The 72089-nt window shown below is 35.5% G+C and overlaps 3 protein-coding genes and 1 pseudogene across 3 annotated transcripts; all 4 read right to left on the bottom strand.

Annotated features, from left to right (window-relative positions):
* Positions 1-7638: 7638 nt before the first annotated feature.
* On the bottom strand, positions 7639-8562 carry LOC100022551 (olfactory receptor 10AG1-like). The gene has a single exon (XM_007497657.2). It carries the CDS (start codon positions 8560-8562, stop codon positions 7639-7641), a length of 924 nt encoding a protein of 307 aa, XP_007497719.2.
* Positions 8563-35542: 26980 nt separating this feature from the next.
* LOC100022616 (olfactory receptor 10AG1-like) lies at positions 35543-38157 on the bottom strand. Its single transcript, XM_007497658.2, has 2 exons — positions 38131-38157; positions 35543-36454 (listed from the first exon to the last, which is right to left on the bottom strand). Exons 1-2 carry the CDS (start codon positions 38155-38157, stop codon positions 35543-35545), a joined length of 939 nt encoding a protein of 312 aa, XP_007497720.2.
* An 8487-nt stretch (positions 38158-46644) lies between these two features.
* LOC100618474 (olfactory receptor 10AG1-like) lies at positions 46645-63322 on the bottom strand (annotated as a pseudogene).
* Positions 63323-70928: 7606 nt separating this feature from the next.
* Positions 70929-71940, bottom strand: LOC100022674 (olfactory receptor 10AG1-like). Its single transcript, XM_001374414.3, has one exon. The coding sequence runs from the start codon at positions 71938-71940 to the stop codon at positions 71017-71019; it is 924 nt and encodes a 307-aa protein (XP_001374451.3). The 3' UTR covers positions 70929-71016.
* Positions 71941-72089: the final 149 nt, after the last annotated feature.

The raw sequence follows: 72089 nt of genomic DNA, 5'->3' as shown, positions 1-72089 counted from the left end.
CCCTTGTACTGCTTCCCTCCCCACCAGTCTGTTTTTTACCCTTCTACTCCCCTATAGAGCGCAAATCTATTCTCTTCCCCAATGGATTGGATTGTTCTTCCCTCTTTGGTTCAGTTTCAAAGTAAGTAAGAGTTGAGTATTTCCTATCTCCAGCCTCTTTATCCTTCCAGTATATCGATATTCTCTCCCCTCCCGCCATAAGCTTCTTTGTGACATGTAAATTTACCCCCATTTGTTTCTTTTCCCATTTCTTTTAGTCATAACCTCTTTTCTTTTTTAGCTTTAGTCATGTATATATGCATATATATACACATGTATATGTATTTATGCATGCATATATCTATATACCTATTTATGTCTTGTCCTTTCATCCTATACAGTTTGTCACTGTTCCCTCTGAGTGTAGTTCTTCTAGCTGCTTAGGTGATAGCAACAGTTTTTAAGAGTTGCCAATGACCTCTTTTCTTATAGGGATACATATCATTTTAACTTATTGAGTCTCTTAAAAAAAAACCTTTTTTTTGTTGTTGTTTTTCCCCTCTTTTTTAATTACCTGTTGATGATTCTCTTGAGTTCTGTGGTTGGACTTCGAATTTTCTGTTCAGGTGTGGTCTTTTATTTATGAATGCTTGGAACTCTTCTGTTGTGTTAAACGACCATACTTTCCCCTGTAAGAATATAGTCAGTTTTGATGGGTATTTTATTCTTGGCTGTAGGCCTAGTTCCCTTGCTTTCCGGAATATCATATTCCATGTCTTTTGGTCCTTCAGTGTGGATGCAGACAGATCTTGTGTTATCCTCACCATGTTTCCATGTTATCTGAATGGTTTCTTCTTGGCAGCTTGTAATACTGGTTCTTTTATCTGATTGTTTTTTAATTTGGCTATAACATTCCTTGGTGTTTTCAGTTGGGGATTAATTACAGCGGATGATCTGTGGATTCTTTCAATCTCTACTTTCCCCTCTTGTTCTAGGATTTCGGGACAGTTTTCCTGGATAATTTCCTCTAGTATTATGTCCAGGCTTTTTCTTTTGTCGTGGTCTTCTGGTAGTCCAATTATTCTTAAATTGTCTCTTCTTGAACGATTTTCTAAATCGTCTGTTTTGTGAATGAGATGCTTCACATTTTCCTCAATTTTTTCATTCTTTTTGTTTTGTTTTATAGTGTCCTGCTGCCTTGTGAGGTCACTTGATTCTAGTTGTTTTACTCTGGTTCTTAAAGATTGGATTTCATCTTTGGCTTTTTGGTCGTCTTTTTCCTTCTGGTCTGAGTTTCTTTGAAGATCGTCTTTCATCCTCTTTATCTTGTCTTTCATCTCCTTTGCCTCATCTTTCATCTCCTTTGCCTCATTTTCCAGCTGGATGATTTTGGCTTTCAGGACACTATTTTCTTGTTTTAGTTCAAGTGCCTCTGTTTCCAGATGACTTATCTTAATTTTTAAGTTCTTTTCCCAATTGTCTTCAGCCTCTCTTATTTGTGTTTTGAGTTCTTCCACAGCCTGTATCCAATTCGCTGGGATTTCTGGTTTCTTGTTTGCTGATCTCTCCCCCTCTGTTCCATTTGGTGAGTAGTAGCTGCCTATTATAGTTTCTTTCTTCTGTTTCTGTTATTTGTTCAAATTCACCCCTTCTTTCCTCCCCGTATTTGTCTGTGCTCTTGTTCCTCTCATTTTTTTGTTCTTTAGGGAAATCTATCAATCTCCCCTCTTGGAGCTTTAACAGAGGATCTCTTGGTGTAATCTCTAAGGGAGGGTTGTTGGGGGTTTGAGCTTTCCTGTCCTCTGGAGGCTTTTGATTGGCTTAAAGTCCAGCAGTCAATGAGGATGGATGGGGAGCCTGGGCTTCCCTGTGTTCTGGAGACTTTTGATGGGATTGAGTTCAGCTTAGTTGGACTGGGTTTACTCTGAGTTTTAAACTTCCTGGAAGGCTGGAGCAGATATGGAGGATCTCTAAAGCTCTGGCCAGGCTGCCAGGTCTATGCTCCTTCTAGGCTGCCATCTTGACTTCACCTCCAGGTTTCTGCTTTTTCAGAAGACCCAGCTCTCTAAGGGGGGAGGGGTTGTGGCTTGCCTGGACTCTGAGGGCTCCTGATGGGATTAGGTTCAGGTGGTGTGGGCCAAATGATCCCAGAGCCAAAAAAAGGAAGAAAAAAAAGGCAGCAACTTCCTCTTCCACATTCTGTGTTGAGTGCCCAGAAACTGTCCTGGGTTACTTTGAAGGTAAGCTCTTTGGAGCAAACCCTTTGCCAGCCCTGAGTTTTCTGTCCTTTCAGTAGCTCTGAGGGCTCCTGATGGGATTGGGTTCAGCTGGTGCCATAAAGCTAGGACCTCCCTTGAGACTCAGATGGAAGAACCCAGCCAGGGGGCTACAGGCTTCCCCCTTCTCTCTATGTTTCCCTGCCATCTGTGTTGGGTGCCCCAGGAGACTGGCTCGGTTGCTTTCAAGGTGAGTCCTCAGAGCCCTGAGGTTCCCACTGCTGCCTTGGGCTCAGCACTCTGGGTTGGGGGGGGATGGGTCCTGGGACCTTCTTTCTGTCTACCCCTTAGATCTGAGTGATCTAGGGTTCTGGCTTTTGTGGTGTGGTACCTTTTGATCCAGGTCCAGGAGGAGGTTTCCCCAGGTCTATCCTGTTGTTCAGCTTGAATTTCAATGGCCTAGGAGCACTCTGTTTGCGATCTGTAAGGAAGGGTTTCCGAGGTCTGAACTTTCGCTGCTTCTACACCACCATCTTGACCGGAAGTCTTACTTTTTCATTATTAAAAGAGAAAATAAGTGGATGGAGACTTCTGAGAAATGACTGGATTAAAAGTGATGCAGCTATAAAAGAAACTACATTCAATTTTTTTTTTGGTCAACAGCTAGTAAAGTCCCCCTATTTCCCTACACACACCTTGGTTGGCAGAGAGATTAAGTGTTATTTTGTAAAAGAATCTTTCTTTCCCTAGTCAGTCTTTTCTAAATCTCCATCCCTGAGTAGGTTCAATATTTTCAATGCCATTATAAAGATCATAGGTTAGTCATATTCCAGATCCTCTTCAGGTCAAAGAAACTAAAAGGAAGATGGAACAAAAGAGTTTGTACTTACCTTTCTTAAATGGATTTAAGTCATATTAGTCAGCTCTTTCTTCAATAATGAGTGAAAATAATAGAGACACATAAGAAGTTATTCATACTCCCTATGTACACTATTGCAACAGCACTTATAACATAAGTAACACAGATTTTCTGATTTTTCAGTGAAGGAAACTGAGATTCAGCTATTTTAAGTGTGGGGTTTTTTTGGGTCAAAATTCCTGATCTATTAGGTGCCAAAGTGAAGATTTGAACATAAGGCTCTCGAGAATGACAGAAAGTTAAACTCTCTTTCTATGATGCCATGGTTTGTCTCCCTTAAGCATTACCATTTATCAAACAGCATGAACTGACTAATAGCAGCAGCCCCTTCTCTTACACCCTAGCCTGTAGCTATGATTCTTTTCTCAAGCTTGATTCTGTCAGTGTATTTTTGTCAGCACTTATCATGTCAGTGTAGTTTGAACACTCCTATTTCCTTGTAGCTATAGTGATGTCAACCATTTTTCCTTGTCCCTGGACTCCCCAAATGGTACAGAGGTTCGCCAAATTCTTTTGTTCCTTGGAGTCCATCCTGAGTCGGTGGCACTCCCAGGGGTCAGTGGCCAGGGTGTCCAGACTCTGTGCAGTCTCGGGGAGCAGCTCTGTTGTCGTATTTAGTAGTGCAAACCCCTTTTCCCTTGATTAAAGAGTGATTTTGACTATTTAATAGTTCTGTGTTTTTTCTATTTGACATATGATAGTGGGTTTATTTGCTATTGTAATTAACTGGGCTATTGTGAATTTGAGAACTTTGGTACTTCTTTGAATGAGCATTATCTACTGTGTTACTGTTTCATTCTGAAAATTATTTTGTACTCACACATGACTGATACAATGTGTCATTGATTTTAAGCTATATATTTTTTAATTTTTGAAACAAATTTTATAAAAACTTGGATTTTTTATTGCATGTGCAATATAGTATCTGAGTTTTATTTTTCTCTCCCTTTTGTATTTGAAGCACATGTCAACAGTTTGAGAGGATTTTTCTTTATTGTTTTATTTTTCAGTAATATATTCTAAATACATTTTTCTAATTTTAATGCATACCCCCAAAAGCTTTAGACTATAAAAATGATGCCATTGATTGTTTAAAAGAATTATGGGACTTTGCTTTGTGATTCTGTCTGATTGTAGAAGAAGGGAATAGACAAAAGAGCCACTGTACAGTGCTAAAGAATCACAGAGCACCTTCATAGTGCCTATGGAGCACAAGGTCAAAGAAACCAGATCTCAGTGGGACTGATGCAATTTTGATCCGAGATTAGAGGACTTGAACTTGTTTGGGGTTCAATATTGCAGCTGTTTAACATGTATTAAAGGTAGGTCTTCCTTGTCCCACATTCTACCAAGTATCTCAAACTTGGCTCCTACCTGACTCCTATAACCTAGTCCCCTTTCTGTCTTTCAAGTTGTGGCAATTTTTTTTTATAATCCTGGCTACTGATGGGGAAAAGGAAAATTGTTTAAATCATTTTAATTGGGCCCTTATTCAAGGACATGTTATAGATTTGTTTTTCCTTTACTTAGATTTTTTAGACATGAGACTTTTACATTTTCTTTTTCATCTACAAGTTATTTTTCTCTTTTATTTGGATTTTTCATGTTTTTTATTTTCTTTTGCTAATTGATCATATACTTTATACCTCAACCATGCATCCATGAGTGATCCCTGTGCTTGTTATTATTCACCTCAGGGGGGGCCAAATTATTGTTGTGAACTTTGATTTAAATTTGAGCAATTATAGGATAAGAAATTTGATTGACCACATGCTGTACCAGAAATCCACAGTGAACTTTGGGAAGTGAATTGAACAATGGAGGGTTGAAATGCCTTTGTTTTCAATGTATACACTTATGCCAAAGGGGACTCCTCCCAAATTGGCTTTTTGTCAACTTAGTAATCATTGGTTTTGTTATCTTTTTTCCTTTTATCCACAAATTATTGCAATCTTTAAGTTGATTGTGTTTCCATGTTCCTTTTGGGGAAACTGGTTTTCCAATAGGATTGCTAGGCTATATGTATAAATCGAGATTTTGAGCCTTTGGACTCCAACCCCCAAAAGTCCCTTAGCATTTCCCATAATTCACTTTCCCTGCATCCCCCTGTTTGGGGTGATTGTGTTTAAGTGGCTGTAATTCCTCCCTCTCTCTCTTTTGGACCTGCAACCAGGATGAATTCAGGCACTTCTTTTGCCCTAGTTTTAATTAATAAAACTTTTAAATATAATACTTAGTCATTGAATATTAATTTTTAAACTCACAAGATAAAACATGCTATATATAGTATATAGGGGATCCTATGTCTGAGCCAACTGAGCATAAATATGTATTTTAATATGTGTATAGCTGTGTATATTAATTCCTATATAAGCACATTGATGGATAGGCAGATAAGCATAGATTTTTCTCTAAAAAGTATCAACATCCTAATGTTTAAGATGCGCTAATGACACTATGTTGATGGGACATCAATATTTTTCTAAGCTTCCATGTTTCCAAATTTACCCTAGCAAATCTAGCTTCATGTCTATTTGTGTCTTTCTCCCAATATCCAGCTCTATTTGTATACACACCCATACACATACATAACTAAATGCATGCATATGTATAACCATTTGTAAGGAAAAAGAGAGGGGGGAGGAATATAATGAAAACATCTATATAACAACATCTTGTCTATAATATCTCATACATCATTCCTTGACAGAAATGAAAGCATAGATGGCATTTATTTTGAAGGCATTCGAAGACCAAATGAAGCCCAGAAGGAAGACCTCACATAATAGAATTCAGGCTATTTTGCCTTCTGGTTCATAATAAGAGGATAATCTAAGGGCTAAGAAATAATGGATAAAATGTGAAGATCTAAAAGAAAAAAAAAACAGAGTTATTTTCATATTAAAATTTCTACCCACAATAAAATGATGTTTTATAAGGGCTACATTTAAAGCTTGTGATTCAGTTTAAACACTTTATAATATTAGTAAGATTGTTTTACTGTAACTAGATAAACAAGTTAATTTAAGAAAATGAAATAGAGAAATATTTGAATGATTTGGTTGTTGACAAATTCACTATCAATGGAGAAATATTAAGACAACAAAATTAATTGAAATCTCTGGCTGGATTAAATGTGTCATAGAATTCAGAATTAGATAACTCATATTCTAGTACACTCTGTCATACTAGCAATGGAAAGTGATATGCTATCCTGCATTACCCTTGTGAAAAAAATTTATGATTTAATAACCATCTAGAAGACGAACTAGAAATTAAGAGTTTTAAGATGGCACCTAAGTTTTGATTTTAGATATTGGGCATGATTAAAATAGAGAAAATGAAAGGATTAAATAGTTGCTTTTATGATTTTGACTGTCATTTATCGTCACGAGGATTATTCAATAAGTTTACCATAACTTTTGAGAGTAAAACATGGAAAAAAATGGATTGAAACTATTAAGAGAAAACTTTAAGTCATAAATAAAGAAGGAACATCATAACAAAACAATTATGCAGAAGTAAAATGGGCTGTTTTGGGTTGTATGGGACTACAATCCTCAGTGCAATAACAGACTGGGTATGTTACCTTATTGAAAAATCAAGCTCTTATCTGCTGCACAGTGATTTTCAGTAAAAAATTAATACATGGACATGAATCAGCTCATGAATTTAATATTTTATGAATTGACATTATGTAAATGCAGAGTTATATCAGTCATAATGAAAGTGCCATTCCTTCTACCTTGTTATTTGTATGAAATGAAGTGTTCTGGTTAAACTAAATGTGTTTTGAGTTTTATAGATTTTCATGAGACCCAAGATGAACTTTTAGGTGCAAAACCTCTTTATTATTCCTTAATAATTTCAAAATTTTTAAAATTAAGATATGGAGTGATTTCCTATAACAGGGAATAATTCACCTAATAATCCAAATAGCATACTTCATACTTCATGATGGAATATAAACTTTTAAAAATCTTAAAATTCTTTAATTTATCCTAGTATTAAACTAATCTTTCTCTTTCAATTTTTTCTCTCTGCTTTTTTCTATAACACTCTATAATTCTTTTTATTTGCCAAAATATACAGCTGAATCTCTCTTTTGTCTCTCTGTCACTGTCTGTCTCTGACTCTCTTCACCTCTGTTCTCTGTCTCTATCTCTGTCTCTGTTGCTCCTTTATATTCACATTTTTCCTTTTTAATTCCTTTTAAAAAGTTGAGATAACTTCATGTGTTACTGGATAAAGAAGTAGAAATAATAGCATAATTGCATTTAGGGTACAAATGGAGATTTCTCATCACTTAGTAAAAGCATGATCAATATTAATTGAGGCCTGAAAAAGAAAGTGACAATTTTAGGAATATTTGTTGTATTTTCAAATAACATCTCTTGAGGGGCTCTAATTTGAATACATTTTCAGTGCAATGGAAAATACCCAGATATGTATTTTTGTAGGAACTGTGGAATAAAAAAAGAAAAACAAAATCCATCTAGTTAACTAATTGCTCCACAACATGATTCACTTTGGAAGTAGTTTTCTTAGTGCAGCAATGACATCTTTATTTCTCAGGCTGTATATTATAGGGTTAAACAATGGAGTCACGGTGGTGTAGAAGAGAGCAAACGCTTTTACTGATCCTGCTGAGTGACTGGATTTGGGCCGCAAATACACAATACTTCCAGACCCATAGAATAATCCCACCACCATGAGGTGAGAAGAACAAGTAGAGAAGGCTTTAGATCTCCCTGAGGTTGAAGGCAGCCTCAGAATGGTGGCAATTATTTTTACATAGGATACAAGTATCAATAGGAAGGGGGTGATTACAAACATCAGTGCAGCAACATGGAGAAAAACCTCTATTTTATATGTGTCTCCACACGCCAACTCTATTAATGGTGGTGCATCACAGAAAACATGATTAAGTTTGTTAGGACCACAAAAGTTCAGAGAGAAAATCTGGTATGTCTCTTCAATCAGTATTGGAACCCCAATCACCCATGAAACCACAATCAGTTGGACACAGACCTTGTGATTCATGATAAGAGGATAATAGAGAGGCTTACAGATGGCCACATAACGATCATAAGCCATCACACCCAAAAGCAAGCACTCTGCAACTCCAAGAATGTAAAGGAAGCAAGTTTGTACAGCACAGGCTACGAATGAAATGGTTCCTTTGTGGGTCCAGAGATCTGCCAACATTCTGGGGATAGTGACTGATGTGTAACAGATTTCCAAGAAGGAAAAGTTCCCAAGAAAAAAGTACATGGGGGTTTGGAGAGATGGATCAATCTTGGTGATGACAATGAGGAGACCATTTCCTATCAGTATGCATAGGTAAATGCTTAAGAACATTCCAAATAGAAAACCTTGGAGTTTGGGAAGATCAGAAAATCCTAGGAGAATAAATTCCGCCACAATTGTGATATTGTCCCCTGGCATAGTGTTCTTATTTTGCCTGTGGAAATAATGAATTCAGGACCAGTCAAACATTTTTTCTTGTATGGTGCTCAGTTTCCCTTTGATCAAAGAAGATATTACTTTTCATGATCTGAAAAAAATTCTCCTTAATTTTTTTTGTTGAATCCCACTTCAAGCATTCAATATATATCTTATTCCGTAATCTTTTGATTATTAAAAAAAATTTCTCTCTGCTAAGAACTGCACTACGGTATTATGAATATATTTATTAGGTATATGGATGGAAATAAAGGGATAAGGAGTGGTCTGTTAAAGCTTGTAAAATCATTCTTCATCCCATTGATGACAGTAGAAACACCATTCAACATTTTCTTTCCTGGGATAATTTCCAGATGGCAAAAATTATAGCATTTGTTAGAGTTGAAAGTGGGAGAAAACAACATTGTGAATTGCCTTGAATCAGACTTTCATTATTGCTTTGTTCATTTCAGCATCCCTATTTTTGCTGCTGATGTTGTTGTTTTTTAATATAGAAAGTCCCCCCACCCCAATGTTCTGGACTTATGGGAATCCTATCAGTCTTTTAAGGTCCTGATTATTTCCTCATTCTTCTGTATAGAGTTTCCTGGCTATGTTTAGCTCATCTACTTCTTGCTTCAAAGATAATACAATTTGATCCACACTAATGATTTGTTAACTAACAAATGCTCTCTTCTTGACCAACCCATCTTCCATATTCTGTACCATCTACTATGTTCTAAACACCTTCAGGGAAAATGTAATTTCTTATACAATTCAACTTCCTTGATCTACACATAGCATCTGCTCAAAAAATATGGTAGGTGGAAAATATGACTTAAGGTATGTCTACTAACCTCAAATGTTTTCCATTCTAATTGAGGCTTTAAATTCTATACTTAGAGATTCATTCAGTAGTGAAAAAAAGGTTATCCCATTTAAATATCTTTTCATTCATCAAATTATATTATCCTTTTACATTTTAGTTTGATCTCGTGATCAATTTATTCCCACTGAAATATTTACCCTAGATCTGCTTGCTGCAGGAATGAAACAGACATGAAGATGAGTGGCATTATTTCATATTTTTAAAATTGAGAATGAACTACAACACAGTCCAGGAAAAACTATTCTTTGTTCGTTGTAGCAGTGATTAGAGAGTATTAGAAGGGTACTAGGTTATTTAAAGATAATAATTGCCAAGAAAACGGATACTGCTAACTTAAAATTTAAGAGAAGTTAAGTAAACCTAAAAGATGTATTCTCTATTTTTTTTTCTTTTTTAAAAAGGATTTTCCTGAACTCAAAATACTAGCTCTCTAGCTTACTTGGATTGCTATTTCTAGACACATTACAATGGAAGCAACAATAGCTTTGGATTCAGAAGTTGTGTTCCAATAACATTATTTAATCTTATTGCCTCTGTTGCAATTCGTAAATAATTTATCATTTCTGGATCTCATTTTCCTTGTCTGTAATGTGAGGATTGACATCTGAGATAGCTTCCATTTTTAGATTCTTCAGACTAGAACAACATACAAGGTATTCTTTCCCTGATGCAAATAGTCATATTCTCTATTCTTCTTCCAATGAGTGAGAAGGCAATATAGAATTAGGCAATGGATGAAATTTACTGGCCTTGAATTTTACTCCTGAGTTTCACTCACAAATCTTGTAGCCAAGGTTAACTATTTAATTTTCTGTGTTCCAGCATGAAATCTTCCAATTTTCTGTCATCAAAGATCATCTCTATGCACTGTGCTTAATTCTTATACATCAAGTATAACCTTTATAGCTATACGTTTCATAGAAGATCGTAGATTTATAAATATATATATATATACATATATATTTGTTTATATATGTGTTTACACACATATAGATCTAATATATAGTATGTACATATTACACTAGGTAACTATTTTGGTTTCAAGAATATTCAATGAATTGGATTGAAGTCAGGAGTGATACTCTGAAGGGGAAGACTAATTTAGTTACTGGAAAATTCATATATAGTCACCAAAGGAACTAGGGCCCCATCTGATTTCTTTTATTTTTGTTTTCGTATTAGAGACTTATGATTGTCTAATTGAGTTCTAATTTGTCAGGAATATTAAGTACTTACTATAACCAAATATCTAAATAGAAATATAAAATGGATAAATTACTTAAGCATAAAGGCTCATCTTCGAGTAGTTTATATTAATGTAAATAATATATAATAAAATGTAATACCTTTATTTTAAAGATTATGCAGATGGCTTAATTGACTTGACAATATTTATATATTTATTAAGAACTGCATATAAGATTTAAACTTAGAATCTCCTGCCCCTGAGAGTAGCACTCCTAAACCTATCTCATTTAACATTTCTTCATAAAAATGATAGAGTTCATAAAACACAGAATGAATAATTTTGATAGTATTATATTTTAAAAATACATATACTATGAGAATTTTCAATACTCTCCATTGGGAAAGATATCTGTGTCTTACAAAAGTGTTATTTTCAGAAACACACATATACATGAGGTTAAAAAATAAAGAATATTAATATATTTTCCCAAATAGTTGTATCAAATAATATCAATAGAAGAATCAATAATCATTAACAGTGTCACTAATATGAATGAAAATAACAAATACAAATTTCTAAGTAGAAAAGTTAGAAATAATAAATCATCTATCTTCAATGATTCAATTCTTAAAAATAACAACTGTAGTGATAGAAAAAATAATATTTCATAAAAGAATTAGGAATTGTAGAAATACAATCACTATTTACTTTTCACACATTAGGAGATCAGTGACAGAGTGAAGGATTACACATACCTGGAAATATTCAAATAAACTGTAGCTAAAAATAAAAAAGAAACAATGATTAATCAACAGGAAATAAGAAAAAACATTTTTATCATATGAATTTGATGAAATGTTTTATTATAAAATCAAAGTGTGATAAACTAAAGAGATTTGGGAATTTTTTTTAAATAAAGTGAGATTAAGCAAAGAAAGCAAAAATAGTATACAGATATCCACCATGTCTACTATATCATAAATTAAAATAACAGTTAAAAGGAAGTTGAGCTCTGATGAAATATACTCAAAATTCTTGGTTATGAAAAAGAGATTATAAAGCCTGCTTTCCTCTTCTGACCAATGTGGGTAGAGGAGATTGTAGGTGTGAAATGTTACATTAATTATTATGTATGTCTGCACTGATGTTTGCATTTCTTTCATTTTTCATTGTTAAAAAAGAATGTTTTCTCTAAATCTCCATCCCTAAGTAGGTCCATCATTTTCAATGTCATTATAAAGATCATAACTTAGTTATACTTCAGATCCTCTTCAGGTCAAAGAAACTAAAAGGGAGATGGAAAAAAAAGAGTTTGTACTTACCTTCCTTAAATGGAATTCAGTCATATTAATCAGCTCCTTTCTTCAGCAATGGAAGTGAAAATAATAGAGACACATAAGAAGTTACTGGTTCTCCTTATGTACATTATTTCAAAAGCACTTATAACATAACTAACAGATATTCTGATTTTTCAGAGAAGGAAACTGAGATTCATCTATTTTAAGTGTGTTTTTTTTTGGCCAAAATTCCCCATCTATTAAGTGCCAAAGTGAGAAGTCGAACTTAAAGCTCTCAAGAATGACTGAAAGCTAAACACTCTTTCCATTATGCCATGATTCTTTTCACTTAAGCATTACAATTTATCAAACAGCACCAAATGAATAAGGAAAAAGATCCAGCCTCCCATGTAAAAATATATACCATTAAATGAAATCACTTTGCAGCAATCCTTTTTAATAGAACTGATTGCTGCCCTCCCAGCTCTCTGGGGATGGGTCCTCCATGTGCCATAACACACTTTTTAATGAGGAAAAAGGTCTTCTGGCTCAAAGTCCGATCAAATAAACAACTCTTAATAGAAACAGGTTAGAATAGGGGAAATTTCTGACCTTTGTATCAAGGGATCATATTTAAGTGTAAAATCTAGAGTTACCTAAATATCTAATTACTGAAAATTCATTTTTCTTCTCCTGTTATTAGTTTTCTCATCTGAAAAATGGAAACAATGCTCCATAATGTTATAGAGAAAAAAGGAATTATCCCGGACTGGGCTGTTTTTAGTCATTTTCATGATTGAAGGATTTGATCACTTATTCTCGTCAAATAGAGAAGAATAGCCCCTAATAATTTGGACCAAACAATCTCCTCTTTGGCATCTCACTGCTAATGAAATAGTTGGTATAGTTAATCCAGATTTTAGGTACACACTCATGCAAGTAAAGTGTGCAGAGGCAGAGGGGAAGTGCTAGAACCATAAGATTACAATCAAGAGAAATCATTTTGAATCTCAGTTCTATTCTTACTTTTGTATTTTTCAGCAAGTTATATGTTTTCTCCATTCCTTGATTTACTTAAAAGGAGAAGAGCAGGGTAGAGGATGTCCACAATTCTCCACCAAGAATAGAGGACAAGATTTGTCAAGGCACTTGAATGGAAAGGCATCACCAGGTAATCAAGATGGAGAATGTCCAGTCTTTACCATATAGCCTACCTCTGTTTCCTAATGTTCTCTAACCTTAATGTTTCCCCTATAACTGCATTTTCTAATCTCTAACCACATTCACAATAAAGAAAGAACTAAGTATCTTCATTGTTATAATCAGGAGAGAGCTAAATCCAATATTCACAGGAGACAGAGGATTCCAAAGGATGGGAAGTTCCTACTGGATTCTAAAGCATATTGGAACCCATGTGGATTTTTAGGGTGTCTATAGCCTAAGCACCAATACCCCACTCTCAGCTAAGCTGGGGGTACAGGTAATGTGGTTCTTAACAGAGTAGATGGCATGTAAGGGTCAAGCAGGAGCCATTTTGTTAGGGGCAGCAGTGGCAGCAGTGGAGGAAAAACCCCTAAAAATGGATTTGATGAAGAAAATCTGACTGATCCCTCATTCTATAGTGAGAGGCTTCATTTTCTGTGGTGGTTGCCAATCTGTTAGATCAATATTAATAACTGCGGGTTCTTATTTTCATAGAGTTGTCCACCTCTGCTGTCCACCCTCACCTCTGCCTATTTTCATAATCAATTGAAATAGAAAAAGCTGATATGTAGAGATTTAAACATAATCTAAGTGGTTCTCCACATGGCTGCCTCTCTCAGCCATGGTCTTCCCCACCACCTTCTAGGAAGTAACACCTGGTCAGGTCACACCCACAGCTTTTTATTCATGCTCTTGTACCAGAGCTGACAGACAAAATGGGATGAAATGGGCCAGCAATCCAGATGGGGAGGGGATGAGACTTCCTGTACCCCATTTAAATTCAATAATGTAAAAATGAAACATAATGCACCAAACATATAAATTGAGAAAAGGAAAAAAAAACAATCAAAAATAAAGACATGGACACACTGAAATGAAGGATTGAAACAAATTTATTTCGTTTCCTTACAGTCTTTAGATACCAAGGTCCCTGGTGTGCTCCCCTCCCCCAGACAGAAACGCTCCTCACTCACTCACTGTCCCAGTGAGCGCTCTGATACCTTACTCTGGTTTGGTGGGGGGGTGAGAGGAAAGGGGAGGCTCAGTTCACGTATTTGTGCAAGCTTTTCCTCCTTCTTGTAGTGTGGAAATATTCAAGCCCCACGTACCTTCATTTCTGTGGGGGTACTGTGACAAGGAAATCACTTTAAAAGACTTATATATATTAATTTAAGGTCGCCAAGGAATTCAGCTATGTAACTCCTAAATGAAAACTCATGTCAGCAGTCAACCCTTTATGGAGTTTAATTACAACAGGAGGAAGAAAGGAATTAGACATAGAGAGAGAGAAAAGGGAGAGAAGGGAATAGGGCTTAAATACCCCTTCTGTTTAGGCTGGGCCAAAAGGCCCAAGCCCTCAGATAGCTGGGGCAAAGAAAAGAGATCAGTCCCTATTACTCACGTGACCAAAATGGAGAAACAGTCTCAGAGGCCCCCACCTTCAGCTTCCTTCAGAGCAAGCTTCTCACAGCACACTCCAACCACTCAAACAAACTTCTCAACCACCACCTCTGAGTCTTCAGACCCCTCTCTCTTTAAGGAAACCATCCAAGTTCCCTCCCCTCAGTTCTCATATCTACCAATCATTGTCTATCAATTTCCCTGTGCCAATGGAGGCTCTAGCTTAACCCAGGACCACCCAGAGGTCTCTGGCTTTGCACATGTCTGTTGAAGGTCATATTTTCAAATAATCAAACCTTTGATCCTTTGCTACAGCCCTTCCTAAATCCTGTTAACCTGAGTAGGGTAGAGATTGGAATAATTAAATTTTGATCTATGCTGTAGCCCTTCCTCAATCCTGTTAGGACTGAGTAGGGTGGAGATTGATTCCAAGTATCTCCATTGTATCAATTCTAAAATCAATCATGACTCAAAGAAATTCCTGTTCTATGCTTAAGCATAGGTCAGAGTCCTTTCCATTGTTCAGCAAAAGGTTTCTGTCCTAAAGTAATCTTAAGAAGGGAGGAGGAGGAACCTCCCATGCCAATGGGGTTCACATTCCAATAGACAAGACCCACTATCAATAGGAAATTGTTCAAGTATGAAATTTCCCAATGGTGAAATTTCCAACATTTATAAGTCTAAGGAATTTTAAGATTTACAGTACCGGAGAGTCCCTCTGTTCTTCCAAAGGTGATTTTTTGCTCTTTTGAGGTAGTCTATTTCCTTCCGTGCTGGGGAGAGGAGGCAATTCACATCTAGATTGCAGCTACTTTAACCCAGAAGTCCTGAAACAAATTTATTATACATCTGGTAGCTATTTTTAAAGATCCTAATGTCTATGGTTCTCTCAAAAGAATCAGATATGAAAATTTTCAACGTAAAAAAAGATAAACACAAAGAAGTTACAAAACGCTGAAAAAGTGTAGAAGCAAATATGTGTCAGTAGATATCAGTAGAAGAAACAGCCTTTATTCGTTCTCATGAGGAAGGACAAGTACCTAGACATGGCAAATTCAATGCATGGGCACAGAAACAAACATTATATAAGTTCTTGAGGGGAGAGCCCCTCCCTCTCCTTTCCAACTTCCATTTTCTGGGGACCAAGACTTACAATCTAGGCATGAAGTCTATCCCAATCAGAAAACAGCAAGATACAAAACATGAGCTAATCATGAGCTTCCAGCAGGTTGGGGTAAGATTATGGGGGAGGTAACCATGTCCTCAAGAATGACTCCCTTAGTTTCTAAATGTATGACAAGATAGTGAGGTAGGATAGCCTGACTGTTTTCCTGGTTTCTTGGGCCATCATAGGGCATCCTTCAGTGAAGACAAGGGATCTTTAATTAAGAGAAAGAAATTAAAAGAAAAGAGTATGGCTTTATCAGTGAATATAATAATAAATAAAATATGTAACTATCAATTTTTGCCAGTACATTGTATTGACTGCTCAATTTTTCTATCAATGTAGAGGCTGGATTCAGCTGTGTTTTCTCTGTTTACATTCTGAATTGCCTGAGGGCAGAATATATCCAACTGGTGCATTCATCCCCCAAATGTCCATTAACAACATTAAAAATAATGATAACACTTCTTAGCTGTGTGACTCTGGGTAAGTCACTTAACACACATTTCCTAGCCCTTGCTTCTCTTCTGCCTTGGAACCAATACACAGTTTTGACTGTAATACCGAAAATAAGGGTTAAAAAAAGTAAAAAAATAATAATGACAACTTTGACAATGACAACTAAAACAAGAGCCAACCTTTATATATTACTTAAAATTTTGCAAAGCACTTTTGCATATCGTCTTACATTTAATGCACATTTGTTTTGCTTATATCTGCAGGACATAGAGCAATGTTTTTTATCACAGTAGGCATGTAGGAAATATTTTTCATTCTTTTTATTTTCCCCCTTATGTGAGTTTTTTTTTATTTATTTTTCTTTACTTATCCTTTTTACCCTTGGCAAACCTACTAACAAACCCCCCCCCCCCAAAAAAAAAAACAAACAAAAAAATCTGATTCCTCTAATTTGCTTGGCCTTTCTTGAAGACTTTTTTTTTTAATTTTAAAGAGACTTAGGATTTTTCCATTTAATTTATTTAAATGGATTAATTTAAAAAGAGAACCATTACTAATTTTATTTTGCATAAATAAATATTTTAGTAACCTTTATTAAAAGCATACTGCTATTTTTTTAGGTAAGATAAATCTTATCTGCACCAGGTATACATGCTTTAATATTTTAATTGTTAATTCAGGAAAAATGATAAGAAATTACATAAAATTGTAAATTTATTTTCACTCAACTTAATAAATACTAAATAAAACCAATATTTACATGTTGGAAATAGTGTGAAAAAAGAGGATTGTGTATAAAACTATACATCTCTATTATGTATTGATGGGCTTTTGTTATATTTAATATTTTTGCTTTGCATCAAAACATTGTTTCATCGACTTTTTATTCTACCTTGCCTCATCTATCCTTACCCTTATATCCCCTATTTGGTGAAAAAATGGAAAGCAAAGCAAGAACAAAACAAAGTTTTACAACAAACATGTCTAGTTAAACAAAACAAATTCCTTTTATGTCTCATTTTATATCTTAAGTCCTTTACCTTTTTGTTAAAGGATGAATTTCATTATCAGTTTCCTGGAATTATAGGTGATCACTGAATTGATAAAAGCTTTCAAGTATCGGTAAAATATTTTATTTCTAATATAGTTGTATAATTTCTTTTCTGTATTCTGTTTGATTCATTCTGTATCTTACATATCTTTTATGACTTGTCTGAAATCATCTCCATCATTTCTAATGGCACAAAGTATTCTCTTGTATTCATGTATTCAGCATATGGATACTCCACCTTAGTTTTCCATTTTTATTCCTACAAACAGAAATGCTATAAATAATTTTGTACCAATATGTACTTTTCCTTACATATGTACACTTGAGCAGAATCACTTAAAATTCTGTTTACCTTGGCATTCATAAAATATCTTTTATCTTTTTATCTCCCTTATATTTCTAAGCATTACAAAGGATCTAATTATCCTGAAAATATATAGCTGAATCAGTCTATTTAGTCTCGCTGTCTCACTCTGTCACTCTGTCTCTGTCTCTCTTCATTTCTGTTCTCTATCTCTGTCTCTGTTGCTCCTTTACATTCACAATTTACCTTTTTTGTTCCATTAAAAAATTGGAGATAAATTCATGTGATGCTTGTAAAGTAGTAGAAATAATAGTATAATAGTATTTAAGTTGCATATAGAGATTTCTCATCAATTAAATAATAGCTAATCAACATCAATTGCTGCCTAGCAAAAGAAAGTGACAATTTTAGGAATATTTGTTGTATTTTTAAATGATATCTCTTGACAGACTCTAATTGACTACATTTTCAGTGTAATGGAAAATACCCAGATATGTGTTTTTGTTGCAAATATGGAATGAAAAAAAAAAAGAAAAACAAAATGCATTTGTTAACTAATTGTTCCATGACTTGATTCACTTAGGAAGTAGTTTTCTTAGTGCAGCAATGACATCTTTATTTCTCAGGCTGTATATCAGAGGGTTAAACAATGGAGTCACGGTGGTGTAGAAGAGAGCAAACACTTTTACTGATCCTGCTGAGTGACTGGATTTTGGCCCTAAATACACAATACTTCCAGACCCATAGAATAATCCCACTACCATGAGGTGAGAAGAACAAGTGGAGAAGGCTTTAGATTTCCCTGAGGTTGAAGGCAGCCTCAGAATGGTGGTAATTATTTTCATATAGGATATGAAAATCAATAGAAAGAGAGTTATTACAAATATCAGTGTATCAACATGGACAGAAATCTCTCTTTGATATGTGTCTGCACAGGCCAACTCTATTAATGGTGGTGCATCACAATAGACATGATTTAGTTTGTTAGAGCCACAAATGTTCAGAGAGAAAATATGATATGTCTCATCTATCAGTACCTGGACCCCAATCAACCATGAAGCCACAACAGTTGGACACAGACCTTGTGATTCATGATAAGAGGATAATAGAGAGGCTTACAGATGGCCACATAATGATCATAAGCCATCACAGCCAGAAGCAAGCATTCTGCGGCTCCCTGAATATGAAGGAAGCAGGTTTCTACAGCACCAGCTACAAATGAAATTGTTCCTTTGTGGGTCCAGAGATCTGCTAACATTCTGGGGATAGTGACTGATGTGTAACAGATCTCCAAGAAGGAAAAGTTCTCAAGAAAAAAGTACATGGGGGTTTGGAGACCTGGATCAATATTGGTTATGACAATGAGCAGACCATTTCCTATCAGCATACACAGGTAAATGACTATGAAAACCCCAAAGAGAAATCCATGGAGGTTGGGAAGATCAGAAAATCCTAGGATAATGAATTCTTCCACAACTGTGAAATTGTCCTCTCACATTGTGTTGTTCTTTTGCCTGTGAAAATAATAATTCATAAACAGTCAATGACTGTTGTGTATGGTGCTCAGTTTCCCTTTCAGCAAAAAAGACCTTAAATTTCATGATATGAAAAAATTCTCCTGCATTTATTATTTTATGTTGAATCACCCTTCCAGCATTCCATATTGTAATTTATTCTTTAATCTTTTAATTATGAAGTATTTCCTCTCTGCTGAGAACTGTACTAAAGTACTATGAATACATTTCTTGGATATATGGATGGATATAAAGAGATAGGGATGATCTGGTAATGATTGCAAAATTCTCTCGATTCCAATAGAAACACCATTTGACATTCTTCCTCATATTTCTATTTTCTGGAACAATTTATAGATGGCAAACATTATAGCCTTCATTCAAGACTTGAGAGAGGGGAGGAAAAGATATTGTGAATTGTCTTGAATAGGACTTTCATTTTTGCTTTGTTCTTTTCAGCCTCCCTATCTTTGCTCATGATATTGTTGTTATTGTTGTTTTTTAATCTAGAAAGTCCCCACCCCCACACCATGTTCGGGACTTATGGGAATCCTACCATTATTTTAAGGGCCCTATTATTTCCTCATTCTTCAGTTTGAATTTCCTGACAATATTCAGTCCATCTACATTGCCATCTACTTCTTGCTTCAATGACAATATAATTTGATCAATACTATACATTTCTTAATTAGCAAAAGCTCTCTTCTTGACCAGTCTGTCTTTTCTATATTGTGTACCATTGACTAGGTTCAATGTTCAACTAGGTTCCCTGACACCTTCAGGGAAAATGTCATATCTTATTCAATTTGACTTCCTTGAACAACACATAGGATCTGCTCAATAATATATGATAGGTGAAAAATATGACTTAAGATATTTTCCATACTAACTGACGCTTAAAATTTCTATACTTAGAGATTCATTCAGTAGTGGTAAAAAGTCATCCCATTTAAATATCTTTTCATTCATCAAACTATATTATTCTTTTACATATTAGTGTAGACTCTTGATTAGTTTATTCCCACTGCAATATCCACCCTAGATCTGCTTCCTGGAGAAATGAAACAGACAGGAGGATGAGTGGCATTTTTTCATATATTTAAAATTCAGAATGAACTACAACAAAGTCCAGACAAAACTATTCTTTGTACATTATAGCAGTGATTAGAGAGTATTAGTAGGGTACTAGGTTATTTAACATAGTAGGTGTCAGGTGGACTGATACTAATAATTTCAAATCTAAGAGAAGTTAAGTAACTAAAAAAATGTATTCTCTATTCCTTTTTCTTTTTTAAAAGAATGTTCCTGAGCTCAAATAAAACATCTCTAACTTTCTTGGAATCCTCTTTGTAGACACATTATAATGTAATAAATATTAGCTTTTGATTCAGAAGTAGTGTTCAAACAACAACATTTAATCTTATTGCCTATGTTGCAATCAATAAGTAATTTATCATGTCTGGATCTCATTTTCCTTATCCGTAATGTGAAGGTTGACATCTGAGATATCTTCCATCTTTAGATCCTTGAGACCAGAACAATAAATAGCCATACTCTCTATTCTACTATCAATGAGTGAGAAGACAATATACAATTCGGCTTTGGAAGAAGTTGACAGATCTTGAATTCTACTCCTGACTATCACACACAAATTTTGTAGCCAAGGTTAACCATTTAATTTTTTGCTTCAGCTTGCTCCTTCATGGTGTGTGAATGCTATCAACACTGCTTCCTGTCCCAATGTTACTACCAAGATTATTTTGGACAGTATATCTATAAAAACACTTTGAAAAATTTAAATGACATAAGAAGGCAGCATCAACATCTTTAATATTACTATCATTGTCATCATTATTAGATCAACTGCAGAAGAATTTTTCCCCATGTCATGATCATATTATTTTATTCATTTTATTTTTATTTTTGTGTACCTAAAGGAAGTCTTTGTGAATGGTATTTATGTATATGACTATATATATTGGGCTTTTGTCTATCTTTGACATCCCTAGGGACAATATCTGGGAGATAGTGGTACATTTAATGTTTTTCAATTTTTTAATACCTTTGAGTAAATTCTATTTAGAACATGGCCATTATTCACTATATTACTAATAATATCAAGGACAATTGAGTTATTCTTCAGAATTTCTTTTAAGTGAAGCTATATAATCTGTTTAAAAATGACACCATAGGTTTGCTATAATAACTATTCAGATTATAATGCCTGTTTTCCTCTTCTGACCAGTGTGGGTAGAGGGGAGTGCAGATATGAAATGGTACATTAATTATTATGTATGTCTGCACTGATGTTTCCATTTGTTTACTTTTTCATTATTTTTTAATGTAGCAAAAATTTTAATTAATCATAGTAATTAATTAATATAATTGATTATTGGAATAATTATTAATTATTATTGATTAATTTAATTATTAATTAATTAAAAATAAATTTGAAATTAAAAATTTTAAAGAGAAAATGAAAAGAGACAAATATAGAGAAGCAGAAAGCAATTCTCTGTGGCAATCTGTAAATTCTGTATAAAGTAGGATCTCCTTTTGCATCTCCAATGCATTCTGAGACTCCTTGAAAAATTGGTTGGCAGTCACACATAGGGTCAAACCCCTCACCCCCATCCACCCCTATTTTTTTTAATTTTATAGTATTTTATTTGATCATTTCCATGCATTATTCATTAAAGACAAAGATCATTTTCTTTTCCTCCCTCCCACCCCCCGTAGCCGACGCGTGATTCCACTGGGTATCATATGTGTTCTTGATTCGAACCAATTGCCATGTTGTTAGTATTTGCATTAGAGTGTTTGTTTAGAGTCTCTCCTCTGTCATGTCCCCTCAGCCATTGTAGTCAGGCAGTTGCTTTTCCTCGGTGTTTCTACTCCCTCAGTTTGTCCTCTGCTTATGGATAATGTTTTTTCTCCTAGATCCCTGCTGATGGTTCAGGGACATTACACTGCCACTAATGGAGAAGTCCATTACATTCGATTATACCACAGTGTGTTTGTCTCTGTGTACAATGTTCTCCTGGTTCTGCTCCTCTCGCTCTGCATCACTTCCTGGAGGTTGTTCCAGTCTCCGTGGAATCCCTCCACTTTATTATTCCTTTTTGCATAATAATATTCCATCACCAACATATACCACAATTTGTTCAGCCATTCCCCAATTGATGGGCTTCCCCTCATTTTTCAATTTTTGGACATCACAAAGAGCACAGCTATGAATATTCTTGAACAAGTCTTTTTATTTATTGTCTCTTTGGGGTACAAACCCAGCAGTGCTATGTCTGGATCAAAGGGCAGACAGTCTTTTATCATTCTTTGGGCATAGTTCCAAATTGCTCTCCAGAAAGGTTGGATCAATTCACAACTCCACCATCAATGAATTAATGTCCCTACTTTGCCACATCCCCTCCAGCATTCATTACTTTCCATAACTGTCATGTTAGCCAATCTGCTAGGTGTGAGGTGATACCTCACAGTTGTTTTGATTTGCATCTCTCTGACTATAAGAGATGTAGAACACTTCTTCATGTGCTTATTAAAAGTTTTGATTTCTTTATCTGAAAACTGCCTATCTGTGTCCCTTGCCCATTTATCAATTGGGGAATGGCTTGATTTTTTGTACAATTGATTTAGCTCCTTATAAATTTGAGTAATTGAACCTTTGTCAGAGGTTTTTATGAATATTGTTTCTCAATTTATTGCTACCTTTCTGATTTTAGTTATATTGGTTTTGTTTGTACAAAAGCCTTTTAATTTGATGTAGTCGAAATTATTTCTTTTACATTTTGTGATTCTTTCTATGTCTTGCTTGGTCTTAAAGTCTTTCCCCTCCCAAAGGTCTCACATGTATACTAGTCTGTGTTTACCCAATTTACTTATGGTTTCCTTCTTTATGTTTAAGTCACTCACCCATTTTGAATTTATCTTGGTGTAGGGTGTCAGGTGTTTATCAATTCCTAATCTCTTCCACACTGTCTTCCAATTTTCCCAGCAGTTCTTATCGAATAGTGGATTTTTGTCCCAAGACCTGGGATCTTTGGGTTTATCGTATACTGTCTGGCTGAGGTCACTTGACCCCAGTCTATTCCACTGATCCTCCTTTCTTTCTCTTAGCCAGTACCAAATTGTTTTGATGACTGCTGCTTTGTAATATAGTTTGAGGTCTGAGACTGCTAGGCCCCACTCATATGTTGTTTTTTTTTCATTATTTCCCTGGATATCCTTGATCTTTGGTTATTCCAAATGAACTTTGTTATGTTTTTTTCCAAATCAGTAAAGAAATTTTTTGGGAGTTCCATGGGTATGGCACTAAATAGATAAATAAGTTTGGGTAGGATGGTCATTTTTATTATATTGGCTCGTCCTACCCATGAGCAGTTAATGTTTTTCCAATTGCTCAAGTCTAGTTTTAGTTGTGTGGTGAGTGTTTTGTAGTTCAAATCTCCCACTAATATGATTTTACTGTCTATTTCCTCCTTCAATTCTCCTACTTTCTTTATTAGAAATTTGGATGCTATACAATTTGGTGCATATATATAGACTAGAGATATTTCCTCATTGTCTATAGTCCCTTTTAACAAAATTCATTTACCTTTCCTATCCCTTTTTATCAGGTCTATTTTTGCTTTGGTTTTGTTAGATATCATGATTGCAACTCCTGTCTTCTTTCTATCAAGTGAGGCCCAAAAAGTATTACTCTAGTCTTTGATTAAGACCTTGTGAGTGTCTACCTGCCTCATGTATGTTTCTTGAAGACAACATATGGTAGGGTTTTGGATTCTAATCCATTCTGCTATTCATCTACGTTTTATGGGTGAGTTCATCCCATTCATGTTCAAAGTTATGATTGTCACTTGTGGACTCCCTGGCATTCTGATATCCTCCCTTAATTCTGACCTTCCATCTTTAGCTATAATCTTTTAAGTCAGGGATTAGAAATTTGGGTGCTATATTATTTGGTGCATCTATGTTGATTAGTGATATTTCCTCATTATCTAAAGTCCCTTTTAACAAAATATAATTACCTTCCCTATCCCTTTTGATCAGGTCTATTTTTGCTTTGGCTTTATCAGATATCATGATTGCCACTCCTGCCTTCTTTCTGTCAGTTGAGGCCCAGAAGGTCTTACTCCATCCTTTAATTCTGACCTTGTGGGTTTCAATCCGCCTCATGTGTGTTTCTTGAAGAAAACATATGGTAGGGTTTTGGATTCTAATCCATTCTTCTATTCATCTACATTTTACAGGTGAGTTCATCCCATTCACGTTCAATGTTATGACTGTCACTTGTGGACTCCCTGACATTTTGATATCCTTCCCTAATTCTAACCTTTCTTCTTCAGCTCTACCTTTTAGTCCAGTGATTTACTTTAAATCAGTCCCCCTTGTATTTCCCTTTCTACCCCCCTTCCTTCTTATTCCCTCCCTTATTTTCCCCTGTAGTCTTTTTAAAAATTCTCCCCACCCACCCTCTCCCTCCCTTGTACTGCTTCCCTCCCCACCAGTCTGATTTTTACCCTTCTACTCCCCTATAGAGCGCAAATCTATTCTCTTCCCCAATGGATTGGATTGTTCTTCCCTCTTTGGTTCAGTTTCAAAGTAAGTAAGAGTTGAGTATTTCCTATCTCCAGCCTCTTTACCCTTCCAGTATATCGATGTTCTCTCCCCTCCCGCCATGAGCTTCTTTGTGACATGTAAATTTACCCCCATTTGTTTCTTTTCCCATTTCTTTTAGTCATAACCTCTTTTCTTTTTTAGCTTTAGTCATGTATATATGCATATATATACACATGTATATGTATTTATGCATGCATATATCTATATACCTATTTATGTCTTGTCCTTTCATCCTATACAGTTTGTCACTGTTCCCTCTGAGTGTAGTTCTTCTAGCTGCTTAGGTGATAGCAACAGTTTTTAAGAGTTGCCAATGACCTCTTTTCTTATAGGGATACATATCATTTTAACTTATTGAGTCTCTTAAAAAAAACCTTTTTTTTGTTGTTGTTTTTCCCCTCTTTTTTAATTACCTGTTGATGATTCTCTTGAGTTCTGTGGTTGGACTTCGAATTTTCTGTTCAGGTGTGGTCTTTTATTTATGAATGCTTGGAACTCTTCTGTTGTGTTAAACGACCATACTTTCCCCTGTAAGAATATAGTCAGTTTTGATGGGTATTTTATTCTTGGCTGTAGGCCTAGTTCCCTTGCTTTCCGGAATATCATATTCCATGTCTTTTGGTCCTTCAGTGTGGATGCAGACAGATCTTGTGTTATCCTCACCATGTTTCCATGTTATCTGAATGGTTTCTTCTTGGCAGCTTGTAATACTGGTTCTTTTATCTGATTGTTTTTTAATTTGGCTATAACATTCCTTGGTGTTTTCAGTTGGGGATTAATTACAGCGGATGATCTGTGGATTCTTTCAATCTCTACTTTCCCCTCTTGTTCTAGGATTTCGGGACAGTTTTCCTGGATAATTTCCTCTAGTATTATGTCCAGGCTTTTTCTTTTGTCGTGGTCTTCTGGTAGTCCAATTATTCTTAAATTGTCTCTTCTTGAACGATTTTCTAAATCGTCTGTTTTGTGAATGAGATGCTTCACATTTTCCTCAATTTTTTCATTCTTTTTTGTTTTGTTTTATAGTGTCCTGCTGCCTTGTGAGGTCACTTGATTCTAGTTGTTTTACTCTGGTTCTTAAAGATTGGATTTCATCTTTGGCTTTTTGGTCGTCTTTTTCCTTCTGGTCTGAGTTTCTTTGAAGATCGTCTTTCATCCTCTTTATCTTGTCTTTCATCTCCTTTGCCTCATCTTTCATCTCCTTTGCCTCATTTTCCAGCTGGATGATTTTGGCTTTCAGGACACTATTTTCTTGTTTTAGTTCAAGTGCCTCTGTTTCCAGATGACTTATCTTAATTTTTAAGTTCTTTTCCCAATTGTCTTCAGCCTCTCTTATTTGTGTTTTGAGTTCTTCCACAGCCTGTATCCAATTCGCTGGGATTTCTGGTTTCTTGTTTGCTGATCTCTCCCCCTCTGTTCCATTTGGTGAGTAGTAGCTGTCTATTATAGTTTCTTTCTTCTGTTTCTGTTATTTGTTCAAATTCACCCCTTCTTTCCTCCCCGTATTTGTCTGTGCTCTTGTTCCTCTCATTTTTTTGTTCTTTAGGGAAATCTATCAATCTCCCCTCTTGGAGCTTTAACAGAGGATCTCTTGGTGTAATCTCTAAGGGAGGGTTGTTGGGGGTTTGAGCTTTCCTGTCCTCTGGAGGCTTTTGATTGGCTTAAAGTCCAGCAGTCAATGAGGATGGATGGGGAGCCTGGGCTTCCCTGTGTTCTGGAGACTTTTGATGGGATTGAGTTCAGCTTAGTTGGACTGGGTTTACTCTGAGTTTTAAACTTCCTGGAAGGCTGGAGCAGATATGGAGGATCTCTAAAGCTCTGGCCAGGCTGCCAGGTCTATGCTCCTTCTAGGCTGCCATCTTGACTTCACCTCCAGGTTTCTGCTTTTTCAGAAGACCCAGCTCTCTAAGGGGGGAGGGGTTGTGACTTGCCTGGACTCTGAGGGCTCCTGATGGGATTAGGTTCAGGTGGTGTGGGCCAAATGATCCCAGAGCCAAAAAAAGGAAGAAAAAAAAGGCAGCAACTTCCTCTTCCACATTCTGTGTTGAGTGCCCAGAAACTGTCCTGGGTTACTTTGAAGGTAAGCTCTTTGGAGCAACCCCTTTGCCAGCCCTGAGTTTTCTGTCCTTTCAGTAGCTCTGAGGGCTCCTGATGGGATTGGGTTCAGCTGGTGCCATAAAGCTAGGACCTCCCTTGAGACTCAGATGGAAGAACCCAGCCAGGGGGCTACAGGCTTCCCCCTTCTCTCTATGTTTCCCTGCCATCTGTGTTGGGCGCCCCAGGAGACTGGCTTGGTTGCTTTCAAGGTGAGTCCTCAGAGCCCTGAGGTTCCCACTGCTGCCTTGGGCTCAGCACTCTGGGTTGGGGGGGGGGATGGGTCCTGGGACCTTCTTTCTGTCTACCCCTTAGATCTGAGTGATCTAGGGTTCTGGCTTTTGTGGTGTGGTACCTTTTGATCCAGGTCCAGGAGGAGGTTTCCCCAGGTCTATCCTGTTGTTCAGCTTGAATTTCAATGGCCTAGGAGCACTCTGTTTGCGATCTGTAAGGAAGGGTTTCTGAGGTCTGAACTTTCGCTGCTTCTACACCGCCATCTTGACCGGAAGTCTTACTTTTTCATTATTAAAAGAGAAAATAAGTGGATGGAGACTTCTGAGAAATGACTGGATTAAAAGTGATGCAGCTATAAAAGAAACTACATTCAATTTTTTTTTGGTCAACAGCTAGTAAAGTCCCCCTATTTCCCTACACACACCTTGGTTGGCAGAGAGATTAAGTGTTATTTTGTAAAAGAATCTTTCTTTCCCTAGTCAGTCTTTTCTAAATCTCCATCCCTGAGTAGGTTCAATATTTTCAATGCCATTATAAAGATCATAGGTTAGTCATATTCCAGATCCTCTTCAGGTCAAAGAAACTAAAAGGAAGATGGAACAAAAGAGTTTGTACTTACCTTTCTTAAATGGATTTAAGTCATATTAGTCAGCTCTTTCTTCAATAATGAGTGAAAATAATAGAGACACATAAGAAGTTATTCATACTCCCTATGTACACTATTGCAACAGCACTTATAACATAAGTAACACAGATTTTCTGATTTTTCAGTGAAGGAAACTGAGATTCAGCTATTTTAAGTGTGGGGTTTTTTTGGGTCAAAATTCCTGATCTATTAGGTGCCAAAGTGAAGATTTGAACATAAGGCTCTCGAGAATGACAGAAAGTTAAACTCTCTTTCTATGATGCCATGGTTTGTCTCCCTTAAGCATTACCATTTATCAAACAGCATGAACTGACTAATAGCAGCAGCCCCTTCTCTTACACCCTAGCCTGTAGCTATGATTCTTTTCTCAAGCTTGATTCTGTCAGTGTATTTTTGTCAGCACTTATCATGTCAGTGTAGTTTGAACACTCCTATTTCCTTGTAGCTATAGTGATGTCAACCATTTTTCCTTGTCCCTGGACTCCCCAAATGGTACAGAGGTTCGCCAAATTCTTTTGTTCCTTGGAGTCCATCCTGAGTCGGTGGCACTCCCAGGGGTCAGTGGCCAGGGTGTCCAGACTCTGTGCAGTCTCGGGGAGCAGCTCTGTTGTCCTATTGAGTAGTGCAAACCCCTTTTCCCTTGATTAAAGAGTGATTTTGACTATTTAATAGTTCTGTGTTTTTTCTATTTGACATATGATAGTGGGTTTATTTGCTATTGTAATTAACTGGGCTATTGTGAATTTGAGAACTTTGGTACTTCTTTGAATGAGCATTATCTACTGTGTTACTGTTTCATTCTGAAAATTATTTTGTACTCACACATGACTGATACAATGTGTCATTGATTTTAAGCTATATATTTTTTAATTTTTGAAACAAATTTTATAAAAACTTGGATTTTTTATTGCATGTGCAATATAGTATCTGAGTTTTATTTTTCTCTCCCTTTTGTATTTGAAGCACATGTCAACAGTTTGAGAGGATTTTTCTTTATTGTTTTATTTTTCAGTAATATATTCTAAATACATTTTTCTAATTTTAATGCATACCCCCAAAAGCTTTAGACTATAAAAATGATGCCATTGATTATTTAAAAGAATTATGGGACTTTGCTTTGTGATTCTGTCTTATTGTAGAAGAAGGGAATAGACAAAAGAGCCACTGTACAGTGCTAAAGAATCACAGAGCACCTTCATAGTGCCTATGGAGCACAAGGTCAAAGAAACCAGATCTCAGTGGGACTGATGCAATTTTGATCCGAGATTAGAGGACTTGAACTTGTTTGGGGTTCAATATTGCAGCTGTTTAACATGTATTAAAGGTAGGTCTTCCTTGTCCCACATTCTACCAAGTATCTCAAACTTGGCTCCTACCTGACTCCTATAACCTAGTCCCCTTCCTGTCTTTCAAGTTGTGGCAATTTTTTTTTATAGTCCTGGCTACTGATGGGGAAAAGGAAAATTGTTTAAATCATTTTAATTGGGCCCTTATTCAAGGACATATTATAGATTTGTTTTTCCTTTACTTAGATTTTTTTTAGACATGAGACTTTTACACTTTCTTTTTCATCTACAAGTTATTTTTCTCTTTTATTTGGATTTTTCATGTTTTTTATTTTCTTTTGCTAATTGATCATATACTTTATACCTCAACCATGCATCCATGAGTGATCCCTGTGCTTGTTATTATTCACATCAGGGGTGGCCAAATTATTGTTGTGAACTTTGATTTAAATTTGAGCAATTATAGGATAAGAAATTTGATTGACCACATGCTGTACCAGAAATCCACAGTGAACTTTGGGAAGTGAATTGAACTATGGAGGGTTGAAATGCCTTTGTTTTAAATGTATACACTTATGCCAAAGGGGACTCCTCCCAAATTGGCTTCTTGTCAACCTAGTAATCGTTGGTTTTGTTATCTTTTTTCCTTTTATCCACAAATTATTGCAATCTTTAAGTTGATTGTGTTTCCATGTTCCTTTTGGGGAAACTGATTTCCCAATAGGATTGCTGGGCTATATGTACAAATAGAGATTTTGAGCCTTTGGACTCCAACCCCCAAAAGTCCCTTAGCATTTCCCATAATTCACTTTCCCTGCATCCCGCTGTTTGCCATGATTGTATTTAAGTGGCTGTAATTCCTCCCTCTCTCTCTTTTGGACCTGCAACCAGGATGAATTCAGGCACTTCTTTTGCCCTAGTTATTATTAAAAAAATCTTTTAAATATAATACTTAGTCATTGAATATTAATTTTAAAACTCACAAGATAAAACATGCTATATATAGTATATAGGGGATCCTATGTCTGAGCCAACTGAGCATAAATATGTATTTTAATATGTGTATAGCTGTGTATATTAATTCCTATATAAGCACATTGATGGATAGGCAGATAAGCATAGATTTTTCTCTAAAAAGTATCAACATCCTAATGATTAAGATGCGCTAATGACACTATGTTGATGGGACATCAATATTTTTCTAAGCTTCCATGTTTCCAAATTTACCCTAGCAAATCTAGCTTCATGTCTATTTGTGTCTTTCTCCCAATATCCAGCTCTATTTGTATACACACCCATACACATATATAACTAAATGCATGCATATGTATAACCATTTGTAAGGAAAAAGAGAGGGGGGAGGAACATAATGAAAACATCTATATACCAACATCTTCTCTATAATATCTCATACATCATTCCTTGACAGAAATGAAAGCATAGATGGCATTTATTTTGAAGGCATTTGAAGACCAAATGAAGCCCAGAAGGAAGACCTCACATAATAGAATTCAGGCTATTTTGCCTTCTGGTTCATAATAAGAGGATAATCTAAGGGCTAAGAAATAATGGATAAAATGTGAAGATCTAAAAGAAAAAAAACCAGAGTTATTTTCATATTAAAATTTCTACCCACAATAAAATGATGTTTTATAAGGGCTACATTTAAAGCTTGTGATTCAGTTTAAACACATTATAATATTAGTAAGATTGTTTTACTGTAACTAGATAAAAAAGTTAATTTAAGAAAATGAAATAGATGCATTCCCAATAAGATCAGGAGTGAAACAAGGATGCCCATTATCACCTCTACTATTTGACATTGTACTAGAAACACTAGCAGTAGCAATTAGAGAAGATAAAGGAATTGAAGGCATCAAAATAGGCAAGGAGGAGACCAAGTTATCACTCTTTGCGGATGACATGATGGTCTACTTAAAGAATCCTAGAGATTCAACCAAAAAGCTAATTGAAATAATCAACAACTTTAGCAAAGTTGCAGGATACAAAATAAACCCACATAAATCATCAGCTTTTCTATATATCTCCAACACAGCTCAGCAGCAAGAACTAGAAAGAGAAATCCCATTCAAAATCACCTTAGACAAAATAAAATACCTAGGAATCTACCTCCCAAGACAAACACAGGAACTATATGAACACAACTACAAAACACTCGCCACACAACTAAAACTAGACTTGAACAAATGGAAAAACATTAACTGCTCATGGATAGGACGAGCCAATATAATAAAAATGACCATCCTACCCAAACTTATTTATCTATTTAGTGACATACCCATTGAACTACCAAAATACTTCTTCACTGATTTAGAAAAAAACCATAACAAAGTTCATTTGGAAGAACAAAAGATCAAGGATATCCAGGGAAATAATGAAAAAAAACACATATGATGGGGGCCTTGCAGTCTCTGACCTAAAACTATATTACAAAGCAGCAGTCATCAAAACAATTTGGTACTGGCTAAGAAACAGAAAGGAAGATCAGTGGAATAGACTGGGGGAAAGCGACCTCAGCAAGACAGTATACGATAAACCCAAAGATCACAGCTTTTGGGACAAAAATCCACTATTCGATAAAAACTGCTGGGAAAATTGGAAGACAGTGTGGGAAAGACTAGGAATAGATCAACACCTGACACCCTACACCAAGATAAATTCAAAATGGGTGAGTGACTTAAACATAAAGAAGGAAACCATAAGTAAATTGGGTAAACACAGAATAGTATACATGTCAGACCTTTGGGAGGGGAAAGGCTTTAAAACGAAGCAAGATATAGAAAGAATCACAAAATGTAAAATAAATAATTTTGACTACATCAAACTAAAAAGCTTTTGTACAAACAAAACCAATATAACTAAAATCAGAAGGGAAACAACAAATTGGGAAAAAATCTTCATAGAAACCTCTGACAAAGGTTCAATTACTCATATTTATAATGAGCTAAATCAATTGTACAAAAAATCAAGCCATTCTCCAATTGATAAATGGGCAAGGGAAATGGATAGGCAGTTCTCAGATAAAGAAATCAAAACTATTAACAAGCACATGAAGAAGTGTTCTACATCTCTTATAATCAGAGAGATGCAAATCAAAACAACTCTGAGGTATCACCTCACACCTAGCAGATTGGCTAACATAACAGCAAAGGAAAGTAATGAATGCTGGAGAGGATGTGGCAAAGTAGGGACATTAATTCATTGCTGGTGGAGCTGTGAACTGATCCAACCATTCTGGGGGGCAATTTGGAACTATGCCCAAAGGGCGACAAAAGAATATCTACCCTTTGACCCAGCCATAGCACTGCTGGGTCTGTACCCCAAAGAGATAATGGACACAAAGTCTTGTACAAAAATATTCATAGCTGCGCTCTTTGTGGTGGCCCAAAACTGGAAAACGAGGGGATGCCCATCAATTGGGGAATGGCTGAACAAACTGTGGTATATGTTGGTGATGGAATACTATTGTGCTAAAAGGAATAATAAAGTGGAGAAGTTCCATGGAGACTGGAACAACCTCCAGGAAGTGATGCAGAGCGAGAGGAGCAGAACCAGGAGAACATTGTACACAGAGACTAATACACTGTGGTATAATCGAACATAATGGACTTCTCCATTAGTGGCGGTGTAATGTCCCTGAACAACTTGCAGGGATCCAGGAGAAAAAAACACCATTCATAAGCAAAGGATAAACTATGGGAGTGGAAACACCAAGAAAAAGCAACTGCCTGAATACAGAGGTTGAGGGGACATGACAGAGGATAGACTCTAAATGAACACTCTAATGCAAATACTATCAACAAAGCAATGGGTTCAAATCAAGAAAACATCTAATGCCCAGTGGACTTACGCGTCGGCTATGGGGGTGGGGGGGAGGAAAAGAAAATGATCTATGTCTTTAACGAATAATGCTTGGAAATGATCAAATAAAATATATTTAAAAAAAAGAAAATGAAATAGAGAAATATTTGAATGATTTGGTTGTTGACAAATTCACTATCAATGGAGAAATATTAAGACAATAAAATTAATTGAAATCTCTGGCTGGATTAAATGTGTCATAGAATTCAGAATTAGATAACTCATATTCTTGTACACTCTGTCATACTAGCAATGGAAAGTGATGTTCTATCGTGCATTACCTTTGTGAAAAAAGATTTATGATTTAATAACCATCTAGAAGATGAACTAGAAATTAAGAGTTTTTTTTTAAATATATTTTATTTCATCATTTCCAAGCATTATTCGTTAAAGACATAGATCATTTTCTTTTCCTCCCCCCCACCCCCCATAGCCGATGCGTAAGTCCACTGGGCATTAGATGTTTTCTTGATTTGAACCCATTGCTTTGTTGATAGTATTTGCATTAGAGTGTTCATTTAAAGTCTATCCTCTGTCATGTCCCCTCAACCTCTGTATTCAGGCAGTTGCTTTTTCTCGGTGTTTCCACTCCCATAGTTTATCCTTTGCTTATGAATGGTGTTTTTTTTCTCCTGGATCCCTGCAAGTTGTTCAGGGACATTACACCGCCCCTAATGGAGAAGTCCATTACGTTCGATTATACCACAGTGTATTAGTCTCTGTGTACAATGTTCTCCTGGTTCTGCTCCTCTCGCTCTGCATCACTTCCTGGAGGTTGTTCCAGTCTCCATGGAACTCCTCCACTTTATTATTCCTTTTAGCACAATAGTACTCCATCACCAACATATACCACAGTTTGTTCAGCCATTCCCCAATTGATGGGCATCCCCTCGTTTTCCAGTTTTGGGCCACCACAAAGAGCGCAGCCATGAATATTTTTGTACAAGTCTTTGTGTCCATTATCTCTTTGGGGTACAGACCCAGCAGTGCTATGGCTGGGTCAAAGGGTAGATATTCTTTTGTCGCCCTTTGGGCATAGTTCCAAATTGCCCCCCAGAATGGTTGGATCAGTTCACAACTCCACCAGCAATGAATTAATGTCCCTACTTTGCCACATCCCCTCCAGCATTCATTACTTTCCTTTGCTGTTATGTTAGCCAATCTGCTAGGTGTGAGGTGATACCTCAGAGTTGTTTTGATTTGCATCTCTCTGATTATAAGAGATGTAGAACACTTCTTCATGTGCTTGTTAATAGTTTTGATTTCTTTATCTGAGAACTGCCTATCCATTTCCCTTGCCCATTTATCAATTGGAGAATGGCTTGATTTTTTGTACAATTGATTTAGCTCATTATAAATATGAGTAATTAAACCTTTGTCAGAGGTTTCTATGAAGATTTTTTCCCAATTTGTTGTTTCCCTTCTGATTTTAGTTATATTGGTTTTGTTTGTACAAAAGCTTTTTAGTTTGATGTAGTCAAAATTATTTATTTTACATTTTGAAATTAAGAGTTTTAAGATGGCACCTAAGTTTTGATTTAAGTTATTGGGCATGATTAAAATAGAGACAAATGAAAGGATTAAATAGTTGCTTTTATGAATTTGAATGTCATTTATCTGCACAAGGATTATTCAATAAGTTTACCATAACTTTTGATAGTAAAACATGGAAAAAAATGGATTACTATTAAGAGAAAACTTTAAGTTAGAAATAAAGAAGGAACATCTTAACAAAACAATTATGCAGAAGTAAAATGGGCTGTTTTGTGTTGTATGGGACTACAATCCTCAGTGCAATAACAGACTGGATATGTTACCTTATTGAATAATCAAGCTCTCATCTGCTGCACAGTAATTTTCAGTAAAAAATTAATACATGGACATGAATCAGCTCATGAATTTAATATTTTATGAATTTACATTGTGTAAATGGAGAGTTATATCAGTCATAATGAAAGTGTCATTCCTTCTACCTTGTTATTTGTATGAAATGAAGTGTTCTGGTTAAACTAAATGTGTTTTGAGTTTTATAGATTTTCATGAGACCCATGATGATCTTTTAGGTGCAAAACCTCTTTATTATTTCTTAATAATTTCAAAAATTTTTAAATTAAGATATGGAGTGATTTCCTAAAACAGGGAATAATTCGCCTAATAATCCAAATAGCATACTTCATACTTCATGATGGAATATAAACTTTTAAAAATCTTAAAATTCTTTAATTTATCCTAGTATTAAACTAATCTTTCTCTCTTTCAATTTTTTCTCTCTGCTTTTTTCTATAACACTATAATTCTTTTTATTTGCCAAAATATACAGCTGAATCTCTCTCTTTTGTCCCTCTGGCACTGTCTGTCTCTTACTCTCTTCACCTCTATTCTCTGTCTCTATCTCTGTCTCTGATGCTTCTTTATATTCACATTTTTCCTTTTTAATTCCTTTTAAAAAGTTGAGATAACTTCATGTGTTACTGGATAAAGAAGTAGAAATAATAGCATAATTGCATTTAGGGTGCATATGGAGGTTTCTCATCACTTAGTAAAAGCATGATCAATATTAATTGAGGCCTGACAAAAGAAAGTGACAATTTTAGGAATATTTGTTGTATTTTCAAATAACATCTCTTGATGGGCTCTAATTTGAATACATTTTCAGTGCAATAGAAAATACCCAGATATCTATTTCTGTAGGAACTGTGGAATAAAAAAAGAAGAACAAAATCGGTCTAGTTAACTAATTGCTCCACGACATGATTCACTTTGGAAGTAGTTTTCTTAGTGCAGCAATGACATCTTTATTTCTCAGGCTGTATATCAGAGGGTTAAACATTGGGGTCACAGTGGTGTAGAAGAGAGCAAACACTTTTACTGATCCTGCTGAGTGACCAGATTTGGGCCGCAAATACACAATACTTCCAGACCCATAGAATAATCCCACCACCATGAGGTGAGAAGAACAAGTGGAGAAGGCTTTAGATCTCCCTGAGGTTGATGGCAGCCTCAGAATGGTGGTAATTATTTTTACATAGGATATGAGTATCAATAGAAAGGGGGTGATTACAAATATCAGAGCAGCAACATGGACAGAAATCTCTATGTCATAAGTGTCTCCACACGCCAACTCTATTAATGGTGGTGCATCACAGAAAACATGATTAAGTTTGTTAGGACCACAAAAGTTCAGAGAGAAAATCTGGTATGTCTCTTCAATCAGTATTGGAACCCCAATCACCCATGAAACCACAATCAGTTGGACACAGACCTTGTGATTCATGATAAGAGGATAATAGAGAGGCTTACAGATGGCCACATAACGATCATAAGCCATCACACCTAAAAGCAAGCACTCTGCAACTCCAAGAATGTAAAGGAAGCAAGTTTGTACAGCACAGGCTACGAATGAAATGGTTCCTTTGTGGGTCCAGAGATCTGCCAACATTCTGGGGATAGTGACTGATGTGTAACAGATTTCCAAGAAGGAAAAGTTCCCAAGGAAAAAATACATGGGAGTTTGGAGACCTGGGTCAATCTTGGTTATGATAATGAGGAGACCATTTCCTATCAGTATGCATAGGTAAATGCTTAAGAACATTCCAAATAAAAAGCCTTGGAGTTTGGGAAGATCAGAAAATCCTAGGAGAATGAATTCCACCACAAAGGTGATATTGTCACCTGACATAGTGTTTTTATTTTGCCTGTGGAAATAATGAATTCAGGACCAGTCAAGCCTTTTTTCTTGTATTATGCTCAGTTTCCCTTTCGTCAAAGAAGATATTATATTTCATGATCTGAAAAAATTCTCTTTCATTTTTTTTGTTGAATCACATCTCAATCATTCTGCATCCTTTTGATGATAAAAAAATTTCTCTCTGCTAAGAACTGTACTACGGTATTATGAATATATTTCTTGGGTATATGGATGGATATAAAGAGATAAGGAGTGGTCTGTTAAAGCTTGTAAAATCATTCTTCATTCCTTTGATGCCAATAGAAACACCATTCAACATTTTCTTTTCTAGGATAATTTCCAGATGGCAAAAATTAGAGTCTTCATAAGAGTTGAGAGAAGGGAAAAAAAAAAAACATTGTGAATTGCCTTGAATCAGAATTTCATTATTGCCTTGTTCCTTTCAGCATCCCTATCTTTGCTGATGGTATTGTTTTTTTTTTAATAAAGAAAGTCCCCCCACCCCAATGTTCTGGACTTATGGGAATCCTACCAGTCTTTTAAGGTCCTGATTATTTCCTCATTCTTCTCTATAGAATTCCCTGGCTATGTTTAGCTCATCTACTTCTTGCTTCAAAGATAATAAAATTTGATCCACACTAATCATTTGTTAATTTACAAATGCTTTCTTCTTGACCAGCCTATCTTCCATATTCTGTACCATCTACTATGTTCTAAACAACTTCAGGGAAAATATAATTTCTTATACATTTCAACTTCCTTGAACTACACATCAAAAAATATGGTAGGTAGAAAATATGACTTAAGGTATGTCTACTAACCTCAAATATTTTCCATACTAACTGAGACTTTAAATTCTATACTTAGAGATTCATTCAGTAGTGAAAAAGTCATCCAATTGAAATATCTTTTCATTCACCAAATTATATTATCCTTTTACATTTTAGTTTGAACTCATGATTAATTTATTCCCGCTGAAATATCTACCCTAGATCTGCTTGCTGCAGGAATGAAACAGACAGGAGGATGAGTGGCATTATTTCATAAACTTAAAATTGAGAATGAATGGCAACACAGTCCAGGCAAAACTATTCTTTTTAGGTTGTAGCAGTGATTAGAGAGTATTAGGAGGGTATTAGGTTATTTAAAGATACTGGGTGTCAAGAAAACTGATACTGCTAACTTAAAATTTAAGAGAAGTTAAGTAAAACTAAAAAATGTATTCTCTTTTTTTTTCTTTTTTAATAGAATTTTCCTGAACTCAATATACTAGCTCTCTAGCTTGCTTGGATTGCTATTGCTAGACACATTAAAATGGAAGATACATTAGCATTGGATTCAGACGTTGTGTTCCAATATCAATACTTAATTGTATAGCCTATGTTGCAATCAGTAAATAATTTATCATTTCTGGATATCATTTTCCTTTTCTGTAATGTGAGGGTTGACATCTGAGATATCTCCATTTTTAGATCCTTTAGACTAGAACAATATACAAAGTATTCTTGCCTTTATGCAAATAGTCATATTCCTTATTCTTCTACCAATGAGTGAGAAGGCAATATACAATTAGGCATTGGACGAAATTTACTGGCCTTGAATTCTACTCCTGACTATCACTCACAAATTTTGTATCCAAGGCTAAACTATTTAATCTTCTGTGCTTCAACGTGCTCCTTCATGGTGTGTGAATGTTGTTAATGCTTCCCCCCAAGGTTACTGCCATGATTATTTTGGACAGTATATCTATAAAAACATCTTTGAAAAATTTGAATGATATAGGCAAGGAAGGCATCATCAACATCTTTAATGATTCTATCATTGTCATCATTAGATCAACCTCCAAAGAAATTCTTCTCATGTCATGATTATTCTTTTATTTATTTTTATTGCTGTTTGCCTAAAGGATGTCTTTCTTCATGAAATGGTCTTTATATATATGACTAAATATATTGGGCTTTTGTCTATCTTTGATCACCCTAGGGACAATATCTGGGAGATAGTGATATCTTGAATGTGTTTCATTTTCTTTAATGACTATGTGTGTAAGTTCTATCTAGAACATGGTCATTGTTTACAATATTACTAATCATATCAAGAAGAATTAGGTTATTCTTTAGAACTTCTTCTAAATGAAGCTACATAATCAGTTTCAAAATCACACCATAGCTTTGAAATAATAACTACACGTTTAATAACTTATCCTACATTTTCCCTGGGAATAATAGCTGAGTATAAATATTTTACAACACTTCCATCTTCTTCTCAACTTTAAAAATAGAGATGATTGTTTTTCTAAAGTACTTCATTATCTATGATGTTTCTAATGTTCTTTGGAAATAGTGTATGCCATTAATTAGTAAATTATTTGTGCTTTTTATAAGCTAAAATAATTGTTCCTCCTAGCTTTAAATCATCATTGCAACTAAGATAGCCAATTTCTTGCTCGGTTTCAATTATTTATATTTAATATTCCTACCTCTGTAAAAGATGAATCTCCATGGTATATAAAAAAGAAAAAACATTGGAAAATTCAGACATCTTCCAATGTTCTGTCATCAACAATCATCTCTAAGCACTTGCTTAATTCTTATAGATCAAGTATAACCTTTATAGCTATACATTTCATATAAGATTGTGGATTTATATATATATGTATATATACATATATTTGTGTATATATAGGTATTTACACACATATAGATCTAATACATAGTATATACATATTACACAAGGTAACTATACTGGTTTCAAGAATATTCAATAAATTGGATTGAAGTCAGGAGTGATACTCTGAAGGAGAAGACTAATTTAGTAACTGGAAAATTCATATATAGTCACCAAAGGAACTAGAGCCCCATCCTATTTCTTTTATTTGTTTACTTTTAAAGACTTATGATCCTCTGGTCAAGTTCTAACTTGTCAGGAATATCAAATACTTACTATAACCAAATATCTAAATAGAAATATAAAATGGATGAATTACTTAAGCATAAAGGCTCATCTTTGAGTTGGTTATATTAGTGTAATTAATAAATAATAAAATGTAATACCTTTATTTTAAAGATGATGCAGATGGCTTAATTGACTTGCCAATATTTATATATTTATTAAGAACTGTACATGAAATTTAAACTTAGAATCTCCTGCCCCTGAGAGTATCACTCCTAAGCCTACCTCATTTAACACTTCTTCATAAAAGTGATAGAGTTCATAAAACACAGAATAAAAAATTTTGATAGTATTTTAATTTAAAAATACATATACTATGAGAATTTTCAAAACTATCCACTGGGAAAGACATCTATTTCTTGCAAAAGTGTTATTTTCAAACACAGACATATACATAATGTTGACAAAATAAAGAATATTGATATCTGTTCACAAATAGATGTATCAAATAATATCAATAGAAGAATCAATAATCATTAACAGTGTCACTAATATGAATGAAAATAACAAATACAAATTTCTAAGTAGAAAAGTTAGAAATAATAAATCATCTATCTTCAATGATTCAATTCTTAAAAATAGCACCTGTAGTGATAGAAAAAATAATATTTTATAAAAGAATTAGGAATTGTAGAAATAGTCACTATTTACTTTTCACACATTAGGAGATCAGTGACAGAGTGAAGGATTACACATACCTGGAAATATTCAAATAAACTGTAGCTAAAAATAAAAAAGAAACAATGATTAGTCAACATTAAATAACAAAAATAATTTTTATCATATGCATTTGTTGAAATGTTTTATAATAAAATCAAAGTGTGAAAAACTAAAGAGATTTGGAAAGGTTTTTTTTTAATAAAGTGAGATTATGAAAAGAAAGCAAAAATAGGATACAGATATCCACCATGTCTACCATATCATAAATTAAAATAATGGTTAAAAGGAAGTTGAGCTCTGATTAATTATACTCAAAAATCTTGGTTTTGAAGAACAGATTATAAAGCCTGCTTTCCTCTTCTGATGAGTGTGGGTAGAGGAGATTGTAGGTATGAAATGTTACATTAATTATTATGGATGTCAGCACTGATGTTTGCATGTGTTTCATTTTTCATTGTTACAAGAGAAAATAAGTGGATGGAGAGTTCTGAGAAATGACTGGATTAAAAATGAAGCAGCTATAAAAGAAGCTACGTTCAATTCTTTATTTGGCCAACACCTAGTGAAGTCCCCCTATTTCATCCACACACCTTGGCTGGCAGAGAGATCAAGGGTTATGTTGTAAAAAGAATCTTTTCTTTCCCTAGTCAATGTTTTCTCTAAATCTCCATCCCTCAGTAGGTCCATCATTTTCAATGTGATTATAAAGATCATAAGTTAGTTATACTTCAGATCCTCTTCAGGTGAAAGAAACTAAAAGGGAGATGGAAAAAAAAGAGTTTGTACTTACCTTCCTTAAATGGAATTCAGTCATATTAGTCAGCTCCTTTCTTCAACAATGGGAGTGAAAATAATAGAGACACCTAAGAAGTTACTGGTCCTCCTTATGTACATTATTGCAAAAGCACTTATAACATAACTAACAGATATTCTGATTTTTCAGAGAAGGAAACTGAGATTCATCTATTTTAAGTGTGGGGGTTTTTGTTGGCCAAAATTCCCCATCTATTTGGTGCCAAAGTGAGGAGTTGAACTTAATGCTCTCAAGAATGACTTAAAGCTAAACACTCTTTCTATGATGCCATGATTCTTTTCACTTAAGCATTACAATTTATCAAAAAGCACCAACTGACTAAGGAAGAGGATCTAGTCTCCCATGTAAAAATATATGCCATTAAATGAAATCACTTTGCAGCAATCCTTTTTAATAGAACTGATTGCTGCCCTCCCAGCTCTCTGGGGATGGGTCCTCCACATGCCATAACTCACTTTTTAATGAGGATGAAGATCTTCTGGCTCAAAGTCTGATCAAATAAACAACTCTTTATAGAAGCAGGTTAGAATAGAGAAAATATCTGACCTTTGAATCAATGGACTATATTTAAGTGTAAAATCTAGAGTTACCTAAATATCTAATTACTTAAAATTCACTTTGCTTCTCCTATTATTAGTTTTCTCATCTGTAAAATGGAAACAATGCTCCATAGTGTTATAGAGAAAAAAGCAATTATCCCAGACTGGGCTGTTTTTAGTCATTTTCATGATTGAAGAATTTGATCACTTATTCTCGTCAAATAAAGGAGAAGAATAGCCCCTAATATTTTGGACCAAACAATCTCCTCTTTGGCATCTCACTGCTAATGAAATAGTTGCTATCGATAATCCAGACCTTAGGTACACACTCATGTACTTACAGTGTGCAGAGACAGAGGGGAAGTGCTAGGACCATATGATTACAATCAAGAGAAATCATTTTGGATCTCAGTTCTATTCTTACTTTTGTAATTTTCAGCAAGTTATATATTTTCTCCATTCCTTGATTTACTTAAAAGGAGAAGAGCAGTGTAGAGGATGACCACAATTCTCCACCAAGAATAGAGGACAAGACTTGTCAAGGCACTTGAATGGAAAGGCATCACCAGGTAATCAAAATGGAGAATGTCCAGTCTTTACCATATAGCCTACTTCTGTGTCCTAATGTTCTCTGACCTTAGTATTTGCCCTACAACTTCATTTTCTAATCCCTAACCACATTTTTGTGGTTAATTCAACTTTTGTAACTACTTAACACCTTTTTGTAGTTAAAAATCTAAAAATAGATTGTAGCTTACAATTCTAGCTTCACGATAAAGGAAGCACTAAGTACCTTTATTGTTACAATCAGGAGTTTTCAATTTTTATCTTCACAATAAAGAAAGAGCTAAGTATCTTCATTGTTACAATCAGGAGATAGCTAAATCCAATATTCACAGGAGACAAAGGACTCTGAAGGATGGGAAGTTCCTACTGGATTGTAAAGCATCTTGGAACTCATGTGGATTTTTAGAGTGTCTGTAGCCTAAGCACCAATACCCCACTTTCAGCTAAGCTGGGGGGACAGGTAATGTGGGAGGGTTTCTTAACAGAGTAGATGGCATGTAAGGGTCAAGCAAGAGCCATTTTGTCAGGGGCAGCAGTGGTAGCAGTGGAGGAAAAGCCCCTAAAAATGGCTTTGCTGAAGAAAATCTAACTGATCCCTCATTCTATAGTGAGAGGCTTCATTTTCTGTGGTGGTTGCCAATCTGTTAAATCAAAATTAATAACTGCAGGTTCTTATTTTCACAGAGTTGTCCACCTCTGTTGTCCACCCTCACCTCTTCCTATTTTCATAATCAATTGAAATAGAAAAAGCTGATATGTAGAGATTTAAACAATCTAAGTGGTTCTCCACATGGCTGCCTCTCTCAACCATGGTCTTCCCCACCATCTTCTAGGAAGTAACACCTGGTCAGGTCACACCCACAGCTTTTTATTCATACTCTTGTACCAGAGCTGGCAAGCAAAATGGGATGAACTGGGTCAGCAATCCAGAAGGGGGAGGGAATGAAACTCCCTCTACACTATTTAAATTCCATAATGTAAAAATGAAACATAATGTACCCAAACATTTAAATGGATAAAAAGAAAAAAAAAACAATCAAAAATAAAGACCTGAACACAATGAAATGAGGGATTGAAACAAAATTTATTATACATCTGGTAGCTATTTTTAAAGATCCTAATGTCTATGGTTCTCTCAAATGAATCAGATATGAAAATTTACAACATAAAAAAGATAAATACAAAGAAGTTACAAAATGCTGAAAAAGTATAAAAGCAAATATGTGTCAGTAGATATCAGTAGAAGAAACAGCCTTTATTCTTTCTCATGAGGAAGGGCTAGTGCCTAGACATAGCAAATGTAATGCATGGGCACCAAAGCAAAGGTTATATAGGTTCCTGAAGGGAGAGCCCCTCCCTCTCCTTTCCAACTCCCATTTTCTAGGGAACAAGACTTACAATCTAGTTATAAAGTCTACCCCAATCAGAAAATAGCAAGATACAAAACATGTGCTCATCATGAACTTCCACCAAGTTGGGGTTAGGTTATGGGGGAGGTAACCATGTCCTCAAGAATGACTCCCTTAGCTTCTAAAGGCATGACAAGTTAGTGAGGTAGGATAGCCTGACCATTTTCCTGCTTTCTTGAGCCATCATAGGGCATCCTTCAGTGAAGACAAGGGTTCTTTAATTAAGAGAAAGAAATTATAAGAATATGGCTTTATCAGTGAATAAAATAATAAATAAAATATGTCACTATCAATTTTTGCCAGTACATTGTAAGGACTGCTCAATGTTTCTATCAATGTAGAAGCTGAATTCTGCTGTAAGTGTTGTCTATGTTTACATTCTGAGTTGCCTGAGAGCAGAAAATATCCAAGTGGTGTTTTCTTCGACCACAGCTCCAGTAACAACATTAAAAATAATAATAACACTTTCTAGCTTTTTTACCCTGGGCAAGTCACTTAACCCCTACTGCCTAGCTCTTACTACTCTTCTTCCTTGTAACCAATATAAAGTTTTGACTCTATCCCTGAAGATAAGGGTTTAAAAAAATAAAAAAAATCATAATGATAACATTGACAATGATGACTAAAACAACAGCCAACCTTTATATATTACTTAAAAATTTGCAAAGCACTTTTGCATATGATCTTACATTTAATATACATTTCATGTGGTTATATCTGCAGGACTTAGACTAGTTCTTTTTTTAATTACAATTCGCATGTAAAAAATATTTTTCATTCTTTATATTTTCTCCCTTAAGAGAGTTTTTTTTTAATTTATTTTTTTTTTACTTTTCCTTTTTAGCCTTGGCAAACCTACCAACCAAAAAAAAAAAAAGAAAAGAAAAACAAACCAAAAATCTGAATCTTTAATTTGCTTGGCCTTTCTTGGAGATTTTCTTTTAACTTTAAGGAGACTTATATTTCCATTTAATTTATTTAAATGAATTAATTTAAAAAGAGTATCATTACTCATTTACTTTTGCATAAATAACTATTTTGCTAACTAGAATTAAAAGCATACTGCTTTTTATGTAAAATAAATCTCATAGGCACCAGGTATTCATACTTTAATGTTTTAATTGTTTAATTCAGGAAAAATGATAAGAAATTACATAAAATTGTCAATTTATTTTTACTCAACTAAATAAACACTAAATAAAACCAATAATTACATATAGGAAATTGTGTGAACAAAGAGGATTGTTTATAAAACTGTATATCTCTATTATGTATTGATGGCCTTTGGTTATATTTAATATTTTTCTCTTTGCATGAAAACATTGTTTCAATGACTTTTTATTCTATTTTGGCCTATCTTTCCTTATCCTTATATTCACTGCTTGTTATAACAAACATGCCTAGTTAAGCAAAACAAATTCCTCTATATTTCTCATTTTATATCTTAAGTCCCTTACCTTTTTGTTAAGGGATGAATTTAATCATCAGTTTTCTGGAATGATTGGTGGTCACTGAATTGATAAAAACTTCAAATGTTTGTAAGTTATTTTATTTCTAATATAGTTGTATAATTTGTTTTCTGTGTTCTGTTTGATTTACTCATTTCATACATATCTTCTATGACTTGGAAATTATCTCCATCATTTCTTATGGCACAAAGTATTTTCTTTTATTTATGAATTCAGCATATGGATATTCCACCCTAGTTTTCCGTTTTTTTTTTCTTACAAACAGAAATGCTATAAATAATTTTGTACCAATATGTGCTTTTCCTTACATATGTAAACTTGAGTAGAATAAATTATAATTCTGTTTACTTAGGCATTCATAAAATCTCATTTATCATTTATCTCCCTTATATTTCTAAGCATTACAAAGTCTACACACAAAATATATAGCTGAATCTCTCTCTTTCATCTCTCTGTCTCACTTTGTCACCATCAGTATCTGTCTCTCTTCATATCTGTTCTCTGTCTCTGTCTCTGTCGCTCCTTTACATTCACAATTTACATTTTTTTGTTCGTTTAAAAAAATTGGGGATAAATTCATGTGTTTCTTGGAAAGTATTAGAAATAATAGAATAATTCCACTTATGGTACATATTGATATTTCTCATCACTTAAATAAAAGCATAATCAACATCAGTTGTAGTGTAGCAAAAGGAAGTGACAATTTTAGGAATATTTGGTGTATTTTTTAAAATTTATTTATTTGGTTACAATAATCACTTTATTTCCCTCCCTCCCTTGCACCCACCCATTATGCAGAAGATGCACGAATTCATAGGGTATTATTTGTGTCCTTGATCATAACCTATTTCCATGTTGTTGTTTGCACCAGGATGTTCATTTAGAGTCTACATCCCCAACCATATCCCTTTGACCCATGTATTCAAGCAGTTGTTTTTCTTCTGTGTTTTTACTCCCACAGTTTTTCCTCTGAATGTGGATAGTGTTATTTCTCATAGATCCCTCCAAGTTGTTCAGGATCCCTGAATTTCTACTAATGGAAAAGTCCATTACATTCCATTGTAACACAGTGTAACAACCTGGAGGTTGTTCCAGTCCCCATGGAATTCCTCCAATTTATTATTCCTTTGAGCACAATAGTATTCCAAGAACAATATATACCACAATGTGTTCAGCCATTCCCCAATTGAAGGGCATCCCTTCATTTTCCAATTTTTGGCCACCACAAAGAGTGCAGCTATGAATACTCTTCTACAAGTCTTTTTCCTTATTATCTCTCTGGGGTACAAACCCAGCAGTGCTATAGCTGGATCAAAGGGCAGACAGTCTTTTATCACCCTTTGGGCATAGTTCCAAATTGCCCTCCAGAATGGTTGGATCAATTTACAACTCCACCAGCAATGAATTAATGTCCCTACTTTGCCACATCCCCTCCAGCATTCATTACTTTCCTTTGCTGTCATGTTGGCCAATCTGCTAGGTGTGAAGTGATACCTCAGTGATGTTTTGATTTGCATTTCTCTGATTATAAGAGATTTAGAACACTTCTTCATGTGCTTATTCAGAGTTTTGATTTCTTTAGCTGAAAATTGCCTATTTATGTTTATGTATTTTCAAATAGCATCTCTTGATGGGCTTTAATTTGCATATATTTTCAGTGAAATGAAAAGTAGCCAGATATGTATTTTTGTAGGAACTGTGAAATAAAAGAAAAGCAAAATAAAATTCAAATATTTAACTAATTGCTCCATGACTTGATTCACTTAGGAAGTAGTTTTCTTAGTGCAGCAATGACATCTTTATTTCTCAGGCTGTATATTAGAGGGTTAAAAAATGGAGTAACAGTGGTGTAGAAAAGAGCAAACACTTTTACTGGTCTTGCTGAATGACTGGATTTTGGCCACAAATACACAATACTCCCAGACCCATAGAATAATCCCACTACCGTGAGGTGAGAAGAACAAGTAGAGAAGGCTTTAGATCTCCCTGAGGTTGAAGGCAGCCTCAGAATGGTGGTAATTATTTTTATATAGGATATGAGAATCAACAGGAAAGGTGTTATGACAAATACCACTGCAGCAACATGGACATAAATCTCTATGTCATAAGTGTCTCCACACGCCAACTCTATTAATGGTTGTGCATCACAGAAAACATGATTAAGTTTTTTAGAGCCACAAAAGTTCAGAGAGAAAATCTGATATGTCTCATATATCAGTATTGGAACCCCAAAAAGCCATGAAACCACAACCAGGTGGACACAGACCTTGTGATTCATGATAAGAGGATAATAGAGAGGCTTACAGATGGCCACATAACGATCATAAGCCATCACAGCAAGAAGCAAGCATTCTGCTGCTGCCAGAATATAAAGGAAGCAAGCTTGTACAGCACAGGCAATAAATGAAATGGTTCCTTTGTGGGTCCAGAGATCTGCTAACATTCTGGGAATAGTGACTGATGTGTAACAGATTTCCAAGAAGGAAAAGTTCCCAAGAAAAAAGTACATGGGGGTTTGGAGAGATGGATCAATCTTGGTTATGACAATGAGCAGACCATTTCCTATCAGTATACACAGGTAAATGACTGAGAAAACCCCAAAGAGAAATCCTTGCATGTTGGGAAGATCAGAAAATCCTAGGAGAATGAATTCCACCACAATTGTGAAATTTTCCTCTGACATTGTCTTGTTCTTTTGCCTGTGGAAATAATGAATTTAGGATCAGTGAAACATTTTTCTTGTATGGTGCTCAGTTTCCATTTCAGCAAAAAGAGGTTACATTTTATGATCTGAAAATTATCTGCTTCATTTATTATTTTATGTTGAATCACCTTTCCATCATTCCATATGGTAGTTTATTTTGTAAACTTTTGATATATTTCTTAGATCAATGGAAGGAAATACGAAGAGACAGGGAGTGATCTGGTAAAGCTTGTAAAATTATCCTTCATCTTATCAAATCCAATAGAAACACCATTTGACATTCTTCCTCATATTTCTATTTTCTGGAATAATTTATAGATGACAAAAATTATTGCCTTCATTCAAGACTTGAAAGAGGGGAGGAAAAGACATTGTGAATTGACTTGAATAGGACTTTTATTATTGCTTTGTTCCTTTCAGCCTCCCTTCTTTGCTTATGATATTGTTGTTATTATTAGTTTTTTTAATCTAGAAAGTCCCCAACACCCCACCATGTTGTGGACTCATGGGAATCCTATCATTCTTTTAAGAGTCCTATTATTTTCTTATTCCTCTCTATTGAATTTTCTGGCTACATTGCCATCCACTTCTTGCTTCAATGACCATATAATTTGATCAACACTATACATTTCTTAATTAGCAAAAGCTCTCTTCTTGACCAGTCTATCATTTTCATATTCTGTACCATCTACCAGGTTCTAAGCACCCTCAGGGAAAATGTCATTTCTTATTCAATTTGACTTCCTTGAAGAACACATAGCATCTACCCAATAGATATGATAGATGAAAAATATAACTTAAGGTCAATATGCTAACCTCAAATATTTTCCATACTAATTGACACTCACATTTTCTATACTTCGAGATTCATTCAGTAGTGGTAAAATTCATCCTATTTAAATATATTTTCATTCATTGAAGTATATTATCCTTTCACATATTAGTATAGACTCTTGATTAGTTTATTCCCACTGCAATATGCACCCAAGACCCTCTTGCTTTAGAATTGAAACAGATAAGATGATAAATGACATTATTTCATATATTTAAAATTGATAAGGAACTGCAAGACAGCCCAGGAAAAACTATTCTTTATAGGTTGTAGCAGTGATTAAAGAGTATTAGGAGGGTATTAGGTTATTTAAAGATAGTAGGTGTCAAGAGAACAAATACTACTAATTTAAAATCTAAGAGAAGTTAAGTAACTAAAAATGTATTCTCAATTTCTTTTTCTTTTTTAAAAGAATGTTCCTGAACTCAAATACTACCTCTATAGCTTTTTTGGATTATAATTTGTAGACACATTAAAATGGAAGAAACATTAGCTTTGGATTCAGAAGATGCATTCAATTACCAACATTTAATCATATTGCCTCTGTTGCAATCAATAAGTAATTTATCACTTCCAGATCCCATTTTTTTTTATCTGTAATGGGAGGGTTCACATCTGAGACATCTTCCATCTGTAGAACCTTGAGACTAGAACAACATAGAAGGTATTCTTGCCTTTTTGAAAATAGCCATATTCTCTATTCTTCTACCAATCAGTGAGAAGGCAATATACAATTATGCATTGGAAGAAGTTGACTGGTCTTGAATTCTACTCCTGACTATCACACATAAATTTCGTAGCAAAGGTAAACTATTTAATTTTTTGTGCTTCAGCATGATCCTTCATGGTGTGTGAATGCTGTTAACACTGCTTCTCCCTCACCCAAGGTTACTAACAAGAGTATTTTGTACAGTATATCTATAAAAACATTTTGAAAAATGTTAAATGATATAGATAAGCAAGGCGGCATCAACATCTTTAATATTACTATCATTGTCATCATTATTAGATCAACCTAAGAAGAAATTCTCTTCATGTCATGATCATATTATTTTTGTGTGCCTACAGGAAGTCTTACTTTGTGAATGGCTTTTATGTATATGACTAAATATATTTGGCTTTTGTCTATCTTTGACCTACCCTGGGACAATATCTGGGAGTTAGTGGTACATTTAATGTTTTTCAATTTTTTTAAAAAACTGCATGTAAATTCTGTCTAGACAATGGCCATTATTCATTATATTACTAATCATATCAAGAATAATTGGGTTATTCTTTAGAATTTCTTCCAAGTGAAGCAATATAATCTGTTTCAAAATGGCATCATAGGGTTGATATTATCAGTATTCATGTAAAAGATTAGCATATATTTTTTCCCTAGGAATGAAAGTTGAGAATAAATAGAGTACAAAACTTCCAACTTCTTCTCTACCTTAAAAATATAAATGATGCTTGTTTTTCTTAAGTATTTCAATATTCATGGTATTATTAATGTTCTTTGGAAATAGTGTATGTCATTAATTATTAAATTCTTGATACTTTTTTAAGCTAAAAATCATTTATTTGTGCCTTCTCACTTTAAATCATCAATGCCACTAAGCTAGTCAATTTCCAGGTCTACATGTTTGCTTTTAAGTATTTATTTTCAATTTTTCTACCTTGTCCAAGATAAGTCTTCATGGTAAAGAAAAAAGAAAAATGTTGGAAAATTCATACATCTTCCAATTTTCTGTCATCAAAGATCATCTCAAAGCACTTTGCTTACTTCTTATGGATCAAGTATGACTTTTGTGGCTATACATTTCATATATGGATGTGGATTTATTTATATAAATATGTTTGTGCGTACATAGGTATTTACACACATATAGATTTAATACATAATATATACATATTACACTAGGTAACTATATTGATTTCAAGAATATTCATTAAATTGGATTAAAGTCAGGAGTGATACTCTGAAGTAGGAGACTCAATTAGTAACTGGAAAATTCCTATATAGTCACCAGAGGAACTAGAGCCCCATCCGATTTCTTTTATTTTTTCCAATTAGAGACTAATGATCCTTTAATAAAGTTCTAAATTGTCAGGAATATCAAATACTTACTATAACCAAATATCTAAATAGAAATATAAAATGGATGAATTACTTAAGCATAAAGGCTCATCTTTGAGTGGGTTACATTCATGTAAGTAACAAAATTTAAAATGTAATACCTTTATTTTAAAGATGATGCAGGTAGCTTAATTGACTTGCCAATATTTATATATTTATTAAGAACTGTATATAAGATTTAAACTTAGAATCTCCTGCCCCTGAGAGTATCACTCCTAAGGCTACCTCATTTAACACTTCTTCATAAAAGTGATAATGTTCATAAAACACAGAATGAATAATGTTGATTGTATTAAATTTTAAAAATACATATAGATATTTAGTACAAAGAGAATTTTCAAAACTATCCACTGGGAAAGATATCTATGTCTTACAAAAGTGTTATTTTCAAACACAAACACATATACATAAGCCTGTCAAAAATAGAAAATATTAATATCTGTTCACAAATAGTTGTGTCAAATAATATCAATATAAGAATCAGTAATCATTACAATGAGACTACTATAAATAAAAATAATGAATAAAAATTTTCTAAATTGAAACAATTTAGAAAAAATAAATAACCTATATTCAATGATCCAATTTTTAAAATAACCCGTGTAGTGATAGGACGCATAATATTTTAGAAAACAATTTGTAATTGTAGAAATAGAGTCATTATTCACTTTTCACACTTTAGGAGTTCAGTGACAGAGTGAAGGATTACACATACTTGGAAATATTCAAATCACTTGTAGCCAAAAAAAAAAGAAAAAGAAAGAAAGAAACACTGATTAATCAAGAGGAAATAATGAAAAATAATGAAAAAATAATGAAAAAAAAAGAAACACTGATTAATCAACAGGAAATAATGAAAAAAGCCTTTTTGGCATAAGAATTAGATGAAACATTTTATAATAAAATCAAAGTGTGAGAAACTAAAGAGCTTTGAAAAGGTTTTGTTTTTTTAATAAAGTGAGATTCAGCAATGATAGCAAAAATAGGATATAGATATCCACCATGTCTACCATATCATAAATTAAAATAACAGGTAAAAGGAAGTTGAGCTCTGATTAATTATACATAAAAATCTTGGTTTTGAAGAACAGATTATAAAGCCTGCTTTCCTCTTCTGATGAGTGTGGGTAAAGGAGATTGTAGGTGTGAAATGTTACATTAATTATTATGTATGTCTGCACTGATGTTTGCATGTGTTTAGTTTTTCATTGTTACAAGAGAAAATAAGTGGATGGAGAGTTCTGAGAAATGACTGGATTAAAAGTGAAGCTGCTATAAAAGAAGCTACATTCAATTCTTTATTTGGCCTACTGCTAGTGAAGTCTCCCCATTTCCCCCACACACCTTGGCTGGCAGAGAGATCAAGGGTTATTTTGTATAAAGAATCTTTCTTTTGCCAGTCAATGTCTTCTCTAAATCTCTATCCCTGAGTAACTCCATCATTTTCAATGCCACTATAGACATCGTAGGTTAGTTATACTTCAGATCTTCTTCAGGTAAAAGAAACTAGAAAGGAAGATGTAACAAAAGAGTTTGTACTTACCTTCTAAAATGGAATTCAGTCATATTAGTCAGCTCCTTTCTTCAATGAGAATGAAAATAATAGAGACACATAAGAAGTTACTGGTTCTCCTTATGTACATTATTTCAAAAGCACTTATAACTAACAGATATTCTGATTTTTCAGAGAAGGACACAGAGATTCATCTATTTTAAGAGTGTTTTTTTTTTTGGCAAAAATTCCCCATCTATTAGGTGCCAAAGTGAGGACTTGAATATAAGGCTCTCGAGAATGACTGAAAGCTAAACATTATTTCTATGACACCATGCTTCTTCTCCCTTAAGCATTACAATTTATCAAACAGCACCAACTGACTAAGGAAAAAGATCCAGCCTCCTATGTAAAAATATATGCCATTAAAAGAAATCGCTTAGAAGTAACCCTTTTTAGTAGCTATTATTGCTGCCCTTCCAGCTCTCTGGGGATAGGTCCTCCACATGCCATAACTCACTTTTTAATGAGGATGAAGATCTTCAGGCTCAAAGTCCGATCAAATAAACAACTCTTAATAGAAGCAGGTTAAAATAGGAAAATTTCTGACCTTTGAAACAAGGGACTGTATTTAAATGTCAGATCTAGTATTACCTAAATATGTAATTACTGAGAAGTCAATTCTCTTCTCCTCTTATTAGTTTTCTCATCTGTAAAATGGAAACAATGCTCCATAGTGTTATAGAGAAAAAACAATTGGCAAAGACTGGGCTGTTTTTAGTCATTATCATGATTGAAGGATTTGATCACTTATTCTCTTCAAATAGAGGAGAAGAATAGCCCCTAAAATTTGGACCAAACAATGATCCCTTTAGCATCTCATTGCTAATGAGGGTGTATGGGGTACTCAGGGAGGAGTAGTATCTCTGGTACAAAGGGCTTGTCATGCCCTCCTAGGGCAGCTCTCCAGCCTCTGACTCCCACCTGACACCCAACTCTCACTTGTGGCTCCCAGTAGCTGTTAGCATGAGGCAGCGGCCACAACCCCCACAACGGCTTCAACAGGCCAGCTAAACCTTGTGAGGATAGCCATTGGCTTGTTGTTGACCCCTGGTGAACTAAGGCTTTGCTCACCCAGCATGTGAGGACTGCTTCTGCTGAACAGGCGGAAGAAACCAATGAGAAGGTTCAAAGGCTAAGAGGGTGACTCAGCAAAGCACTGTGGAGTGCTTAGGGTGTATTGGAGTACAAAAGACAAAACGACCATCCAATGCAGCTGAGTAAGTCTCCAGGTGTGATGATTTTTAATGCCACTGGACCCAGGCTTCCAACGCCGAGAGAGTGGGACTGTCTCTGTGCATCAACTTTTCCACTTAAATCTCTTTCACGCACAAATGTTTTTGTGCACACTCATCTACATCACAGATGAAAGTGCACAAAGACAATCGTCATCCTCACTTACCAAGAGACTACTACTACTGCTGCTAATGAAATAGTTGCAATAATTAATCCAGACCTTAGGTACACACTCATGCATTTAAATTGTGCAGAGGCAGAGGGGAAGTGCTAGGACCATAAGATTACAATCAAGAGAAATCATTTTAAATCTCAGTTCCATTCTTACTTTTGTAATTTTCAGCAAGTTATATATTTTCTCCATTCCTTGATTTACTTAAAAGGAAAAGTTCAGGGTAGAGGATCTCCACAATTCTCCTCCAAGAATAAAGGACAAGACTTGTCAAGGCACTTGATGGGAAAGGCATTGCCAGGTAATCAAGATGGAGAAAATCCAGGCTTTACCATATGGCCTACCAATGTGTCCTATCATTCTATGTCCTTAATATTTGCCCTACAACTTCATTTTCTAATCTCTGTAACCTGGACAAGTGATATATCCTAAGGTCTCCTGGACCTTGTCACCTACTCTGCTATTGTGACCTCAAATATATCATGAACCATCTCCCTTTTCTATTAATATCATGATTTTTCATTCATTCATTTATACACCTAGCCACTGATCACTTCATGTATTCATTCATTCCCAAATCTAAAACTTTTGATTCTAAAACTAGGGCAATCCGACTTACAGATTGATTTAAAGTTTAACTATTCTGGGTCTATTGTGAGAATATCTCTTACATGAAAGTATACACCATTGATCTGGGCCTGGAAAAGACCTCTTAAACCTGTGAAGAATTCATTGATGAGAAACATATTTACTCTGTTTACTCTGTAGGAGGTGAGGTGACTCATTGGAGTACAATTCTAGGAATCAGAAGACCTGAGTTCAAATCCTATATCAGACCTTCATGAGCTCTATCACCTTGGGTAAGCCCTTAACCCCACTTCCTCAGTTTCCTCATTTGTACAATGAAGAACAGCCTGTGACAACTACAGAGGCATCTCTCACGAGCAGCCTGTGACAACTACAGAGGCATCTCACTACGTTCCACTGCCAGAAAGATCCTCGCCCATGTTATACTCAACAGACTCCTGTCATCTGTTTCAGAGAAGAACCTGCCTGAATCACAATGTGGCTTCTGACCAGATCACAGCACCATTGAAAAATCTTCACAGTGAGGCAAATGAAGGAAAAATGCCTTGAGCAGAACCTGAGTCTCTACATTGTCTTCATAGACCTGACAAAGGCATTCGACACAGTGAACAGGGACGCATTGTGGGTGATCCTCAGCAAGCTCGGTTGCCCAGCAAAATTCGTCGAACTGATCCAGCTCTTTCATGTCGACATGACAGGGGAAGTCCTATCTGGTGGAGAGACTTCCAATCTCTTCAACATCCCCAATGGCATGAAATAAGGCTGTGTCCTTGCTCCGGTACTCTTCAACCTATTTTTCACCCAAGTATTACAACATGCTGTGATGGATCTAGACCTGGGCATCTACATCAAATACCGACTGGATGGCTCACTATTTGACCTTCGCCGCCTGACTGCAAAAACAAAAACAACAGAGAGATTCATCCTGGAAGTTCTCTTTGCAGATGACTGTGCTCTCATGGCCCACCAAGAAAATCATCTCCAAACCATTGTGGACAGGGTCTCCACCGCAACAAAACTGTTTGGCCTGACTATCAGCCTCAGCAAAACAGAGGTGCTATTCCAACCTGCAGCAGGGAGGCCAACTAACCAGCCATGCATTATAATCGACAGCAAGCAGCTTTCTAACGTCAACACTTTCAAGTACCTGGGCAGCACCTTCGCCAATGACGGGTTCCTAGACCACGAGATTAATGCCAGGATCCAAAAGGCCAGCCAGGCACTTGGGCGGCTGCGCTCCAAAGTCCTCCAACACAGAGGTGTAAGCACTGAGACGAAGCTCAAAGTGTACAACTCAGTGGTCCTCATCTCGCTCCTGTACGGTTGGGAGACATGAACACTATACTGGAAGCACATGAAACAGCTGGAGCAATTCCACCAACGCTCTCTCCAGTCAATCATGAGGATCCGATGGCAGGACGAAATCACCAACCAGGAAGTCCTCGACAGAGCCAACTCCACCAGCATTGAAGTCATGGTCCTCAAAACCCAGCTACGATCGTCTGGACATGTCATCCACATGGACCCACAGTGAATACCAAGACAGGTATTCTATGGTGAACTGACAGCTGGACTCAAGAAACAAGGCCGACCAAAGAAAAGATTCAAGGATCAGCTCAAGTCCAACTTGAAGTGGGCTGGCATTACACCAAAGTAACTAGAACTCGCTACCTCTGACAGAAGCAGCTGGCGAACCCACATTAACCATGCCGCCACCACCTTTGAAGATGAGCGACATCAACATCTTGCCACTGTGCGTGAATGCCGTCACCAGGCCACAACCACACCTCCCGTAACAACTGGAGTCCCATGCCCCATGTGCCACAAACTCTGTGCCTCAGCCTTTGGACTCCAAAGCCACATGAGGGTACACCGTCGATGATAATGCACAAAGACAATAGTCATTCTCGATCACCGAGGGACTAGTACTATACTACAATGAAGAGGAGAAGGAAACATTAAGCCCTTCCAGTTTCATTACCAAGAAACTTTCAAACAGAACCCAACATTTCAGAAGGTTCTAATATGACTGAACAACAACATTTTGTAAATACTACATGTCTTTTCAGATTTTTTTAGAAATAATGTCTAAAAATTAAAGGAAGTGAAGTATTTGAACTCACAGATCATTGAATATCTGAAAGTCCTTTTTCTCCACTCACACAAACCGTAATGCCTTTATGTAATAATTTATACCTTGAATATTTACTTGATTTCATAGGTGTCTATCAGGAATATAGGAATTGTTATAGAAAAATGTAGAAAAAAAGTTTAATGTTACTTTAATATTTATTTTAAAATATAGGTACAAATTTGGAAAAATGTTAGTAGATGGTTGGATAGAAGAGTGTGCTCATAATGAGGTGAACTGCAGTGATGATACAACTATGGGATTCCTTTGTTAAAAACAAAAATTAAATTACTCTTCACTTGAAATTCATCGTATGAATTATAAAGCCTGATTTTTGAAAGTTGATTAAGCTAAAGAAAATTTATATTAATGTATCAGTATCATATCTTATCCATAATTATGTACTAGAAGAGTAAAGATTAAAATTTACTTTAGCACTTTTTTCAATACTCACATTTTATATCCTATGTTACATTCTTTGAGAGAATATTAATTCTTTTAATTAATAGCTAATTTTATTATGTGCTAGATAGTATCATAAGTGAAGTGAAAAGAAAGGAATAATCCCAATCTTTAAGAAGTTTTCTAGACTAGTCAGTAATTTACAGATCCATTGATATGTGGAATGGACTTAGACACTTCACTCTCTAGTAACTGGGAGACTGGGAGAACCCTACTGGTAATCAGGGTGTTTGAGATGAGTTTTTAAGTAAGGTAGGGATTCTATGAGGCTGGTGGGAAAAAGGTGAGTACATTAGGCCTGAGGAATTTTCTACTACTTGAATTTTCTAATAAAAGGCAAAGAAAAGGCTAAGAATATACCTATCCCTCCCATCAATCACTTCACAAGGAATTATTAAATTTTAACTATTTGACAGGCACTTTAGAAATGATGTTCTTTAAAGAGCCTACCTCCTTTCATGAGCAACTTAATGAATGCAACTGTCATATATTAGTTTTATATTAATATACAAATATAATAGTAGTAGTCTCTCGGTAACCAAGGATGACGAATGTCTTTGTGCGCTTTTGTGCACAAAGACACTTGTGCATGAAGATTTAAGTGGAAAAGTCAATGCACAGGGACAGTCCCACTCTCTCAGCGTGGGAAGCCTGGGCCCACTGGCATGAAAAGTTGTTACATCTGCAGACTTCTTCAGCTGCATTGGATGGCTGTTTTGTCTTTTGTGCTCCAACACACCTTAAGCACTCCACAGTGCCTTGCTGCATCGCCATCTCAGCCATTGAATCTTCTTATTGGTTTCTTCCGTCTGTTCAGCCAAAGCAGTCTTCACATGCTGGGTGAGCAAAGCCCCAGTTCACCAGGGGTTGATGATAACCCGATGGCTACCCTCACAAGGTTTAGCTGGCCTGTCAAAGCCGTTGCCCAGGGTGTGGCTGCTGCCGCATGCTAGAAGCTACTAGGAGCCACAAGTGAGAGCTGGGTGTCAGGTGAGGATCAGAGGTTAGAGAGCTGACCTAGGAAAGCATGACCAGCCCGTCATACCAAAGATATTACTCCTCCCTGAGCACCCCATACACCCAAATATAATATATACAAATGTATTCACCCACACACCTGCACATATAAATATATGATCTGAATATATATGATAGGTTATAATGTATTAGAACATGTGCATAAAATGCATATGGTATGAATAGAAATGCATATATTCATATGAACTACTCAATAACACATATATCATGAACACGGAAGTTGTCACCTTTAATGTGTAATGTTTTTGGAAAAAATGTGTGGAATTTGACTTTGTATTACTAGAACTAAGCAAGCACAAAAAAATTTTATCAATTAATTAATCCTTTTTAAAAATATGTAAAGATTTTCATGCTTTTATTAAATGTATAGATACATGTATCTATACATTTTATATATAAATCAATTAATGTGTGCATTTGCACATGTATACAAACACAATATATTTTTTTTTAAAGCCAATAATGGAATGCAGAAATTTTTTTATTCAGAAGATGGTCCTTAAATGTGATCTTGAAGGAAACCTAGAGTTTTAGGAAATGAAAATGAAATGGCATGGGAGATATCCCATGCAATGTATTAGAGAGGTGAATTGGAGTGTCCTATATACAAAATGGAAGTAGAGAGTATCCTAATATTGTTTGATTGAAATGAAAACTTGAAGGATTCAAGTTGCAAATTAAAAGTTTTACATAAGTTGTTATATTTCATTCTGGAGTGAACAAATACATACTAGAGCTTTTTGAGGAATAAGGGGAATGATTATAACTGTGTTCTTGGAAAATCAGTTCCTTAGCTGGGTAAAGAATGGATTAAGGGATTATTTGAATCCTGAATATAAAATGGGAGAACAGGGAAATGATCAAGGAGAGAGGTGATCAGGACTTGAGTCAAGATAAAATCCATGACAGGGAAGAGTAAAAGATAAAGTTGAAAGACTTTTGGAGATGGAAGTGATATATTTTTACTTAAATAAATTATTTTAAAAATCATTATAATTTTACACAATTTTACCATTATCCTATGTGTAGTAGTCTAGCCCATATGTATAATGAAGAGGCAAGGATTATGTGTGGGCACATGGCCATTCTGCGCATGGCAATGAACTCTGTTCCCAGCATGGCTAAGGTTAGGGTGTGAATCCTTGCTTCCCTTTGTCTTACTCACCTGGGATAAAACCCCACCTTCACCTTGTCTTAATTTGCAATTATCCAATGGCAATACACTATGTAACTCATCAATATGTACTGAGAACATTTGTGTATAAAAAGGGAGCTTGCAGCCATCTCGATCTCTCTTGGACAAGATCTCAGGATTGCTGAGCACTGTCTTTCCACCTTTCTCTTTCCTCTATATCTCTACCTGAAACTTGGCCTTCGGCCAGGTGTCTCTTTCTTTTCCAGTGCTAATACCTAGCACTCTCTAATTCCACCTATTATTCTCTATTCATTCTCCAAGCTAAGCTATATCATCCTCTGACCAGTAAAGTGTTAAATTGGGGTCTTTGGACGGGAATTAGCCTTTCAGAGACGTCCACTGATTGGGGCATGGCTTCAGCTGCAAGATATTAATAAGACCTGATCTCTGACTCATTTCTGACATCTTGAACTTGGCTCCCTCATGCCCTTCGTAGAATCCAAAACTTCTATCCTTTTTCTATCTTCCTACCTTGTGGCTTCTCACGGGTCTGGGAAGCCATACCATGCAACAGAATTTGGAACTATTATTACCAAAAAGTTTTATCACTGTGCATACCCATTGGCTCAGCAATAACTCTTCTAGGTCTCTATTTCAAAGAGATCAAAGAAAAGAGAAAGAACCTATTTGTATGGGTGTGTATAGGTATGTATATATGAATATGTGTCTGTGCATGTATGTATACATGCATACATTCATAATACACATATTTATATAAACTCTTTCTATAGTGGCATAAAAGTTGAAACTGAAGGAACACCTAATTGTTGGGGAATTAGGAAGGACACTGTGGTATAAGATTACAATTGAATATTATTATAGAATAAAAGATACAATGAGAAAGATGGTTTCTGGAAAAACTAAGATGATTCATGTTGAAATGGTGAAAAATGAAGAGTGAAGAATGCCTTCGTTTAGAAGGGTGAAGAACCCTTCTTTAAAGTGAAAGACTGCTTCTCCTATCAAGGCAATGATCCAAGGCAATTTCAAAGGACTGATGAAAAAAAATGCTCTCTGTCTCCAGGGAGAGAACTGATATACTCTGCTCTTTGAAGAATTTTTTTCTTTAGACATCTTTATTTTCCTTGATTTGTGTGTATGTTTGCTTTCTTTTCCAATATACATAATATAAACATATATTTTACATGATGTTACATGTATAATCATTACTGTATTACTTGCCTTCTCAAGAGATTGGGAAATAAAGGAATGGACAGAACTTGGAACTGTTATGGTAGGATTTGGGATGAGGAAAGAATAAGAGGGAACATATAAATAAATTCAAATTTATTGTTCCTGGAAGGGGAGCCTACAGGGATGTGGAGTCAAATCCACAGTTTTAATTTTTATTCATGGACACAGAGTCAGTATGCAAAATGGGATGAATTGGATCAGCAACCCAGGAAGTGGATAGGAGGAAACTCCCTCTCCACAATCTTCCCTGGTGACTCTGTTGGGAGATGAGCATATTAGAGTCTCCCAGATTTACATGTCTAGTCTCTCCAATGAATCATTTTTCATAACCTATTTATCACTCTAAAGAGTCTGACTAAAGGTCCATAACCTATTACACTTTAAGAAGGGGAAATTAAAACAATTTGGGGATAGAAGGGAAAGAAAAGAGAAAGAAAACAAAAAATGATTGATAGACACACTTACAAAAAGCCAAAAAGGGTATCTTATACCACCATTGGTATAAGAGTTTACATTTAGAATAAGTATGTTCAACCGTCTTCAGATCAGTTCATTATATCCCAAAGTTCATTCTGGATCTTTTGATGCAATATTTGGTTTCCTCAGGCATCCTTGTGGTACCTTCTCCAAAAAGATTGGGTTGTGGGAGAGTTTATTTCCTGAAATTTCTCCAAAAGATTTTAAACCTTGGATTTTAACATAATTACACAATCCCCACTGAGGAAGGTGTTGACCAACACCAGAATCATCTTGGGATATATGACTGACTTATGAGGTATATGAATCAATTTTCAAAAGAAAACCAATAACCTAAAAATATTCCAAATAAAAGAGTAAAGATTAAATTCTGTATAAAAAATAAAATATCAAAATCTTATGTATATGAAATTGTGAGTAAAATCGTATAAACCTGTAATCAATCCTTAATTCACCAGCACGGCCCAATTAAAGAGATATATGTCCCACAAGCCTGTAGGGCAATTGTAGTGATATAACATTTTTCCCATTGGCAGTCAAGACTACAGAAAATTGCTAAACTATAAGAGAGAATGGACTAGGTTCTGAAGTAAAAGAGAAGTATGATTCCCTGATCTGATTTTACCTTCACTCTCATGTTTAGGAGAGCCAAAATGAAAATCAAACTAAGGTACTTGTAGGAAATCTGGCACAATGGAGTCCTGTGTCTGAAGTTGTCAAAAAGTTGCTTCCTTGAACCTCCAAAACAATTCCTCTGTCTTGGCAGGGATTCTTGTGAATCTCATAGGGATTATTTGTTGCCTTGACCTTGTCCTTCGTGGCACTATGCATGAACTCTTTTGTGATCCCTTCTCTTGAAATCAGACACAGTTATTAGTAAAAGTCCCATAATACTTAACAATCAGTAGCAAGTTTCCATAGTCTTAAGCTTTGCAGTATGCATTGATATGTAACAGTTAAAATTTAGGGAAACTGAGGCAGGTAGAAATTAGTTTCTCTCTGCAAGGAATATTATATTTTAGAAGTTTATTAAAGGTTAAGGATTAAAGAAAATACAGCATAAGAAATACATGCCTGGGCCAGAGAGGCCTAGACAAGACCTTTCCTACATTATGAAAAGAGCCATATCTGCTCCAAAACGGAAGTCCAAAAGGGCCGAGCCTATTCACAACCAGGTTTAAATACCTTATCGATCTCAGTCCACTTGAGAATTCAATGTGATTTCAAAGCACTTTGGGGACGTGGAGAAAAGAATTCTGGGGATTGGAGTCCTGAATTTGAGTCTATTTTTACAGATATTAAGGATAATAGATATTGTAAAGCTATCTTTCAAAATAAAAAAAAAATTAATACCGATTCCATGTACTACAAGTATTAAAAATATGAGAAAAATTGAAAAATCAAATATCTTATTCCTTATATAAAGAAAAAATAATAATAAAAATTACAAATTCATAATTCACATTCTATATGACAATTTGGTAGCCAAGCAGAGGCACAACAGAAAAGTTTCTCACTCAAAAATGAAATATCTTTTCCTTTTAACTTGGCCATGATCCATAGTGTCAGAGCACATGATTTTTTCATCAGATAAAAGAATTTTATTTATTTTAAACCCTTACCTTTCATCTTGGAAACAATACTGTGTATTGGCTCCAAGGCAGAAGAGTGGTAAGGGCTAGGCAATGAGGGTTAAGTGACTTGCCCAGGGTAACACAGCTGGGAAGTGTCTGAGGCCAGATTTGAATCTAGGACCTCCCATATCTAGACCTGTTTTTCAATCCACTGAGATAACAAGCTGCCCCCTGGAAAAAAAAACACTTTAAAAATAGTAGCACAACTAATGCAGACTCTAAGAAGTAAGAAAATAATTAACATCATGAGAGCTTATTTGATGACAATTGGAAAGAAACCTACTATCATTTGGAATTCACATGAGTCTCTACAGCTACTTGCGGTGTCATTTAAAAACCTTTGAAATTCATAGATATTTGTCAAAAGTTCTCTAAATCTAGCCAATCTTTTAACCACATCTGAAATATTTCAAGCAGAATCTATTATTGCCATCATTCCAAAATTTGGAAGGATAGGTGAGAAAACCTCTGTACTACTGCTGCCACGAAGAACATAAAGTATTCTGGTGGAAGGGCAGAGTAAGGGAAATATAAAACTGTCCTTCTATGGGATGAGACCATTAAACCATCCAGGGGTTATGTAAAAATGGAGATTTTGGGACCCTAGACTTCAATCCCCAGAAGTCCTTGGTATTTTCCAGAATTCCCTATAATCTCACCTGCATCTCCACATAGGCAAGACCACAATTTGTATTTAACTGGCGGTAACACCTCCCATGCTCTCTTCTCTTCCATTGCAATGGTGTAGCAAGTATAGTGGTAAGCTATGTGAGAGGATTTTAAATGGGCTAATCAACCATGGGCACATGTTTGTTTGTTTGTTTTTTGTATCTTCTTTATTCCTTGATTCTAATGATCCTTAATAAACCTCATGAGATATAATAGTTTTATTACTAGAGATAAATTTAAGTTTTACCATTTTTGGCAACCATAAGTTGGATGAGAACTTCGCAATTTTTTTAAGATATCCTAGATAATATTTTTTTAATCCATGTTTCTCCTGCCAAGGCTTTTCACCCACCCACACAAAGCAGTATCTCTTGATTCAGCTCACTCCTGCTGCCTATTCCTGCCTCCAGCCATCTGTGCTTGAATCCAGCCATCCAGTCGACCTTCTTGACCCAGATCTCTCTCCAAGCACTGACCTCAGCCCTAGTAACTCTACTGAACCCTGGCCTCTGAGACAGATTGCCCCAGGGCATCCCCAGGGCCCAGGATGCTGGTTGCTACCCCTGTGTCTTCAGAATCACAAATCAAGAGGTAAAATCTGGGGTGTTCTTTCCTTAGGCAACAATTAGCCTTCACCTGGCAGGGGAAGGAGAAGAATGAAGAGACTTTTCCAAACAAGAAGTTGATTACAAGTATGGCATATTCTTCCATGGTTCCCAAAAAGGGAGCATCTCGCATTTATAACTCTTCAGCTCATTTTACTTCCACCAGAACAATCTAGATTTCTTGATGATGTTCCAGATCCAAATAAGTTTTACATTTTTAAAAAATGTACTTGCCAAGGTTGAAATATTGCTATAAATGAAAACTTGTGACAATTATCCATTTTTTTTAACTCTTAGCAACTTATGAGAAATATGATAGTGCGTTTATTTGCTATTTTCATTAAATGGGCTATTCTGAATTTGGGGGATTTTGATACTTTTGAATGTGCATTATGTATTGTACTATTGTTCTTTATAAAAAACTATTACTTTGTGATATTCATTTACTTGTACTCACAGTGGATCATGGCCAATTATGAAGAGGAAATGGATCTCATTTTTGGTGAGAAACCTTGTATTCTATATTTCCTTAGCTGACACAGGGTGTCAAAGATTATAAGCTATATATTTTTTTTATTTTAAAAACTCTTTTATTTTTATATTCTTCTTGCATGTGCAATATACTATTTCAGTTTTATTTTTTCTCTCTTTTTATATTTGAAGTACATGTCACCAGTATTAAGAAGATTTTAGCTTTTTTGATTTTCTAGTAACATAATTTTAAAATGAATTTGCTATAATGTCAATGCATACCTAAAAAGCTTTAGACTATAAAAGTGATGCCCATTATTGTTTAAAAAATATGGCAATATGGTGGCCTAGAGAGTAGAAATTCAGAACTCTGAATATCTTTCCTTACCAATCACAAACTGAATGCCCCTAGGGGATTGAAAATCAAACCTAACAACAAGACAGAGGCAAGGAACCCTTCTACTGGACTCAATTCAAAAGGAATGCAGAGGCAGGCAGCAGGAGCTGGGCCATAGGGCCAGGGCTGAAGCCGGAGAATGATCTTAGGAGGAGAAGATGGCTGCAGGCAGGAACAAGGCAAGCAGTCAAGCAGGCTTGAGCAAGCTGATCAAGAAGCTTTTCTGAAAAGCCTTGGAGAAACATGGCATAAAAAAATTTATCTAGGTTAACTATTTTTTTAATAATTGAGAGTTTTTCTCTCATCCCTTTTGGTCACCATTAACTGTAGCAATTAAATTAGTCTCTAGTAATAAAAGTATTATATTTTATGAGGTTTATTAAGATTATTAGAAATCAAGGAAGTAAGAAAATTCAAAATAAGAAAAGCATGTGCCTAGGAATGAATAATCCATTCACAGCCACTTACACTACATCATGACTTCCAGGTAGAGAGGTGCATGTGCTTAGAAGCAGAAGAAGAGCCTCTTGGGAGGCAGAGAGCCCTTTAAATAAAAATTCTGTTCTCTCACTCATGTGAGGACTCAGGTGAGATTTTAGGGAATTCTGGGAAGTACCATGGACTTCAGGGGATTGAAGTCTGGGGTTCAAATCTCCATTTTTACACTCATTGACTGCTGGACTTTAATCTAATCAAAAGCCTCCAAAGGACAGGGAAGCTCAAACTGCCAATAAACCTCCCCCAGAGACTGCACCAAGAGATCTGCTGTCAAATATCCAAGAGAAGAGAGTGGCAGAAGATCCCAAAACCATAAAAATGAGAGGAGCAAGAGCACAGACAAATATGGGGAGCAAAGAAGGGGTGGATATGAAGAAACACCAGAAAAAGAAGAAAGAAATTACAATAGATAGCTTCTATACAGCAAAAGGAACAGAGGCGGAGGGATGAGCAAATGAAAAGTCAGAAATCCCAGCGAACTAGATACATTCTTTGGAAAAGTCAAAATGCAATTCAAAACACAAATAAGAGAGGCTGAAGCCAAATTTTACAGCAAGATAAGTCATCTGGAAACAGAAAACAGTGTCTTGAAAGCCAAAAATTAATCAGCTGGAAAATGAGGCAAATGAGATGAAAGATGAGGCAAAGAAGGTGAAAGATGAGGCAAAGGAGATGAAAAATGATGTAAAGAAGATGAAAGATGACCTCCATTTAAAATCAGATCAGAAATAAAAGGATGACCAAAAAGCCAGGGATGAAATCCAGTTTTTAAGAACCAGAATACAACAACTAGAATTAAGTGACCTCACAAGGCAGCAGGACAATATAAAACAAAATAAAAAGGATGTAAAAATGAGGAAAATATGAAGCATATCACACACAAAACAGACAATTTAGAAAATTGTTTGAGGAGAGACAATTTAAGAATCATTGGTCTAACAGAAGACCATGACAAAAGAAAAATCCTGGACGCAATACTACAGGAAATTATTCAAGAAAACTGCCCTGATATTCTAGAACAAGAGGGAAAATTGGAGATTGAAAGAATCCACAGATCACCTCCTGTACTTAATCCCCAACTGACAACACCCAGGAATTAGAGCCAAATTCAAGAACTATCAGACCAAAGAAAAGCTATTATAAGCTGCCAAGGAGAAGTCCTTCAGATAACATGGAACCACAGTGAGGAAAAAGCAGGATCTGGCTGCATCCACATGGAAGGACCAAAAGGCATGGAATATGCTATTGTGGAAAGCAGGGGAACTAAGTCTACAACCGAGAATCAATTACCCAGCAAAACTGACTATATTATTATAGTCGAAAGCATGGTAATTCAACAAAATATAATTCCAATGATTTGCAATGAAAAGACTAGACCTGAACAGAAAATTTAATGTCAAGCACAGAACTGAAGAGAATCATGAAAAGATAAATAAAATGGAGTGAAAAAAAGAACAACAACAACAAAAATTTAAGAGACTCAATAAGTTAAAATGTTCTGTATCCCTATAAGAAAAGAAGTCATCAGTAACTCTTACAAAGTGTTTTTATCAGGGGCAGCTGGGTAGATCAGTGGATTGAGAACCAGACCTAGAGATGGGAGGTCCCAAGTTCAAATCTGGCCTCAGACACTTCCCAGCTGTGTTACCCTGGGCAAGTCACTTAACCCCCATTGCCTAGCCCTTACCAGTCTTCAGCCTTCGAGCCAATACATAGTATTGTATATATGGAAGGAAAGGGTTTAAAAAAAACTGTTTTTATCACCTTGGTAGTTAGAAGAAATACACATAGAGGGAAGAGTGACAAATTATATAGGATGAAAGGACAAGACATAAAAAGGTATATAGATATATGCATGCATAAATACATATACATGTGTATGTATATATATATATATGTGTATATATATATATATATATACAATTAGAGCTAAAAAGATGTTAATACTTAAATAAATGGGGAAAGAAACAAATGGGGGTAAATTCATATGTCACAAAGAAGCTCATGGCAGCGGGCGGGGGGGACATCAATACAATGAAAGGGTAAAGAGATTGGAGATAGGAAATGCTCAACTCTTACATGCTTTGAAATTGACCCAAAGAGGGAAGAACAATCCAATCCATTGGGGCAGAGAATAGATTTGTGCCCTATAGGGATGTAGAAGGGTAACAAATGGACTGGTGGGAAGAGAAGCAGTACAAGTGAGGGAGAGGGAAGGTGGTAATTTTAGAAATAATACAGGCAAAATAAGGGGGAGAATAAGAAGGAAGTGGGATATAAAGGGAAATAAAATAAGGGTGGGAACTAGGGGGAGTGCTTAAAATAAACATTGGTGTAGAAGGAAATAGTGAAAGAAGAAAAGGAAGGATCAGGAGTAGAAATCAAAATGCTGGGACATACACAGCTAGTAATCATAACCCTGAATGTGAATGTAATGAACTCACTCATAAAACTCAAATGATTATCAAACTGGATAAGAATCCCAAACCCTACCATATGCTGTCTACAAGAAATACACATGAGGAAGGTAGATACACATTGAGTGAAAATAAGAGCATGGAGCCAAATCATTTGGGCATCAACTGATAAAAAGAAGGCAGAAGTCGCAATCATGATATCCGACAAAGCCAAAGTAAAAATAAATCTAGTTAAAAAAGAAAGGGATGGTAATTACATCCAGATAAAAGTCAGTATAGATAATGAGGAAATATCTGTACACAACATGTATGCGCCAAATGGCATTGCATCCAAATTTCTAAAGGAGAAAATAGTGGAGCTTAAGTATGAAATAGATAGAAAAACAATACTAGTGGGAGACCTGAACCTTCCTCTATCTGAACTTCCTCTATATAAATGAAACCAAAAAATAAATAAGAAAGAGGTAAGAGAAGTGAATGAAATCTTAAAAAAAAAATAGTTAGTAAACATGTGGAGAAAAATAAATAGGGACAAAAAGGAATATACCTTCTTTTCTTCAGCACATGGTACATTTTCAACAGCATATGGTACATTCACAAAAATTGACTATGTAATAGGGCATAAAAACACTGCAAACAAGTGTAAATGAGCAGAATAATAAATGCAACCTTCTGAGATAACAGTGCAATGAAAATAATAATTAGTAAGGGTACACGGAGAGGTAAATAAAAAATTAATAGGAAATTAAACAATACAATTCTCCAAAACTGGTTAGTTAATGGACAAATCATAGAAAAAATAACTTCATTAAAGAAAATGAAAATAATGAGACATCCTTTCAAAACCGATGGGATGCAGCCAAAGCATTACTCAGGGAGAAATTTATATCCTTGATTTCATATATTAACAAATTAAGTAGGGCAGAAGTCAAGGAATTGGGCATGCTAATTAAAAAAAAAAAAAACAGGAATGTGAACAAATTAAAAATCCTCGAATGAAAAATAAATTAGAGATTCAAAAAATCAAAGGAGAAATTAATAAAATTGAAAGTCAAAGAACTATTGACTTAATAAATAAGACTACAAGCTGGTACTTTGAAAAAACAAATAAAATAGACAAAGTAATAGTCAGTCTAATTTAAAAAAGGAAAGAAAAAAACAAATTGACAGTATCCAAAATGAAAAGTGAGAACTCACATTAAATGAAGAGGTAATTAAGGAAATCATTAAAAACTACTATGCCAAATTATATGGCAAATTATACGGCCTGTCAAAGCTGTTGACCGGGGTGTGGCTGCTGCCCCATGTTGGCAGCTACTAGGAGCCACAAGTGAGAGCTGGGTGTCAGGTGAGGGTGAGAGGTTGGAGAGCTGCCCTAAAAGGACACAATAAGCCCTCCATACCAGAGATACTACCCCTCCCTGTGCACCCCATACACCCCAAGGGTACCAGGAAGCAGGGAGGAAAAATGGAAGTAAAGGAGATAGGAGGAGTGGGGAATGGGTAGGTTCTGACAGGGAGAGTGGCTGAAGGGGTAGCAGAATAATCTTCCCATTCCAGGTGTGAAGATTAAAGGTTTTTGTTTTTTTTTTATTACTAGATCTAATCAAAGGTTTAGGAGGAAATACTGAAGGAGTTAAGCCAAAATGGTCTGGAACCTAAGAAAGAAAGGCTTCCTCAATGGAGGACAATTAAGGACTGGATGTGGCCAATGTACCCACAGTAGCCATCTTTATATCTATTTTTATATCTATTATAATCTTTGGAATCTTTGTCACTAATGGCCATTTTAAATCATTTAAGACCTTGGAGTCAAAGGAACCATACTTTGACCAGATAAAGGACTTATCTGTCTAGCCTTTGCAAAGTTTTTTTTTTTTTTTAATTTCTTTCTTTGTCATCCAGGTCTCCTTAGGAAACACTTGGTTGTTCCATCTACATAGTATCTTATGTAATGGAGAAACCTTAGGCACATTACTGGTTTTAACCTGTTACTTTCCCATGATGCCTGGTCTTTACACTCATTCGAATGGAGGGAAGGAAAAGCCTTGAGTTTTAGCTTAGAGCTCTCTTCCTTCCTGCTTTCTCCAGGGGTAAAAATCAGTGGCCACATCCTTCCAAATTTGGGGGTATAGGGCATGCTAGCCCTTAGGGTGACCTGTCTAACCACCCGTGAATTGCCCACACAGGTAGGCAGTTTCTGAGGCCAGATTTTGAATCTAGGCTCTCCCATATCTAGGTCTGGCTCTCAAACCACTGATCTGTCAAACTAGCCCAGCTATGCAAGGTGAGGTCAGAATCTAGGAGCCCAATGGGAGCTCCTCAAAGCCAGGAGTGTAGAAGTTCCCCCCTCCCCAGGGTTATTTAAGAATTGGCTTGGAGGCTAGGTAGAGGTGAGGGTGGATAGTTTGGAAAAGACCCAGGGTCTCCTGATTGCTGTGCATCCAAACTGCACTATTGCTATAAAAAGACTCTTCACCAAGTTGTATTTCTATAGATCCCCATAGAGAAAGTGTGAGAGCAATACACAGGGGGATTACCCACAGTCTGGTCTGGGATCAGAGCCAGGGTCCAGATTCAGATCTAAGATGAAAAATAGCTTCCTACAGGGAAAGGGATAGGGGCACTGCATATGGGATTTCTGTGTCCTTCAGGTTGAGGGGAGGTGCAGGGAGTGTTAAAATTAATTGTGGGTTGGTCTTTGAAATATAGTAATTAGGTGGTTACCAGAGATTTAATTTCTAAATCCCAAAATGAAATAGTAAAGTAAATGGAATTTATGGAAGTTTATTTACAATATTTACAATAGAAGGAAGATATTAAGAAAAGAGGGAGAGAGAGAGAAAACTCTGGGTTCTTCTGATACCAGTTAGAATAACTAAGCCCCAGCAAGGGGAAGAGAGTCTTAAGAAGATGGGCCTCATCTGGAGGCTTCATACTTTCAGAAAGATGGGGTCACTAAGTCAGCTTGTCACTCACCAATGGTGACAGTCTAAAAGAAGTTTGAGTGTCTGCCTTCCAGTCGCTCCTTTGTCCTTCACTTCAGGCCCAGGTGACATTCTTATCTTAAGTGTTTTTTTCCTCTATTGAAAGACCTTGTCTCTCTTGTGTCAACTCCTCTAAATTTTCATGTCTACCAATCACAGCAAGTACCAATAACTACTTTTCCTTATATATGTACACTTGAGTAGAATCACTTATAATTCTGTTTACATTGACATTCATAAAATGTTTCATTTATCTTTTTATCTCACTTATATTTCTAAACATTACAAAGGATCTACTTATGTACAAAATATATAGCTGAATCTCTTTTTTGTCTCTCTCCTCATTCTGTCACAGTCTGTCTCTTCCTCTCTACATTTCTGTTCTCTTTCTGTGTCTCTCTTGCTCCTTTACATTCACAATTTACCTTTTTTGTTCCTTTACAAAATTTGGGGATAAATTCATGTGTTGCTTGGAAAGTAGGAGGAATTATACTTTAATGCATTTAAGGTGCATATTGAGATTTCTCATCACTTAAATAATAGTATGATCAACATCAGTTGCAGTGTAAAAAAAGAAGGTGAAAATTTTAGGAATATTTGTTATATTTTAAAATAGCATCTCTTGACGGGGTCATATTTAATACATTTTCAGTGCAATAAAAAATAGCCAGTTATGTATTTTTGTAGTAACTGTGGAATGAAAGAAAAGAAAAACAAAATCCATCTACTTAACTAATTGCTTCATGACTTGATTTACTTAGGAAGTAGTTTTCTTAGTGCAGCAATGACATCTTTGTTTCTCAGGCTGTATATTAGAGGGTTAAACATTGGGGTCACTGTGGTGTAGAAAAGAGCAAACACTTTTACTGATCCTGCTGATTGTCTGGATTTGGGCCGTAAATACACAATACTTCCAGACCCATAGAATAATCCAACCACCATGAGGTGAGAAGAACAAGTGGAGAAGGCTTTAGATCTCCCTGAGATTGAAGGAAGCCTCAGAATGTTGGTAATTATTGTTATATAGGATATGAGTATCAACAGGAAAGGTGTTATGACAAATATCAGTGCAGCGACATGGACATAAATCTCTATTTCATATGTGTCTTCACAGGCCAACTCTATTAATGGGGGTGCATCACAGAAAACATGATTAAGTTTTTTAGATCCACAAAAGTTCAGATTGAAAATACGATAAGTCTCATCTATCATTACTGGAACCCCAATCACCCATGAAACCACAACCAGTTGGACACAGACCTTGTGATTCATGATAAGAGGATAAAGGAGTGGCTTACAAATGGCCACATAACGATCATAAGCCATCACAGCCAGAAGCAAGCATTCTGCTGCTCCCAGAATATAAAGGAAGCAAGTTTGTACAGCACAGGCTAGGAATGAAATGGTTCCTTTGTGGGTCCAGAGATCTGCCAACATTCTGGGGAAAGTGACTGATGTGTAACAGATTTCCAAGAAGGAAAAGTTCCCAAGAAAAAAGTACATGGGGGTTTGGAGAGATGGATCAATCTTGGTTATGACAATTAGCAGACCATTTCCAATCAGTATACACAGGTAAATGACTAAGAAAACGCCAAAGAGAAATCCTTGCATGTTGGGAAGATCAGAAAATCCTAGGAGAATGAATTCCACCACAACTGTGAAATTGTCCTCTGACATTGTGTCATTTTTTTGCCTGTGGAAACAATGAATTCAGAACCAGTCAATTACTGTTCTTGTTTGGTACTCAGTTTCCCTTTCAGCAAAAAAGGTCTTACATTTTATGATCTGAAAAATTTCTCCTGCATTTGTTATTTTAAGTTGAATCA

This window comes from Monodelphis domestica, chromosome 6, assembly GCF_027887165.1.
Source record: "Monodelphis domestica isolate mMonDom1 chromosome 6, mMonDom1.pri, whole genome shotgun sequence".
Taxonomy (NCBI): domain Eukaryota; kingdom Metazoa; phylum Chordata; class Mammalia; order Didelphimorphia; family Didelphidae; genus Monodelphis; species Monodelphis domestica.
Note: the sequence above shows the minus strand (reverse complement) of the source record. Positions and strands in the feature narration are given on the sequence as shown.

Excerpts from the sequence above, each read along its gene's own strand:
- LOC100022674 (XM_001374414.3), bottom strand. The coding sequence starts at position 71,940 with ATGTCAGAGGACAATTTCACAGTTGTGGTGGAATTCATTCTCCTAGGA.
- LOC100022616 (XM_007497658.2), bottom strand. The coding sequence starts at position 38,157 with ATGAAGGAGCACGTTGAAGCACAGAAG. Across the intron at positions 36,455-38,130 it reads AGCACGTTGAAGCACAGAAG|AATATCACCTTTGTGGTGGA; the intron begins ATTAAATAGTTT and ends ATGTCAGGTGAC.
- LOC100022551 (XM_007497657.2), bottom strand. The coding sequence starts at position 8,562 with ATGCCAGGGGACAATATCACAATTGTGGCGGAATTTATTCTCCTAGGA.